At 53.4% G+C, this 68,366-nt stretch overlaps 3 protein-coding genes and 1 pseudogene across 7 annotated transcripts; 3 read left to right on the top strand and 1 right to left on the bottom strand.

Moving 5' to 3' along the window:
- Nucleotides 1-16,447: 16,447 nt before the first annotated feature.
- On the bottom strand, nt 16,448-18,524 carry LOC129066341 (60S ribosomal protein L29-like; annotated as a pseudogene).
- A 4,912-nt stretch (nt 18,525-23,436) lies between these two features.
- FAM193B (family with sequence similarity 193 member B) lies at nt 23,437-54,497 on the top strand. Of its 3 annotated transcripts, XM_054568544.1 has the most exons (10): nt 23,437-23,731; nt 37,879-38,121; nt 38,942-39,173; nt 40,199-40,586; nt 43,108-43,309; nt 44,192-44,431; nt 50,385-51,408; nt 51,550-51,625; nt 52,404-52,501; nt 54,113-54,497. In XM_054568544.1, exons 1-9 carry the CDS (start codon nt 23,522-23,524, stop codon nt 52,498-52,500), a joined length of 2,712 nt encoding a protein of 903 aa, XP_054424519.1. In that variant the 5' UTR covers nt 23,437-23,521; the 3' UTR covers nt 52,501; nt 54,113-54,497. The 3 variants fall into 3 exon arrangements, with proteins under 3 accessions (XP_054424519.1, XP_054424521.1, XP_054424520.1); XM_054568546.1 differs by lacking the exon at nt 37,879-38,121; XM_054568545.1 differs by lacking the exon at nt 44,192-44,431.
- Nucleotides 54,498-56,883: 2,386 nt separating this feature from the next.
- DDX41 (DEAD-box helicase 41) lies at nt 56,884-62,003 on the top strand. 2 transcript variants are annotated; one of them, XM_054568035.1, is made up of 17 exons: nt 56,884-56,904; nt 57,063-57,173; nt 57,401-57,560; nt 57,640-57,714; nt 57,844-57,904; nt 58,029-58,165; nt 58,587-58,659; nt 58,778-58,931; nt 59,008-59,144; nt 59,971-60,133; nt 60,217-60,348; nt 60,594-60,665; nt 60,792-60,888; nt 61,015-61,164; nt 61,244-61,315; nt 61,410-61,520; nt 61,668-62,003. In XM_054568035.1, exons 5-17 carry the CDS (start codon nt 57,849-57,851, stop codon nt 61,802-61,804), a joined length of 1,491 nt encoding a protein of 496 aa, XP_054424010.1. In that variant the 5' UTR covers nt 56,884-56,904; nt 57,063-57,173; nt 57,401-57,560; nt 57,640-57,714; nt 57,844-57,848; the 3' UTR covers nt 61,805-62,003. The 2 variants fall into 2 exon arrangements, with proteins under 2 accessions (XP_054424010.1, XP_054424011.1); XM_054568036.1 differs by lacking the exon at nt 56,884-56,904 and adding an exon at nt 56,926-56,976.
- Nucleotides 62,004-63,855: 1,852 nt separating this feature from the next.
- Nucleotides 63,856-67,984, top strand: DOK3 (docking protein 3). Of its 2 annotated transcripts, none has more exons than XM_054568034.1 (5): nt 63,856-63,936; nt 64,800-65,105; nt 66,792-66,894; nt 66,986-67,158; nt 67,250-67,984. In XM_054568034.1, the coding sequence occupies exons 1-5, from the start codon at nt 63,871-63,873 to the stop codon at nt 67,919-67,921; spliced, it is 1,320 nt and encodes a 439-aa protein (XP_054424009.1). In that variant the 5' UTR covers nt 63,856-63,870; the 3' UTR covers nt 67,922-67,984. The 2 variants fall into 2 exon arrangements, with proteins under 2 accessions (XP_054424009.1, XP_054424008.1); XM_054568033.1 differs by having other exon boundaries at nt 63,871-63,936; nt 64,803-65,105.
- Nucleotides 67,985-68,366: the final 382 nt, after the last annotated feature.

Here is a 68,366-nt window from a genome sequence, read left to right as displayed (position 1 = left end):
CCACCAAAGTATTACAATAATCTTGTAACCACTGCCAAGACATGGACAGCTGTGATTTTCCTAATAAAGAAGTCAAATAGATGTTTTAAGGAAACGCAGTGAGCTACAAAAAAAATAGAAGGAAAACAGAAATAAATGAGGAAAAACAACACACAGACAAAAATCATTAAAAAGAATCAAACCAAAATTCTGGAGCTAAAGAATATAACAAATAAAATGAAAAAAAATTCAATAGAGAGCATCAACATCAAAATTGACCAAGCAGAAGAAAGAATATGAATTAGAATACAGGATCTTTCAAATTTTTAGTCAGAGGAGAACACAGGAAAAAAAAAATTGAACAAGTGAAAGAGGGCCGATAGCTTATTTAAGGAAAAAACAGCTGAGAGCTTCCAAGTCTGGGGAGAGATTTGGCTACCCAAATTCACGAAGCTCATCATAAGTCACCAAACAAATTCAACTTCTAATGTGTCCTGGACAAGATCTCTTTAATAAAATTGTTGAAAATCAAATACAGAAACAACCTTATACACAGCAAGGAAAAAAAATAAGCTTACAAAGGAACTCCCAAAAGACTATCAGTGGATACCTCAGTAGAACACTTACAGATTAGCAGAGAGAGGGATGATATATTCAAAGTGATGAAAGAAAAAAAAACTGTCAAACAATAATACTCTATCTGGCAAAGTTGTCCTTCAGAAATGGGGACGTAAACAGTTTCCCATGAGGAGGGAGTATAAGGGGACTAAATGACAATGGAAAAAATACGATAAAGATTAAATTAAAAAATAAAAAACACTTTCCCAAACAAACAAGAACTGAAGGAGTTTATCACCACTAGATCGGCTTTATAAAAAAAAAAAATACTAAAAGCATTTTTTCAAACTGAAATGAAAGGATGCTACTTAACAACATGAAAATGTATGAAAATATACAATACATTGATGAAGGTGAACATATAGTCAAATTCAGAATACTCTAATGCTGTAAAATGGTGGTATATAAACCACTTCACTATACACGTTCAAAGACAAAAGTATTGAGAATAACTATACTACAATAACTTGGTAATGAATAAGCAAGGTAAGAAGAGGTGAAATCAAAAAACAGAAAAGGGGAGAGGAAAATACAGAATTTTTGTATGTTATTGAAGTTGTTAGCATAAAATAGACTGTTATATCTATAAGACATCTTATTAAGGCTAATAGTAACCACAAAGCAAAAGCTTACAGTAGATACACAAAAGATTAACAGAAGGAATTCAAAACATAGAAGTATTCATCGTAGCAGCAGAAACTCATCAATTTATAAAGGATGGCAGCAAGAAAGTAAGAAAGAAACAAAGGAACTGTAGAACATCCAAAAAACAATTAAGATGGCATTAATATGCTCTTACCTATCAACAGTTACTCTAAAGGTAAGTGGATTAAATTATCCAGTGAAAAGATACAGAATGACTGGATGGATTGAAAAATTAGACCCAGCCCTGGTCAGTGTGGCTCATTTGGTTGGAGGGTCATCCCATAACCAAAAGGTTGCAGGTTCCAGTCATGGTCAGAGCACATACCTAAGCTGTGGGTCTGATCCTTGCGTACGATCCCCAGTCCAGGCGCATACGGGAGACAACTAGTCAGTGTTGTCTCCCTATCTCACATCGATGTTTCTCTCTCTCCCTTCCTCTTTCAACTCCTCTTTCCCTAAAAGAAATGAAAAAAAAAAAAGTCCTCAGGTGAGGATAATTTTTTTTTAATTAGACCCAAATATGTGTTGCCTGCAAGAGAATCACTTCAGCTTTATGGGCACACAGAGGCTCAAAGTGAAAGGATGGAAAAAAATGCTGCATGCAAGTGGAAACTAAGAGAAGTAGTAGCTATACTTATATCAGAAAAAAATAGACTTTGGACCAAAAACTATAATAAAAGATAAGATCATTATATAATGATAAAGGGGGTCAATTCATCAAAAACATATAACAATTGTAAATATGCATGCAACCAACACCAAAGCACCTAAGTATATTGAGAAAATTCTAAGACCTGAAAGAAATAGAGAACAATACAATAATAGTAGGCGATTCCAATGCCCCGCTTTCAACAAGGAATAGATCATCCAGACAGAAAATCCATAAAGAAACACTGGGCTTGAACTATAATTTAGATTAAACGAACCTAAAAGACATACACAGGACATTTCATCCAATAGAACAGATTGCATACACTCCTGAACAACCAATGGATCAAAGAAGATTTCAAAAGGGAAATTTAAAAGTATGTCTTGAAATGAACAAAAATGGAAACATAATATACCAATACGCATGAGATTGCAGCAGAAGAAATTTTAAGAGGGAAATTTATAGTGATAAACACCTACATTAAGAAAAACAACCTAACTCAGATAAACAACCTAACTTTCCACCTCAAGGAATTAGAAAAAGACAAACTAAGCCCAAAGTTAACAGATGGAAGGAAATAACAAAGATTGGAGCAGAATAAATGAAACAGAGGCCAGAAAAACAGCATACATGATTTTTTAAAAAACTTAAGAGCTGTTTTTAAATATATATATAAATAAAATTTACAAACCTTTAGCTAGACTAGGAAAAAAGAGAAAACTCAAACAAATGAAATCAGTAATGAAAGAGAAGACATTACAACTGATACCACAGAAATACAGATCATAAGAGACTACTGTAAATGGTTATATACCCCCCAAAATGGATACTAGAGAAGAAATGGACAAATTCCTAGAAACATACAATGGACCAAGACTGAATTATGAAAAACTAGGAAATGTGAACAGAATAGTAATGAGTAAGGAGATTGTATCAGTAATCCAAAAACCTTCCAACAAAGAAAACTCCAGGACCAGGTGGTTTCCTGGGAAAACTGGATAATCACAAGCAAAAGAATGAAATTAGATCTCTATCTCACACACTCACAAAAACTAACTTGAAGTAGATTAGAGACTTAAACATAAGACTAAAAAAGGTAAAACTCCTAGGAGAAAATATAAGGGAAAAGCTCCTTGATACTGGTCTTGCTAATAATTTTTTGGATATACATCAAAAGTACATGCAACAAAAGCAAATGTAAATAAGTGGAACTACATCAAACTAAAAATTTCCTGCACAGCAGAAGAAATGATCAACACAATGCAAAGGCAGCCTCCAGAATGGGATAAAGTATCTGCAAATCATGCGTCTGATAAGGGTTAAACATACAAAGTCTGTGAGGAACTCATACTCAATAGCAAAAAACAAACTGAGTGAGGAAGGCCTGTCGAAAGCTGAGGGAGGCTGAACTCTAGGTCTCTTGTGCCCGATAGACAAGGCGTAAATACAAGGAAAAAGTTCTTGAAGGACGTTAAAAGTGCTACTCCAGTGAACACACAAATGATAAGGAAGTGCAACAGAGGTCCAGTCTGGGGAGACGAAAGGTTCTAGAGGCGGATGGCGGTGGTGGTTGTCCAGCAACACGAATGTACTTAATGACACTGTATTATACACCTAAAGTGGCTAAAATAGTAAACTTTATGTTGTCTATATTTTACCACAATAAAAATGACATTCAGTATCATAATTTTATGTAGTTACATAAACTGTAAATATATAGTTCATTTTTAAACAAGTTACGGAAACAGCGGTAACTTAATTCATAAAATCAATTAGGAAATTTAGAAGGTTTAAATCATGAGAAATTTAACTGTGGTCTTGTACAAACTGAACTATTGTGTTGACATTACTTTTATATGGTAAACTGCTTTTTAAAGACTCTCAATCATGTGAAAAATCCTTTTATCTTGGAATTAAAGCTTATTCCTATTTTGTAACAAAGGCTATTATGTATATATTCTTTTGAGTGACCACACACATTAAAAAACACAAATAACTTTTTTTTTGTCTGTTTTAGACATCTTTTACTGGTTATTTGGGTTTTTGTTTTAATCCTCACCCGAGGATATTTTTTCATTATTTTCTTAAAGATTTTATTTATTTATTTTTAGAGAGAGAGGAAGAGAGGGAGAAAGAGGGGGAGAGAAACACTGATGTGAGAGAGAAACATTGGTTGGTTGCTTCTCTTACAATCCCCAACCAGAGGCCGAACCCACAGCCCAGGCATATGCCCTGCCCTGGGATCAAATCGGTGATCTTTTGGTTTGTGGGACAACATCCAATCAACTGAGCCCACCAGTCAGGGCTCATTGCTATTGAGAGAGAGAGAGAGAGAGGGAGAGAGAGAAATGTCGATGTGAAAGAAAAACATCTATTGGTTGTCTTCTCATATGCACCCTGACCTGGGATTGTACCTGCAACCTAAGCATGCGCTCTGACCAGGAATTGAACTCATGACCTTTTGGTCTATGGGACAACACTCCAACTAACTGAGCCACACCAACACCAGCCAGAGCTACTAGTTATTCGGACTAAATATTCCTAGCATGTGAACATAAGAAGTGAGTGTTCTGGGTATTTGGGGTATTTTTTATAATTCATCTGTAAATTCCCCAGGAGAGAGAATAAGAGAGAGAGAACAGAAAAAATTAGAAGCACTTGCCTTTAGACCAATATGAAACTGTCATTGTGAAAAACTACCTATGTTTCTGCTGCAAAGAGGGAGAAAAAAGTTTAGATCTTAGGAAACAGAAGAAGCCACATCACAGCTGGTTTAGACGGTAACTTGGGCCCTTGACAATCTTGCCAAGCCATTAAACTGGAAAGCCGGCCCTGACTAACGACCCCAGGATGGGAATGAAGCAGTGGGGTGCTTCCCACATGAAATAAAGCGGCCTCTTTTTCAGTAAACATGATCTCTTCATAGGGGGTTCTTTGCTTTTTCTTCTAAGGTGTCTGTTAAGTGAACAATCTTTTCAGGGTTAGAAGCTCCCCAAAATGGCCTCCTCAGTTCTAAATTGTCGCCGGTGAAACTGCACCAGTGACTGGAGAGCTAAGCGTACAAGCTGGCAGTGTTACAGCTGGAAAACATGCTGCAAGTTAAGTGTTTGACCAGGAAGAGGCACAATTTTAAAAGGACCTGTGAAACCGAATGGTCCACCAGGATGAAGCCTGTGTCATTTCATTTCTCTGGGGCTTGGCCCCAAACCAACCAGTCACCACCCACCAGGGCTAGGCACAAACTCCCAACTCTGAGCAGAGTATACTTAACCAAAGAGGCTCCGGGTCCCAAGGACATGATTGAGGGAGCAGTCCTTACAAGGATTCAAAATAGTGACCTAAGACAAAGCATGTCCAAAGGACAGTGGGGCCAGCTGGCACACAGACTTCCCAGGAATACTGAGGTCTGTCCAGCCATGTAATATAAAAAATAGAGACATTTATTGAAGAAAATACAAGATACAAGAAACATTGTACACAGGACAATGACGTCTTGGTCCCCTTCAAAGCAGGCACTTTGGGACGTCACACCATTCTCCCAATCGCCATCAGCTGTCCTGTCATATTTTCTTGAATCTCATTGATGGTGAGATTCCTTTTCACCTTTTCAAAAATCACCTCACCCTTTCAAAGGTGATTGTAGTTTGAGTAAAAGCCAAAAGTTGCAGGGCACCAGATCTGGACTGTAGGGGGGTGAGTCACCTGGGTGATTTGATGTTTCGCCAAAAAACTTTGCATGAGATGTGATGCATAAGTGGGCACATTGTCATGCTAAAGCTGCCAGTCACCAGTTGCTCATAGCTGCGGCCTTCTGAATCATCCCAGTAGTTTCCGCGGGGGAATATTCATGCTTAACACAAAAATGGATGCAGACTCGTTGCTCTACTCCATCATTGTGAATGCGATGGCCACACAGTTACACAACTCACTCAACATCGTCTACCGCCCCCACTGACTAGTACAGCGAAGTCGTCATTGTTCATGCATGCGCATTCCAGCCCACTCTCCTTGGCTGCCAGTTTACATCGATGTCACGCAAACTATTCTTGTTATATTAACAATGGCTGGACTTTTTCCCGACAGACCTTGTATATGTAATGGAATATCACTTAGACATAAAAAAGAAAATCCTGCCACTTGTGACAACATGGATGAATCTTGAAAGCACTATGTAAGTGAAATAAGCCTGATGGGGAAAGACAAATACCATATGATCTCACTTACATGTGAAAATTTTAAAAAATCACAAACTCATAGACACAGAGAACAGGTTGGTGGCTGCCAGAGGTAGAGGGTGGGCTTGGGCACAGTGGCTGAAGCGGGATCTAAGGTGCAAACTTCCAGTTGTAAGTCCCAGGGATGCAATGTACAGTGTGGTGACTATAGTCAGTATTCAAATACACAGTATTGTGTATTTGATTTGAAAAGTTCCTGCACTGGCTCATGTGGCCCAGTGGATTGAGTGCCAGCCTGCGAACCAAAGGGTCACCGGTTCAACTCCCAGTCAGGGCACATGCCTGGGTTGTGGGCCTAGTCTCTGGCGGGGGCATGTGAGAGGCAACCACACACTGATTTTCTCCTCTCCCTCTCTTTCTCCCTCCTTTCCCCTCTCTCTAAAAATAAATAAATAAAAACATTTAAAAGTTCTCATCACAAGAAAAAAAATTGCAACTATATGTGGTGACAGATGTTAACTAAATTTATTGCAGTGATTATTTCACAGGAGACACATATATCAAATCACTATGTTGGGCACCTAAAACTAATACAATGTTATATGTTAATTACATCTCAATTTGAAAAAGCATTTTCATCTTATAAACAGGCACTCAATTTTACCAAGGAATGATGCAAATTGAATCAGATAGCCAAAACAATCCCAAGAGGCCTTACTCCTAGTAAAACAAAATGAACTCAGTGTTGAAGGGTGTCAACAACATGTGAGAGCTCAGTTCAGTGTGCTGGCCTTCTGGCATGGACACGACACCTCACGCAGGCGGAGACACAGGGGCCTCCGATGCACGCACTATCACTGATTCACGGGTCCTGGTCCGAGATAGCGAGGGCTCCCACCCCGTTTCAGTGAGTCTCCATTTCTGTCAACATCCTCCAACCAAAAGCCACCAGGAACTCACCTGCAAATGAACAAGAGGATTCATTTCTTGTAGCAGCAATGAGAACGCACACCATGGGGAACCACGGGCAACTCAGTAAGAGGGTACTGGAAGGAATCTCCCTGTTAGGGCTCATGGTACGTGTTTGGGGGAGCGTTCAGGGAAACGGGCTTTGCTCTGGATTGGATGCCGTCGGAAGTGGGGGTAATTCTATGACTGGGTGTCCAATAAATCTTATGTATAAGGCAGGAGGAATGAATGAAGTCTAATGCAATTGGCAAAGAAGTAGCAGCCGCTCACGCGAGCCAGGATAGGTGCATGTTCGGTCATTTGGGGAGGCTGGGACAATACTCACGTTTTAGTCTGTGGTCACACCTCATTATTGAGTAGGGTCTTGTTTCCTGGCTCCATCACAGTCACACAGCGACCTGTCTGACGTTGACATTCTGTGAAATTGGTCGTGTTCAACAGGAAAATACTGAGGCCTCAGTGTCGGCGCCCGGCCAAATCCCACACGTCGGGGGCTGTTTTTCTCTTCATAGTCTAATAATATTGCATGTGAACAATTGTCCGGTTATTATTATTAGTTAGTAGATTAACTAACAAATGAATGTGAATAAACTAAAACATCTGTTGTATTATTCCACTTGTAGGAGGAATGAAAAGAACCAAATTCATGGAGACAGAAGGTAAAACAGGGGTGACTGGGGCTGGGAGAGGGAACACGGAATTAGTGTTTCATGGAGACAGAGTTTCAGTTTTACAAGGTAAGAAAGCTCTGCCGGGGGACGGTGGCGCGGGCAGCGCAACAGCGTGAATGTACTTAATGCCACTGAACCGTACGCTTAAAAATGGTTACAACAGTAAGTTTTTGTTGTGCGTATTTTACCACAATTTTAAAAGTAAAATAATTAAAAACATCTTCGTAAAGCTGTGAGACAGCTATTACGTTGTACCACTGATGTAATATTTTATTTTCTTTATTTATTTTTTTTAGTTTTAAGACAAGAATTAACTATTTAAACAGTGTCAATTTAAAGGTATTAGTCAAATTCAATCCATACTTCTCATATGAACTAAAACCGAAGAAGAATAATCACACCTAACAGGCCATGCTTGTTTGCTCTCACTGTTTTACATGTGAGAAATAAATGTGGTCACATGTAGAATGACAGAAATGAAGTCACCCCAGTTCTGTTTCTTTTTTTTTAAGTTTTTCAAATCTATTTCTTTTTAAAGAGGGGAAGGGAAGGAGAGAGGGAAACATCAATGTGTGGTTACCTCTCGCACGCCCCCTACTGGGGACCTGGCCTGCAACCCAGGCCTGTGCCGCGACAGGGAATCTAACAGTCAGGCCACCTTTGGTTCACAGACCAGCACTCAGTCCACTGAGCCACACCAGCCAAGCCTGGTTCTTTTCTTTTCTCTTTTTAAGATTTTATTTATTTATTTTAAAGAAAAGGGAAGGTGATAAAGAGAGGGAGAGAAACATCTATGTGCAACAGATACATAGATCAGTGGCCTCTCACATGTCCCCTGCTGGGGACCTGGCCTGCAACCAGACATCTGCCCTGACCGGGAATCAAACCAGTGACCTCTCAGTTCACAGGCCAGCACTCAATTCACTGAGCCACACCAGCCAGGGCTCCAGTTCTCTTTCTTTGTCCTTGAAGTCATTACGCTATTGTTACTTATTTCGAATCTTCTGTTTAAACCCCAGAATATGTTCTGTCACGGGGGTCGGAGACACAATCTGCTCCTGAATGTGGCTTGAACCATTCTAAACTGTTACAGTCTCATTCTTGCAGTGAGTGCTTGTTGGTTTGTGTTTAAGGCAACGAGGAGGGCTGGGGTTGTTCTCTCAATTAACTGCCATGTAGGACACAGGTTTAGGATTATTGAAGAGTAATTAAAACTCATGGTAACTGCAGCAACTACCGGGAACTTACACGGATGGAAAGTTTCTTGCAGCGGGTGGTGTTTTGTCAGTGTCATCTTGTAGAGTTGCCAGCGCATGGTGATGATGATAAAGTGCAGACCAGCTTTCACCCGGTGTTAATTGTTTTAAAACTCTCTGCAAACACACCCCTTATTGCTCATACCTTGGGCAGAAGATTCCACCACCTGTTCGTGGGCAGCTGCCGCATTCCTTGCAGAGGGGACAGCACGCGCAAAGGCCCTGAGGTGAGCATGGGGAGCAAGGTCCCGGCTGCTGGGGCAGAGTGAGCAAGGGGAGGGGAGAAGCTCAGGAGTAGGAGGAGATCAGGTGAAGCCTTGCAGCCCACACGGAGGATTTCAGCTTTTCATTCTGGGTGGTGTGCAGGTCTAGCTGAAGACTGGCATGTCTTGGAGATACCTGATGATTTGCGGGACCCAGAGGACTCACCCATGGGAGATAAAGGTATTGCCCATATAAGGGATCAACAGGCAGCAGTTGCCAGAAAAGGCAATGATCAAACTGCCAGACGAGACTCCTTAACCTTTGGTGGTTCAGGTGCTGTGAAGGGTGATCTTGTTGGTGGAAACCTCAGCCCTGGAGGCCCAGCCCAGAAATGCGGACGTCCCCACCACAAGTGCCATCCAAGAAAGGATTGCTGGAGGGAGGTTGTCACCCTTGGAACTAACCGTGCAGACTTACCTGCAGAGGAGAACGTAGCCAGGTTCATCTCCTCCCGTCTCCCCACAGGATGTCCGTCCTCAAGGACAGGAGATTCAGGTGGGCTTTGGGATGGAGGGGCGGAATTCTTCTCCCAAATTCAAAGCCACCAGTGTGCCCAGGTCAGCATCAGAGAGCCTCTGGGGGCTCTAATGGGGAAGAACTGCTTCTCTCTTCAAGGGGATGGCCAGGGTGACCATGTCCTAGTCCCTCCCTCTGCTCTCTCCATCCGCCCAGAGCCACTGATGGCAGAGGTGGTGGCAGCCACCCAGAGCATGGGGGCAGAGCCCCAGCTTCCGAAGGGCACTCTGCCTGGACCTGGGGCCACACAGTGGGGCTCCGGCAGCAACGGCAGCCAGAGGAAATGGGGCGCTCCTGGAGATTGCTCACACTTTCCAAGGTCCTGTCCCGCAATCGCTTGCATCCAAGAGTGGCTGGGGTGACTGAATTGTGGATCTGCTATGGGAAGGAGGATGATGATGGGATGGCGATTAGGGCCCCAGGCCAATCAATAGGAACATGAAAAGGCATGTGCCTTCTTTTCTGTGGTGGGGGGAATTCAAGCTGTTTCTGTCAGCATGATGTTATCTGTATAGTAGACTAATGTCCTGTGGGTCAAGGTCAGTATGCACTATGTCGTTGCTCAGCGCCAGAGAATGGACACATCTTAGGGCAGCACGAGGTCAGGTGTGAACTTCGGGCCCTAAGCATCACTCGCCCATTGCTGGCTGCAGGCCTTCAAGGCTCACTTGCTGCAAGGATGTGCTTCTTTCTCCTAACACTGAAGATGCCCTTAACTTCTTTTTAAAAATAGATTTATTGGTTTTAGAGAGAGAGAAGGAGGGACAGGGAGAGAGAGAAACATCTTTTGTTGTTCCATTTATTTATGCATTCATTTGTTGCTTATGGTATGTGCTCAGACCAGAGATCAAACCAGCAACCTCAGTGTATCGGGACAACACTCTAACCAGCTGAGCTACCTGGCCAGGGCACCCTTTGCTTCTCTGCAAGCTGAGCAATGTATCTAAATTTTGTATAATATTTTGTGTGGAGTAGGGGGACCTCTCCTCTTCCCCTCTGTCTCCATAAGCCAAAGAGGCTTGAGACACCATCCCTGTGGAGCCAGCCTCCAAGTGGCCCATAATATTCCTTCTTTACTGGTCTCCATGGTCCCATCTCACACTGAACGGTGCTGGCCTGTGTAACCAATAGGGTATTGCCGAAGTGAGAACATGTGACTTCCGAGGCTGGGTCATAAAAGCATTGTACTTCTACCTTGCTCTCATTTGCTTTCTTTAAAGTATATTTAATTGATTATGCTATTACAGTTGCCCCATTTTTTTCTCCCCTTTCTCTGCCTCCACCCTGCACCCCCCCTCCCACCAGCATTTCCCACCCCGCTTAGTTCATGTCCGTGGGTCATACATATAAGCTCTTTGGCTTCTCCATTTCCTATACTATTCTTAACTTCCCCCTGTCTATTTTGTCCCTACCAATTATGCTTCTCATTCCCTGTACCTTCTCCCCCATTCACCTCCCCTCTCTCTCCCTGCTGATAACCCTCCATGTGATTTCCATTTCTGTGATTCTGTTCCTGTTCTCATTGTTTGCTTAGTTATTGTTTTGCTTTTTAGGTTCAGTTGTTGATAGTTGTGAACTTGTTGACAGTTTACTGCTCATAGCTTTGATCTTCTTATTTTTCTTAGATAAGTCCCTTTAACATTTCATATACTAAGGGCTTTGTGATGATGAATTCCTTTAGCCTGCCTGGGAAACACTTTATCTGCCCTTCCATTCTAAGCGATAGCTTTGCTGGAGAGAGTAATCTTGGAGGTAGGTTCTTTCCTTTCATGACTTGAATACTTCTTTCCAGCTCCTTCTTGCCTGTAAGGTTTCTTTTGAGAAATCAGCTGATAGTCTTATGGGAACTGCTTTGTAGGTAACTGTCTCCTTTTCTCTTGCTGCTTTTAAGATTCTCTCCTTATCTTTAATCTTGGGTAATTTAATTATGATGTGCCTTGGTGTTTTCCTCCTTGGATCCAGTTTCTTTGGGACTCCCTGAGCTTCCTGGACTTCCTGGAAGTCTATTTTCTTCACCAGATTAGGGAAGTTTTCCTTCATTATTTTTTCAAATAAGTTTTCCATTTCTTGCTCTTCCTCTTCTCCTTCTGGCAGCCCTATGATTCAGATGTTGGGAACGTTTAAAGTTGTCGCAGAGGTTCCTAGGCCTCTCTTCATTTTTTTGAATTCATGTTTCTTCATTCTGTTCCAGTTGAATGTTTATTTCTTCCTTCTATTCCAAATCATTGATTTGAGTCCTACTTTCCTTTTCTTCACGTTGGTTCCCTGTATATTTACCTCTATTTCACTTTGCATACCCTTCACTTCTTCCTCTATTTTTCATCCATACTCAGTCATTTCTGTGAGCATCCTGATTATCAGTGTTTGGAACTCTGAATCTGATAGGTTGGCCATCTGTTCATCGCTTGGTTCTATTTTTGGAGCTTTGATCTGTTCTTTCATTTGGACCATATTTCTTTGTCTCTGCAGAACTATTACATTGTAAGGGGCAGAGCCCTAACTATTCACCAGGGTGAGGCAACCCACATCTCTGCATTGTGGTGCTATAGGTGGGGGAGGGGTCAGAGAGCAAACAATGCTGCTTGCTCAGCTCTCACCCCACTTTCAATCACTTCTCCCACTATCCACAAGGAAATTGGGTCCTTCTGGTGCTGATTCCAGGGTGGGTGGGTTTGTGTACAATCTAGGACCCAGTGGATTTCTCCAACAAACTCTCCTGTGAGACTGGCAGTTTCTCCCATCACCACAACCGCACAGGTTTTTTGTTTTTTGAAGATTTTATTTATTTTTAGAGAGGGGAAGGGAGGGAAAGAGGGAGAGAAACATCAATGGGTGATTGCATCTCACACGCCCCCTCCTGGGTACCTGGCCTGCAACACAGGCATGTGCCCTACACTGGGAATTGAACCAGTGACCCTCTGGTTCACAGGCCAGCGTTCAATCCACTAAGTACACCAGCTAGGGCTCCACAGGTTTTTACAGCCAGAGGTTCTGAGGCTTTATTTTGCCACACTGGAATCCTAGGTTGAGCGGTCTGTCTCCTTCCCAAGTTTTTCCTCCCCGTATATCTGCAGGCGAATGTGGGACTGCCCTGCCTGCTCCCTTGCCATGCATCCTCTCTGCCTGGGCTGCCCGGCTCTGCCCCTCCTACCAATCTGGATGAATGTTTCTTCTTTAACTCTTTGGTTTTAAGACTTCCATACAGTTCAATTTTCTGGCAGTTCCAGTTGGTTTTTGTTTTTAAATTTTTTGCTGTCCTTATTTTGGTTGTGCAATGAAGCAAAGTGTGTCTACCTATGCCTCCATCTTGGCTGGAAGTCTCTGGATTGCTCACTTGAGGGAAGCCAGCCACCATCCATAAGGACAGTCTAGCAGCATCGTGGAGAGGTCCATGTGGTGATGAAATGAGACCACCTGCCAACAGCCATGTGAGAGAGCCACCTTGGGAGAAGACCACTCCTCAGCCCCATCAAAGCCTTCAGATGATGTGGCTGCAATGACATCTTGATCACATCTCATGAGAGACCAGTCAGAACCACCCAGCTAAGCTGCTCCTAAATTCTTGGCTCACAGAAACTATGTGAAATTTTATATATCTATTTTTGTTTTAAGCCACTAAGTTTTGGTATAATTTGTCATTAAAACAGGTCTCCTCCCCAATTAACTACCCTTTGAGAAGCCACCTTCTCACCTTCTTCTAGACCCATTTCGCCCACCCCCGGCCCTGGTCATGGGCATGCAGGTGTCAGCAGTACTGGGTCCCCATTCCCCACAGATGCAGGTGCAGGTTCCAAGCCCATCCTTTGCCAGACACTAGGGCTTCATCTCCTGGCCCCACTTAAAACCAAGAAGTGTCAGTGCGACCAGGGGCTGTAGGAGTGAATGGCAGTAGCAAACTCCTCATCCATACTCTGCCTTCACTAGAATGGTTTCCTGAATGACTATATAGTCTCAGGAGTGCAAGTGAGACCTACTTTTCCTATTACTTTGGTTTGACTATTTCAGTGGGAAACTGAGGAAGGGTATAAGTCAAAACCACAGGCATGATATACCACTTTGGAATGGGAAATTACTAAAACCCTGAGTTACAATATTATTACACCTATTGGAAAAGTCACTCTAGGGAAGTGGGTGGCAGGAGACTAAAAGGGACAAACCTGGAGTCAGAGTGCCTGCGATGGGACAGTTATTGGCCAAAATGGTAGAGATGACCTCAGTGTTGTGATGGCCTGTGTTGTGAAAACCAGGATTGTAATGACCTCGTTGTTGTGATGCCCTTGTTGTTGTGACGATCTTGGTGTTGTGATTACATCATTGTTGTGATGACCTCATTGTTGTGATGATCTCAGTGTTGTGATTACATCATTATTGTGATGACCTCATTGTTGTGATGACCTCATTGTTGTGATGCCCTCGTTGTTGTGATCTCTGTGTTGTGATTACATCATTATTGTGATGACCTCATTGTTGTGATGACCTCATTGTTGCAATGACCTCAGTGTTGTTTCAATGAAAAATCATTTTATTGGCTGACTTCCAGCAGGGCAGGCTGTACTAGCCCTAGCCTTTAACCCTCTCTTGGCCAGGGCCTTGTTAGGGAGCTTGCGTTTATGGACACCCTGATGTATGTGCCAGGCTCTGTGCTGAAGGGTGGCGGAATATGTCACCGCAAAATATGCCACTTTGGCATAAGAATTACTGATCAAAAGGCACTTGAAAAAACATCTGGGAAAGGGCACTCTTCCTGGAAGCAGATAAAACTCCCGTGTAAAAGATGCTCTCCCTATAATATACCAGGAGGAAGTATTCTTATCACCAGAAATGGGAGGTTGAGGCTGACAGAAAATTTACAAGCAGACCTTGTTAAAAAAACACACAAAACCTTTTATCTTTAGTTTTCCTGTGTATTAGTTACTTTTCCACAATAGCCTATCTTCATTCAACCTAGTATATAAACACTAAGGCCTGGCTACATCTCTGGGTCTTCATTTTCCTGTGGGGGTTTCCATGTATGTGTATAAATCTAAAGAGTTTGTCCCAAACAATGTAGGGATTATGGGGTGCTCCTCCTGCCACATAGTCAAAGCTTATCTGCTAATAGCCTACTATTTACAAGAAACCTTACCAACAATATAAACAGTTGATTAACCCATCTTTGTATATTATATGTATTATATACTCTATTCTTACAATAAAATTAGCTAGAGAAAAGAATGTTATTAAGAAAATCATAAGCAAAATACATTTACAGTATTCATTGAAAAAAAATACACATATAAGTGGACCCTCATAGTTCAAACCCACGTTGCACAAGGGTCAGCTGTATACCTTTCTCCTAGGAATCTGTCCTATGTCAATTTAGCTCTCAGACCCAGCCTGAGATGCTAAGAGGACAGAGGTAAAGTTTTGCTTCCCTGTGGTGCAAAGGTCTCCATTTACATCTTGTGGTCCTGAAAGACACTGCTTTTATCCTCATTCTCCAGATGATGAGGCTGAGACCCAGAGAAACCAAGGACTTTGCAAGGTTACGTAGCCAGTAAGTAGCAGAGCTTAGATTGCAACCTAAGTCTGATTCCCAAGCCTTTCAACTACCATGTGTGGAGGAGCTAGTCACCGATGGCTTCAAAGGAAAGCCCTCAGACTTGTTCTTAAATGAGCAGTACAAGTTTATCAGATCCAGGAGGGGAAGGGAAAGAATGCAAAGTGTTGAGCACATCAGGGTTGTAAGATGGGGCTAAAACCCAAGTTTGGAGGGGGAGAGAGATGGGGAAAGAGGCTGCTGTAGGCCCTAAATACCAGGCCTGGAAACCTGAAACTTATCCTGTAGTCTGGAGCTTCCCGGGTTGTCCTCAACGGGAGTGATGTATTACGCCTGGGGTGTTTTAAGACGACGTGGGCCAGCACGGATTGGCACAGCAGTCCTCAACATCACGTGCTCCAGAATCCTGTGGGCTGCTTGTAAAAAGACATCTGGAACCCCCAGGCAAAGTCGGATTCTGCAAGGGCGGAGAGAGGCCCAGGGATCTGCATTTCAACAAGCTTTCCAAGTGGTTCTGATTCAGGCGCTCACTTACAGAAACACCAGCAAGAAAAATAATTCCCAAGTGGCTGCCAGAGATAAACAATGAGTCCTGAGCTCCAGCCGTGGCAAAGGAAATGAATGGACACCGCTGGCTACTGTGGCAGGATGTTTTCATAATGTTCCCCTTTGTTCTTCTCTTTTCTGGTAATTCACCTCCCTCCCCTTTTTAAGTAGCTGGTCCATTCTCTGCTCATTGCCCCTCATGGGTGCGATGTGATGGGGCAGAAAGCAAAGTAAGGAGTCTCTCTTTTATGATGTGCTGGGCTTATTTCAAACACAGGAGTTGGGGGAGGTCAAAATGTTAAGACCGGCCATGATTTGGTAACTGGGGAAGCTGAGGGATGGCTGCAGGGGATGCATTATAGAAATCTACTCACATCGGTTTATTTTTTTCTTTCTTTCTTTCTTTCTTTCCTTCTTTTTTCTTTCTTTTCTTTCTTTCTTCTTTTCTTTTTCCTCCCTCCCTTCCTCCCTCCCTCCCTTCCTCCCTCCCTTTCTTTTTCTTTCTTTCCTTTCTTGGGGGCAGACAGACCCCCACCTCAGGTTTATTTGCAAACACCACAGGAGGACCCCACCCCGGGCCACACCAGTCCTTCTGCCCTCCTGTCAACAGACAGAGGCCTCTACTGTGGAGCCTTCGCAGGGGCCTGGGCAACTCTAGGAGCCTGAAGCTGAGCTGGGGCCTGAGCCACAGCCGCAGCCGCATCTGCAGCCTGGGGCTTGGTTTGAGCCTTTGCCTTTAGCCAGTTGAGCCGGAGACCCTTGGCAATGCGGGCACAGGTATGTTTCCCAAGTTGGGGTGAGCAATGTAAGCAAGTTGGCTGAGCTTGCGGCTGCCGCCCTTTGGGATCTTGGGCTTGACCAGGGCCTGTTGGCCTCAGCATGTGCACTCACGGCCTTGGCGTTGTTGGCCTGCATCTTCTTCAGGCCCTTCTTTTTGTGCTTCTTGGTCTACCCCCTTAAGAGATTCGTATCTTTGGGATCGGGGTTTTTTGATGCTGGTTCTGTGCCATTTTCGGGACTGGTTGTGTGTCGTGTGATTCTTGGACTTGGCCAGCTCCACACGCAAGCCCGCAGCTCTCACATTGGTCTATTTTCAAAAGTTTTATTAAGAAAAGATTTTTTAAAAAGTATTTCTGTATTTGGTTTCAAAAAGACTTAGGGAAAAGGAGAGAAATCTCAGACATGCCCAAAAAGTTGCAAGAAACTTCATGAGCGAGTCGGTGGGGAGAATCGGTCCGGGATTCAGGGAGGCTGGAGTAGGAGTAACTCACCTAATCGGCATATCTGGGGGGAACGTGGTATATGCTCTGCTCAGCTCTGCCCTTCCTCCTCCTCGGATCTGCCCACCTGCAGGGGGTATGCATTCACTGCCCCTCCAGGGGCCCTGGGAGGGTGGGCCACCCAGCGGAGCGCTGCCATGACAGGGATACGGGGGAGTCTGCCCAAGTCGGGGGCTCAGTTATCTGTAAGCCCACACTGAGCAAGGGCCTGGGCTTGGCCTTTGTCAGTAGTAAGGGACTAACGTGGCCTTCATCTGCCTCCCTTTTGCTTTGTCTCCCAGCATGTTTAGAACCTTACTCAGGGAGACAGCGCCATCCATGGGAGGTCCTCCGGGAACCCCAGAAGGAGGGCTTTGGGGGTCTGGTGAAAAGGAAAGAAGAAAAGGAGGATGGAGGGAAGTGATAAGAGCAGAGAGGGGCCTGAGAAGGAGCAAAGAGTCCGAGAGGGAGGGGAATGCTGCCCCAGGGAGCAGCAAAACCTGGTGTGGGGATGTCTCTGGGAGAGCATCTCGCCACAAAGGACCTTGGGTTATCGCAGCGACATTCCCACAGGCCAGGGTGGCCTGAGCAGGGAGGAGAGCTGTGGTCTGTAGCAGAGAGTGAGTGAGGACAGCCAGGTCTTTCCAGCAACCACTGGAGGCCAATGGCATCTCCACGAACGCCTGTGTGTACAGATGACCTTGGGAACTCTGTCCTCCAACACACACACTCACACTAAAGTACTACATGAAACTCTGGGTCTTAACTATAACCCCAGGGAAGGAGTAAAACCCTCAATTAGTTGAGATTACGTTTCTGCCACTCCTGCAGAATAGCAGTTCAAAATAGAAATTAAGTTGAGTTATGGAAAACTTTAATTATATTTCTTACACAGGTGAATTTATGAACAGAGATTCCTTCTTGTTGGAGTAAATATTTTGAAGGCAGAATCAACAAGACTTGGAGGTCAGGTGCATGATGGGGTGGGGAGGAACGGGAAGTCTCTCCTCCCTTGGAGAGGTTTGTTTCCCAAACTCCCAAGCCAAGTTCAAATTCTCCAACACCGTCTGCCAAGTTTTCATTCCTTCCCAATGGTCTTCCCTCACGGCCCTGTGACACAGGTTCAATTGTTCTTGCCTGGTTAATTAATAACTAGAAGCAATTACCAGTCACTCTAATAAAACAAGCTACTAGCAACTTTCTGTTTACATCCTAGAAAACAGCTGTTAAACTTGCACAGTTTAGACTTCTGTACAATGGTTGCTGTAACAACTAAGCCCGTAGGGCCTGGAGAGGTCAAGGCCAAGCCCAACACGCTTCATCCGCAGAGTCCGCACGTGGACCTCCCTGTTCCATTCCCCCCCTGCCCAGGCCCCACTGTGCTCACGGGAGGCTCCATGCTCACTCTGGGAGTCAGGATCTTTCTCATGGACCCCATCGCTCCTCCTCTCCAGCATCATTTCGTGTCCTCTAAACTCCCCTCTCTCCAGGAGGTGGGGAGAGTCTGCCCGAGGCCCTCCTGTCCAAAGATGCAAGGCCATTCTCAAGTTTAGAGGGTGGAAGATCGAGGGAGAGGGGGGCAAAACTGGTTGCCTCTCTCAAAAAGTGCTAAGAAAGCCCTGCGTTAGGCTGACGCCCAACTTCAGGACTCATGGGGCCCTGACCTGCCTTCCGCTTGTGGAAGCGATTCTCCCCAGAAGCCGGCCGGACACAGGTGGGGAGCTGGGTGGGGCTCACGCACTGCACGGGCGCTGTCGAAGCGCACCTGTGTGTGCGGCCCACGGGTGCCCGCCCCATCCGTGCGAATGGGCAACGATGCTAAAATGGTTATCTAGCTTGCATTGCCCTTATAGTTTCTCCTTCCCTCCTCTCCACTCAAACAATCACAAGCATACCTCGCAGACAGATAGTACTGTGGGTTTGGTTCCAGACCCCCGCAATAAAGCAAGTCATGCTCTTTTTGCTGCTGGTGGGTGCTATCTTCAGTTTGTAAGAACCCCCAGCACCTGTGAGGCGCAAGTCCATGGAGCGCACTAAAACAAGGGGTGCCTGTAGTTGTATCCTCTGGCCTTGGGCTGGGACCGGAGCGTGAATCACAGGGTGGAGAGTAGAAGAACTGGCAAACCACCCCGGGTTTTGTGTTCCAAGCCCAGCCCTCCCAGACCTGAAGGTCAAGGCCAGCGGCCTTCAAATTCTTGACTGCACACCCTATAAAATCAATTTTAAAAACTACATACCCTCTTATGCAGCTACATAAATTGTAGTGCCCAGAGGTGGGGAGGGGGACACAGGGGGATAGAGGAAAGGCCATAAAAATACTTGTAGTGCTCCTTGTACAAACATTATTAACAATTTCAAGAAGGCAATGGCCACCTTCATGCCAAGCTCAGGGCCCTTCTGAACGCAGGCCTGTGTGGCTGCGCAGGTTGCATGCCCCTCCATGAAGCCGGCCCTGCTCCACACGTTTTTAAGTTAACATGTAAAATACATATATAAATTCAAATAGTTGCAAAAGATGCAATTTCAATGTATTGTACATTGTATTTTTGCCTTGAAAGTAATTTTTCCAGTTCGCCGAACAACATACTGAGCTAATTTAATGTGTGAGAAATGACTGCCATGCCTGCTCATCTATGTCCAATGGAAAAACAAACTGTGGCACTTCCATACAATGATACACTACTCAGCAGTGACAGCTACGGATATACACCTGACACGCATGAAGCTCAAAGTACTTATACTAAGTGAAAGAAGTCAGGCAAAGCAGAGTACATACTGTATGGAAATGCAAATATTCGCAGAGACAGACAGCAGATCAGCGGTTGCCTGGGGAGAAGGGAAGGAGTGGGAGGGAAGGATTAGAGCAGGTGGAACCACACGGCTGAAATCTCGCCGACAGGATGGGAGTGTAAACGATGTATAGTCATATCTGGGTATTGCTCATAAAAATATCCCACGCAACCCTCAGTCTTCTGTCCCATCCTCTAGCAGAATGAAGAGAACCTAGATGAGGGAAGAGCCACAAGATAGAAGGGACAGCGCCCCTGGATGACCGCATGCAGCAAAGTCCCCTTCGACTAGCATTGGACTGTGACAGAACAAGAACGGAACTATTATGGTATTGAACCTGACACGCTGGGATAGTTTGTTACGGCAGTTAGCCAATCCTGACTATTACATAGTCCGATGTACTTTTCCTGCAAGAGAGCTGGCTGGTCCCCTCAAAGTCAGGTTTTGCCTGGGGCTTGGGCTGGTTCCTTGAGGCTTGCAAACGAGGCTTAGCCCTGAGAGGAGAGAGGCCAGCCGTGGGAGGGAGCAGCCTGATTGTTGCGCCTGTTTTCTCCGAAACCCTGGAGCAAGCCCTGAAACTGGCGGGGAGGGGACCGAGAGCCACAGGAGCCGCGGCGCCCCGCCCCACAGGCTTTAAGGGGTTCTTCTGTGCAAGCCCCTCTTCTGAATGCTCCTCTGGGACACAGATGACCTTACGCTCTAAAGCCATTCTGGGCAGGCTAGCCACGTTCATCGTCCTCAGAACTTCCTGTCACTAAGCCGTTGGCCTGTTCCCTTCAAGTCTCTGACCCACAGACTAAACCATTATCTCACACCCAAGAATCGGTGTGTCCTTATTTCAGAGCCGCTGGGTGCAGGCCCTTGCTCGGTCCCTCTGGCTGCCTCAGAGGAAGGCTGGGCCATCCTGGCAATCCACTCCTGGTTGGAGCTGTCTGCAAACTGGGCTGTAGATTTTTCTTCCTCTGTCAACTCATCATAAACAACTCTCCACGAGACCATGAATATAAGTAGCAGAGGAGAAATGTAAACCACTTGCTCAGGCAACCAACTTTTCCTGTAGGGCCTGCTTGGACCCAGGCCACATATGTCATCTCCTTTTGATGACGGAGTGCTTCATGCCAGCCCTGGTAGTACAGCTGGTAGATCAGATAGCTTGGTGGCTCCGGTCACAGGGTCGCCTGGGATGCCACGGTCAGCATGCCACGGTCGGGCATCCGGTTTCAACAGACACCTGGAGCAAGCCAGGAGCTGTTTCTCAAGAAGAGAATAACAATTTGCTGAAGGAAAGTGACTTTGTTTCAAAAATCCAGTGCCTGAATACAAAGCAGAACTACTTACTCTGCGGTCTGATCTGGTAGGAAAACCACCTTTCTGTATGTGGGCCCCCGAAGAGCTGACAGCCTTCAAGTGACCTGGCAACAGGTAAAAACAGTGTACCCAAGTCTAAAGAAGTCCACCAAGTTTTATATTTCTTAGTAGTAGGGAACATGGTGCGTACAGCCGCTTGTCCTTCATTTTGTAGGCAGTAGCTCACAAACCCCAGGCCCCAGAGAGCTCACTGAACAAATAAGCCCCTGTGTATTTGTGGGGTGTATTATCTGCTCTTCGGCGCATACACCGTGCTGACCAAGGCACCCAAGGGATCTGCTGTCTCCTGTTCTCAAGGTCCCTCAGGACGGTACCGACAGTGTCACAGCAGATTGGCCCGATCTCCCCTGCAATGGCGATACAGCAAAAAATTTTAAAAATACAAAATTTTCCTCTAAACTAAGTCTGTCCAGAGAGTGACAGACGCCTGAAGCAGGACAGTGAAGGCTTATGGCTGCCCCTGCTGGGGGAACCCACACCGCTCCTGAGGGTTGGTACAAAAGAAAAGCCGGGACTACACCTCCGTTGTCTGGGAGAGGCCAGAACTGTGCTGAGGGCCTCCAGGGTTGACCGCTGCGCACAAGGGCCTCTGGGGGGCCCCTGCCAGCGCGAGTGTCTCAGAGCCCTGTCACTGTTCAAGGCCACCTCTCCTCTCCGCCGATGCAGGACTGGATAAAGAAAGTGTGGTGTATATATAGGCACTTACACCTAAAGGAATATATATATAAAGTATATCAATAAATATATGGGAATATATAAAAACATATAAAGGAATAATATTCAGCCTTTAAAAAGAAGGAAATCCAGTGGTTTGCAACAACGTGGATGAAGTTAGAGAACATTCTGTGAAGTGAAATAAGCCAGTCACAAAAAGACAAATAGCGCATGATCTCACTTATATGTAGGGAAAAAAAAAAAAAAAAGGCTGAACTCACAGTAACAGAGATTAGAATAGTGGTTACCAGAGGCTAGACTGTGGGGAAAATGGGGAGATTTTTTAAAAAGCAGAATGGTGGTTGTCATGGGCTTGGGAAAGCGGAGAATGGGGAGTTGTTATTTAACGAGTGCTGAGTGCCCGTTTCACAAGACGAGTTCGGGAGAAGGGCGGTGCCCATGGTGGCAAGTATGTAACATCACCTACCTGTACGCTTAACATGGTTAACACGCTAAGTTTTCTCCTGTGTATTTTACAATAAAAATAAATAAATGTAAAAAATACCAACTATATATAGTGGGAATTACCCTGAATCTTTCAAGTCTTCTACAGCTGCACTAATCCCTGTACTGAGATGAAGGACTAACGTTTATATATGTTCTTGGCAGCCAAGGGGGGCTCCAGGGCCTTCCATTGGCCCTTCCTCTCAAAGGAGCCCTCGCTCAAGCTGGTTTCGGCCAATGTCAAGAGTCTGGCCTGTCGATGACATCAACAGCGACTCTACATATAACCACCGTATGGTTTGGTGCTGGCACTGGCCCTGGCACGAGACAGACTGCACCCACAACCTTTTAAAAATCTGTACCGTGTGCATGTGTTCCACTTTTAACAATCAAATACAAAATTATTACCTTTTTTTAAATGTTCCTTTGTGGACTACTCAAAATCTGCGTGCCCCAGTTACCGAATCTTACCACGCTGGCTGTAACTGTGTAAGCGTCCACTTTCCCCAGGGGACTTGGAGTGGACAGGGGGCTGAGTCCCGTGTCCCAAGCACCAAAAACGGGACTCCCAGTGAACCATACATTGCAAATAAAGGCCTGGGCGCAGCCTTCGTCCCTTTCAGCTCAGGCTGTCCACGAGCCCACCAGGCCGGACGATGCTGAGCAACCATTTTGCCTTCCGTAGCCTCGATTTTCTCCACCACAAAATGGGAACGACCGTAATGATACATGCCACTCCATGTGAGCGCGACAAGTCAGGTGGTGAGAGTGAAAGCACCGCAGCACTACAGAAAGTCATTCATTCATCCATTTAAGTGATTTAGCAACCAGGGCCGTGCAGCACGGTTACCACAGTGGACACGCTCTCGTCGCGCAGGTCGCGGGACCGCGAGGGCGCCTCTCCAACCACTTTCTCCCACGGAACTCCTGGTGGTGACCTTATTCAAAATGGCGCACGCAGCTTCGGGGGTTAGTGCGGCGGCGCGGACTCCCCGTGCCCTCTGACCTGCTGGCAGCGGCGAAGGGGGAGCCGGGCGCCGCCATATTGGCTGTTGTCCTGAGAGGGGAGCGGCGGCGGCGGCGGCGCAAGCGGAGCAAGGGAGAGGCGCGAGCGGCAGCATGACTCGGAGGCGGAGCAGGCCAAGCGGCGGCGCGGGCCGGCGCGAGCGGGCTCGGGCTGCGGGGCCGCAGAAGCCCCAGGCGCCCGAGCCCCCGCCGCCGCCGAGCTTGGAAGCGGGAGCGGGTGCAGGGCCCCCCGAGGCGCCAGCGGAGCCCGACTGCGACGGCACCAGGGAGGAGGACGAGCCCAAGCTGGCGCCTGGCCTGCAGGTAGGAGCGAGCGAGGCGCCCTCGGATGTCGCGGCGCTTTCACCTCGCCGGAGCTGGTCCGGGACGGGTATGGGGATGGACCATCTTACCCCCAGGGCCGGGGCTGGGGCTTTCTCCGCCGAGGCAGGCGTGGAGGCTGGATCCCTCTCTCCAAAGCCGAGGCACGGCCCGTCGGGTTCTCCTGAGACCAGGCTGCCTGTACCTCCCGCCGCCTCCCGGCTGGAGCAGAAACTAAACCTTCTGGTGGTACAGCCACCCTGGGACCGGGCTCTGATCCTGACGCCACTGCTCAGCCTCCTGTCCTTCGCCTTGCCCGGGCCCACTTGATTCCCCACCCACCCACCCACGGGCCAGCTCGGGGTCCTGGGGCCTGGAAGGCTGCATTCTCTTCCCTCTCCCCCCGGGGGCGGCTCCACCCCTTCCCCTCGCTGCCTGCAGCCGCTGCCCCCTCAGCAGCTGTGCCCCCAGCTCTGTCTCCTGGGGCCTCCCTCCTGTCCCTGCCCCGCGGAGCTGGTGGAGCAGCCAGCCAGGCTGTCCAGAAGACTGTGTGGCGAGGCCCCTGCGCTGAGGTGGAAACCCGGCGGAGCCTACCTACCCCTTCTCTCCTCTGTGCCCCTGACCCGCAAGCTGCCTGCCCTGACCCTCGCATCCCCGGGTTCGGTGCATTCTGAGAGTGAGCAGTAGGAGGACTCGCCAAAGCTTCCAGCTTGCTGCCTGGAAGAAGGTCACTTTCTTTTGAGCAAAGGAGATGTTGGGAGGTACCCTGCCAGTGTTCACCGAGAGGCCCGGGTGGCACGAGCCACAGTTGCTCTGGGAGGGTTGTGGCACCTGGGGCTGGGTGGCTCACCCTAAGCTTGCTTTGACAAAAGAGTTTTGAGTTGGTCTTTTGGCTGAGCCTGCCAGGGAAGGCAGGCTCCTGCAGGAGTCTTGGAGGGTCGGATGCGGTTCCGGATGAGGCTGAGGCGTGGCGGAAGATGCGTTTGGCTCTGCAGACACTGCATCGGGCAGCAGGGGACTCTGGGAGGCTGGTGCAGCCAGAAGGCATGGCTCTTGACAGCCTTCTAGTAGAATCTCTGGAATTGTGCATGTGAGTGGGGATGCCATTTGGGGTCCTATTCCCAGAAAGCCTTCCCTCACCTCCCCAGTCGTGCGAGGTGCCCCTTCTATGCCCACAGCCCCCTGTGCTCCCCTCTGGTTTCACTCCCTATTCTGTGGTGAAACATTCTGTTGATGTGTCTGTTCCCACACTGGACTGTGACCTCCGCAGGGGCACATACTGTGTCATCTGCCTGGTCTTCCACACCTAGCCCGAGCCTTGCTGACACAGAATAGAAAGAACTAGGTGAATGAGAGAGAGAGAGAATGAATCTGTGAAGAACATGTGCTTATTGTAACCCAGTTTTGATGCTGGTCTCCTTTGTGTCTCAGATCACAATAAGATTTTTAATTACTCATTAATGAACGTCACTACTCACTGAGTATTAAAAGCCCCACCTTCACCCCCATTTCCTACCTTGGGCTGAGACTGGCTCCAAAGGACGCAACAGCCCAGGTCGGACCCCAGCCTCATCTCGTTTCACTTCTGACCCTGCAGCTGCTTCCCCCTCTAGCTTTTTCTTTCCCTTCTTGGGGGAGGGGCGGGCAGGGGGCTTGGGTGGGGAAGGGAGAGCCAGGGAGCTGTTGTTTTCTCTCCTTCTCATTTAAACCATCCAGTACTGTAGAGTCCTCTGCCACTTTGCCTGAGTTTTAAAGGCCAGAAAGTTAGGGTGGCAGCGTAATAATTGCTTTTATTTAGGGCGCATCTTTCCTAAGAGCTGTAACTTTCATTAACATGGTACATGCCTACCATGTCCTTACCTACTCCAGTGCCTGACTGGCCATTTCATTCATTTATTCATGCCAGGCACTTTACATACTTTAATTCTAATCTTCCCATCACCCCTGTATTCGTCTCCGCATTTAGCACAAATATGATGAGTTAACTATTGGTGTAATTATTGGGCTGGTTTTGCTACGTAAACCCTGAGTGTGCAGGAACCATGTCAGTCACCATTATAGCCCATGCCTGGTGATTAACAAATGTTAATGAATGAACTGAAGGAGACAAAGGCTGTCATCCCATTTTTCAGATGAAGAAACAGAAACTCAGAGCAACTAAGCATTTGCCCAGATAACTCCCACTGTAGGTTTCAGTGCACCCTCTGCTCCCCAAAGGACGCGCTCATAGCTGGGCAGGAGGTGGGTTCCAGATGCCGGAAGCAGGGCTTTGTGCTGAGGGGCGGGTCACTGCTCTGCCCCAGGTGGGGATCTCTGGCTCCCACTGCCGCTTATAAGCCTGTCTTATGCACACAGAGTGGGTAAGTAAAGTGAAACTCAGTGTCCTGGGCCGAGCTGAATCCCAAGATGGCGAATCAGACCATTTCCAGTCCACAGGCAGGTTCCAGTGTCCCAAGTCACACATCGTTTTGTTTCTGGTTTTGTTTTTATTTAAACCTATATGTATATATATTTAAAGATTTTGTTTATTTATTTTTAGGGAGAAAGAAGAGAGGGGAAGGGAGGGAGAAAGAGAGGGAGAGAAACATCAATGTGTGGCTGCCTCTCAAGCGCCCCCTACTGGGGACCTGGCCTACAACCCAGGTGTGTGCCTGACTGGGAATGGAACCGGTGGCCCTTTGGTTCTCAGTCCACTGAGACATACCAGCCAGGGCTGAACCAATATTTTAAAAATTGAAAGGTTCCCCACAAAACTGGGTTCATGTCATCTCTTAAAACTCTAAAAGTTTGTTGTTGGACCCACATTTCCACAAGGCAGTAATCTGTGGTCTCTGAGTGGTGTCGGCCCCCTTTAGCATGTGAAGGACACGTGATTTGTACCAGACCGTGGGCTAGCTGGGGACACAGAACTGCATTGGACACGGTGCCTGCCCACAAAGGGCTCAGGGTCCAGGGAACATGTGTGTAGTAATTGCAGTAGGGCTAGAAGAGCTTTGCTTCCTCTGAGTTAAGGTTTGTAGGGCACTCACTCTGGTTTCATCAAGTCCTCTTCGCTCATCTGCATAACACGTACACATTTAAACGCAGGGCCTTGAGCTTAATTGGGTTCTCAATAGTCTACTTCCAGTTGTTTTGGGCCACTCAACTATATTGGCCTGTTCACTAGGAACCCAAATCCTCCTTTATTTCACTAGAGGACAAACAGTTACTGTCCAATTAGCAAAGAAAAAGAAAAACGTACAAAGCAGTTGAGTAGGCATAAGAAATAGCGCTCAGTGTTACAGACTTGGAGTAAACTCCACGCTCAGGCCCCCTCCAGCTTTGTGACTCTGGACATGCTCTTCCCCTCTCTAAGCTTCATCAGCAGCTTCACGAGAGAACGTGGAGCAACCCGCGTAGCACCTAGTACGTCGAGGCTCACACAGAGGCAGGAGTCAGAGGTCGTGTGCAGCCGGAGCTGTGCCAGGTGGCCATCCGAAGTTAGTGTTCTCACCTGCGCTTTGCTGGCTGGCTTTAGGTTTCTCTTGGACCGCTCAGCTTGTAACCCAGGGGTGCACGCTCCGTAAACCCCCAGGAGACATGCCGGACCATAAACTGGTGGTTGGTGGGGGTTGAGCTCGTGCTGCCCTTCCCATCTCTGATCTCCCCGTAGCATCCCTGCCGCTGTGCCCAGCCTAGTTTAAAGGGGCTCTAGAGACATGGTTCTCCCACTGCTCAGAGTTCGACCTGCTCCCTCAAGGGACTAGAGCAGATGATCAGTCAGTGACTTTATTACAACCGTCTCATTACGTTTAATCCACTCAGCAAGCATTATGACTTCTGTGCTAGGGTCTTTATTTCAGACACGCGTAGAGATGACCAAGGACCTCCCCCTTAAAATCTCGGCCACCCAGCCTGGGCACTTCCCTTGCACGGGGTGGGGTGGGGGGTATGACACTGAGGGGGACCCTGCTGCCTCCAGTTCTTCTTTGAAGCCAGTAGACATTCACTGTGCAGAAATGCCAAAGGGCCTTTGAACATGAAGACTTACCTGCCAAGATTTTTTTAAATTTTTATTTCTTTGAAACACCCCAGAGCTGTAAGTTCAATATCTGATATTAGATGGATCTTATGAGTCTAACACCTTTACTTAACCTAGAATTTCTGAGAACAGGGGTTATGTTTTCATTCATTTCTGGGGTATTTACTGTACATGGTCCTTATGTGCTCAAAAAATGGCTGTTAAACTAAATTATAATACAAGAAGTGAGGTGTCTCCCACTTTGCTCTTGCCTCCTCCGCTGCTGGACCAGGCTGGCAGCCGTTCGCGTGAGCCCGTTGCTCACACCATCCCAGCCGCCCTCTTGCCCAGCCTGGGTGTTCATTTATTCCGCAGACGCAAATGGAAACCTGATCTGTGCCGAACGCTGGGTGTGCAGGAGTGAAGCAGGCGAGGTCCCTGCCCACAGGGGCTCATGGCCTGGAGAACACGTGGGCAGTAATTACAGTAAGGCTAGAAGAGCATCGCTTCCTTTGAGTAACGTTCACATCCTAGGTCCTAGGACCAGTCTTTTTGGCTTGTTTTCTCATGTGTAAAATGACAGTGACATCAGGCTTACGTTAGGGTTCAGCCAGTTCGGCAGGTCAAGCGCGGAGCACAAGGGGTAGCTGATTGTTGCAGGTGCTCGGTGCTGAGGACGCACAATTGGGATAGCCTAGAGAGGACTTTTCAGAGCCGCTTCAGGGTTGACTAGAAGTTCCTCCAGAAGACAAGGTGGGAGAAAGTGGTTAAACAAAGGAGGCGCATAAAGAACCCGAGGCACGAAGCACCCAACTCAGCGGGGAGTAACAAGAGGTCAGGCTGGAAAGGTTAGCAGAGTTCTTGAAAACCACACCAGGAGGTCTGGGCTTTACCCTGTAGGCAGTGACGAGTCAGTGAAAGGTTTCAAGTAGGAAAACAGGCATAATGCACTTCAGTACATTCTCCGATACTGCAGGAGGAGCCAGTAGTTATTTCTCAGTGAGAAAGGCAGCTGTGATTGCTGGAGTCCCCCTCCCCCTCAGCCCAGCCTAGCCAATCATCAGGCCCCCTGTGCTTTCCTGGGCCCCGTCCCAGACCCACGGAACTGGAGCCTATTGTTGTTCAGCTGCCCCAGGTGATGCTGCGGCTGGGTCTAGGAACTGCTGAGTTGAGGGTGCCCAGGGGATCTCTGCGGAGGCCTCCCAGGGGCAGCTTCCCCAGGAACAGGAGTGGAGACAGCCTTAGTGTTAAGAAAACAAAAAACAAAATTTCCCTGGTCCTTCAGTAGTTCCCTTATTGATGATACTTTGCCGCTGCTGCTCTTCCTTTCTGTGTCACAACATTTGCCCACGCCCCGCTTCGTGCTGCCACCTCTGCGAAAGGGTGGCGATGCATTGAACTCTGGGGCACAGGCCTTGCCCACGGAAAGCTACCTGTGGGGTGGAGAAAGCAGATTTCCACAACTGGGGCACCTGTGATAAACTATTCAAGATGGAGGTTTAAAAAAAAAGTGTTCGGGCATTCCAGAGCAAAGCACACTTCATTCTGCCCGTGGGCTTAGGAGGGTGCAACACCCGAACTGATTCTGAAAAGCGAGAGGCAGAGGGAAGGTGTGAGCGAGTGCTTTATGTCTTTGGGGAAGGGAGGGGGTCATGGTTCTTTGTGGCAGGATGTGCAGGGCAGAAGAGGACTGTGCTGTGTCCCGAGAAAGGCCCTGTGTGTGCACCCTGCGGTTCTGCACCCAAGCTGCCGTCCCATTGGCCTCCTTTGCGCAAGGTCCTTGGGTCCCCAGCTCTCCCTGTGGTTCCCCTCCGTTCTGAAATGAATAGATAGAGGGAAACCAAGGCAGAAAAACAGGCTTGAAACACTGAACGTTCTTATGAGGAAATGGTAGCTAAAGAGTGTCAACTGGGGGGGTTCAAACAGGCCTTGAAGGTCACTGTGTAGTCCTCTGTCCTGTGCTTCACATAGTAACTTTGGGTTGGGCAAGTCTCACTTAGTAAGTTTCCCTGTCATTTCTTCCAGGACAGAAGAGGAAAAGAAACTAACGGGTATTGAGCACGTACTGTGTGCCAGGCCCAGGCCAGGTACTTTGCATAATTTATTTCCTTGTGTCCTCACAACTCTGTAAAATACGGTTTTATTCTAATTTCGTAAATGAGGAAATACAGGCTTAAAGAAATTGAGTCATAATCCAAGATCATACATAAAATAACAACTGGGATTGGAACTCACAACAGTCTGTCTCCCAAGCCATACTTTCCTGCCCATGAGAGATCTGTGCTGGGATTAGAGTAGTAGGTAGCCCAGTTCCAGGTCAGCAGGCAGCAGCTCGGGCCTTCTGTGGCTGACCGCACCCAGGAAGCAGGTCGGACAGATGAGCTGGCCTTGGCGGGGTGGAAGACCCCTGGGTCGGAGAGACTCACTGCCCTCCCCCGGCTCGGCTTGTACAACAAGAGCAGATTTCTCCACAGACTGGCTTCATGGTCGGAAACAGCTGTCCTGCCTCGTGGGAGGCCCTGAGCCAACAGCTTGGGTGGGAGTTGGGGTGAGAGCTCCAGGGCACTGAGCCGCAGTTGTGTCAGCTCCCTAAGAATTCCCTGCAGCTCCGATTGCCAGCATTAAAATGGCCTGGGAACCAGAGCACCGAAGCCCTCTCATCAGTGGCCTGGGGTGACACAGCCGTGCCTTTAGTCTAGCCCATCCAATCAGGGTCAGCTCAGCTGTGTTTTAGATTCTATTCGTGTAGACAGCTGAGACGTGAGCCAGATGGGCTTTAAGCATGCGTTCATTTGGTCGCTGGCCTGCGGGCCAGGGCCACGCCTGGCCTAGGTCCCCGGGCACGCTCAGATGACCAGGGTGCACTCCCTGCCGCCAGAGAGCCCCATGCCGCCAGGGGTTAGGGACAGATAGGGAATACGTCTATGGCACAAAGCAATAGGTACAGTACTAATAGAATTAATTCTACCTAGTCTGGTCCTTCAAAAGCTTCATTGGCCTTTAAGCGGGATCTTAGGGAATGAGTAGAAATTAGCCAGGGAGTAGTGCGGAGGTGCTGAGCGTGCAGGGAGCTAAGGCTCTCAGCTGGAAGCAGAGCTTGGAGAGACAAGCCGGGCCAGTCACAAGTGCCGGGGGTCAGAGAGTGCCCTGGGGGTTAGCCCAGCCAGAAGGGGGGCCTGGTGGGGAGAGGCCAGGGTGGGAAGAAGAGCCAAAGGAAGGTCAGCAAACTGGATAGGCCCTCAGGGAGGCAAATAGCAGGTTTACGTTAGGTAAAGATGTCCTGCTTTGTTGGTGGTTTTTAATTTATTTTGTGTATTAATTTCAATTGTGTATTATTTTATGTTCCTACCTGATTCTCCAAAACTGATGCGAGGCATCCTGGTAGTTTGGGAGCATTGACAACACAGGGCATGAAGTTGTCTGGCTCTTAAGGCAGGAACTCTCTATGGTGTTACGCTTTCCAGGGCCTAACGCAATGGTTGGCGCCAGGGAGGGCCCTTAGAATGTTTGTTGAATGAAGGAATGAATGGGCAAATGGAAGAGTAAACGCTGATGACTGAGCTGATGAGTTTTTCCAGGCTGGGAATTCATTATTTTCTCTGCTTCTGAAAGGGAATGTCAGCCGCTACTGATGTCCTCTGCCTGCCTTGGTGACAAGGAGGCTGTTGGAGTTGGGAGCCGTCAGAGAAGGGTACTCCAGTGGGTCATTTCAGAATAGAATTTGGAAGCTGTTGCAGAGCTGCTGGCTAGATACAGCATCTGTCTTGGGGGAATCCTCTACAAACGTACATGAACTCTTGGAAGTATAAGGAGTCCGTGAGGAGAAATGAAAGCAGGTCTAGTGCTGGGAATTAGACCCGGCTTCAGAGCCGTCCTTGGCGGCGGCCTAGTCTGGTGGCCGGGCTTATTCCCCGTTAGTTCCTAAATTGTGGGCACAAAGGCTGGGGTGGAGACTTACTCATGCCGCCAAGGAGCTACCCAGATACGCTGGGAACTGTATCACTGTTGATCGCTATTGCATTTTGTGCACCCGTGGGCGACAGGCACCATTGGGTGCTTTACATCAGCAGTTATCAGCGCGTCCGGCCTCGGGGCCCTTCTGCATTCCTAGACGTTGTTGAGGACCTGTAGAGCTTTTGTTGGTTATATCTATTGATATCTGCCAAATTAAGTATTAAAGCAGAGAAAGTTTAAAAAATATTTAGTTACTAATTCACTTAAGAATAGCAATATTAAAGCTATCACATTAACATAATTTTTTAATGTAAACTACATTTTCAAAAAATAAGTGAGAAGAGATTCTCATTTCTTACAGTCTTGTTTTCATTTTTGCTATTTTTTTCCTTTTTATTGAATTTATTGGGGTGATACTGGTTAACTAAATTACACAGGTTTCAGGTGCACAAATCTATAACACATTGTGCGCATATTTTAATGTCTGGCTTGATACAAAAAAGCTGGATTCTTATATATGCCTCTGTATTCAAGCTGTTGCAATATGTTTTGGTCGAAGTATATAAAAAAATTCAGTCTCACATAGATACCGAGTTGGACATGGGAGGAGTATTTTAATAGTCTTTCCAGATGATGGTTGATACTCTGCAGTATGAAATCTATGATGAAATACTCATTTACATTAAAATTGCTAGACTTCTAACCAATGTGTGATTCTTTAACTTGCTTTGATCCTTTGGAAAATAGGTTCATTGAGCTATGCAGATTTTCCAAATGTTTTCCCATTTCATTTTTATAATATTAAAAGATAAACATTTGTTAATATCAACACAGATTACATCAGGAAAGGCTTCAAGCATTAGGAAGTTGTTAAGCTCATAGTAGTGGAGACAAGTTTTCCAAAATTTTGAGTTTTGCCTGAAAGGTTGAATTTTATCATTAGCCACAAATAAATTGTTTGCCTGAGGGGACAGGCCCTTTTCTTTTTTTCTTTTTTTTCTTTTTTTCTTTTTTTTTAATGTCTACCAGTACCCAAGTCCAAATAACCAGTTTATCAGTTATTCTTTCATCTCTCTGCATCCCCCCCCCACCCCAGGAAGAAACTAGAACGCCTAACATAATGCTGCTTAGATAAAAAGTCTCAGGGCGGGGTCAGGTGAGGGAGCAAAGATACCGGTTTTAATGGCTGCACTGCCAGGCCCCTGCTCTGGGAGTGGCCGCGGCGGTGAGGGCTCACCTGGTTCCTTGACCGCCTGGGGACGTGCGTGCTGTAATACAGGTCCCCTGTGAGCAACCCCACGCGCTCTCTGGGGCTTTTGGTTTGGCTCAGAGTGAAGCAGAATTATCTTGGAACTTGTTTGAGCAGATCCCTACTTGAGAGAACCCCTCGAACCTCTCCTTCCTTCCCCTCCGTTTGTTGCCAAAGTCTAGACGTGCGTCTGGAGAGGCTCTGAGATTTAAACTGAGGGGAGAAGGAATAATTAGTTGCTGCCCAGAACTGCTGGGTTTAAGAATCAGTTCTATCAACCTTTGTGTGGAAGAAAAATGGTTGGATGTTTAGTTCATTCTGGGAATATCTGTTGATCATGTTCTTTGTGTGGGAATGCTGTGCCAGATGCCAAACACACAGCTTGAGCACAGCTAGCCCAAAGCCTGGGTCGGCTTCAGGGCGAAAGGGGTCGTGAGTGCCAGGAAACTGGAAAATGGCCGGAGATTGCAGTGAGAGGAATTAATTCTGAACCAGGAGCTTTTCTCTGCCAAAGCAGAACTGTGAAGAGACAGTGACTGAGTATAACATCTCTACAACTTAGGGTCCTCAGGCAGGCAGAGATGGAAATGTCACAGAGAGAAGTCCCCAGTCCCCACCAGGCTTTGTCCGCCAGCGCCAGCGCCAAGGCTGACGGTGAAGACAGCTTTGGGAGGTGCTTCCAGAACTGCCTGGGCCTGGAAACAACTCACGTGTACCAAACTCAGGTCAGGGGGTAAGCTGGTTTCTGGTGTAGACTTATTAGGAACAGAACAGCCCAGGGGCCTAGGTAATAGAATGAATGTCTACTGCGTGGATCCTTTGAGCTAAGCTTTGCGTCTCTAAAGTCACTTAATCCTCTGGGCAGCCCTGTGCAGTGTTACAGGGGGCGGTGTCTCTGCCGCGGGTAGGAGCTGATGGCCTCCCCGCCTGTGTTTCTCCCTCCGACTGGAAAGACAGCCTGTCCTGTAAATTCACTCCTGTTGACAGCTCATCTCACTTATGGTGTGTCCCAGTTTGGCTCTAGGGAGAGTCACTTTAACTTTATTTCCATCAACGAAGGCATCCCGTTGTAATCTTCAAGACATGTAGTCCTCCACTCTTCCTCAGTGAAGACTGGAACCATTTGGGTGAAGGTCCAGGGTGGGGAGATGGCCTTTCTCTGTGGGAAGCAATCATTTCAAGCAGTGCCTCACCAGGCCGCCTGCCAGTGGTGTTGCCGTGGGAACACTGAACAAATCTGGTTTAGCCACTGCGTGCCCAGTGGCGCCTAGGCCCTGTGCTGCAAGTGTGAGGGAGCGAGACACGGCTCCGACCTGGTGCTTGCCTTCTAGGCGCGCGGCCCAGTAGAAGGGGCAAACGATGTAGGTAGGTAAGTTCAGTGGAAAGCACAGATGCTGCACACCAAGGCGCGGTGTGCTGTGGGGTATGGGAAGGCGGAGAATTGTAAGAGGACTCTTGGGGAAAGCTTGGATGAGGTTGGATTTAAGCTGGGCATTTAAGCCCTTCCCAGCTCCTTATTGATAAATATGGGAAGGAAGGGGATTTTAAGCTGAGAGTCCCCTTTAGCAAAGGCATGAGGCAGGAGAGTACAGAGAATATTTGGGGAACTTAATAATTTCATGGATTAAGAAATCTAACAAGTCACATTAGAGTCATTGCATATGAGAGATTCTTACATTCTTGTAAAATACAATGGCCTGTATTTCCCACTGCAGGCCTGACTTAGAATGCCGTTTTCTGTCAGTCCCATCCGGTTCGTAGTTAGTGCCATATGTTGCCCTGAGTGGTGTGGCTCAGTGGGTTGGGCGTTGTCCACCACCTGAAAGGTCACTGGTTTGATGCCTGGTCAGGGCCCAGGCCTGAGTTGCGGGCCGGTCCCCGGTTGTGGAGCCTACGAGAGGCAACTGGTCGATGTTTCTCACATCGATGATTCTCTTCCTCTCTTTCTTCCTCCCTTCCCCTCTCTCAAATAAGTAAATAATAAAATCTTTGCGTAATTGGTACCATATATTGAGCAACATATACTATGGTCCTGACACTGGACTTCACGGCAACCATACAGGTTGGGACATAATCCCATTTTACAGGTGAGGCGAGGGGGTGAGTATAACTTGCCTCAAATCACACAGCTGGTAAGCGATAGAGGTCCAGGATTAATGCCAAAGCCAGTCTTGTTTCCACTGCACCCTAGCGCTTCCCACGTGTACTCTGGCACTAAATGCAGTCATACTGACTGCACATTTAACTTACAAGAATTCTGTATTTGCTTTTAAAAGAAAATAGAAAAAAACACATCACATATTGCCATATACTGTATATTGTACATTTGAATTCTTGGTCGTACCTAAAACACATACACTGTTCTTCACAGGCTATATAAAGAATTTAAAGAATGATTCTACTCATAAAAGGTTTTCATCGTATGTAGTAACTTTAGACTCTAACATCCAAATGAAATGAAACTCTATTGTAGTAAAATTGCACGTCCAGGAGTTTGCTTTAAGACTGTGGTCACTGTCATTACAGGGAAAGGGACATGAGTGTGGGCCTCACCACCCCCACCCCTGTGGTTACTATGGCACCTTGTAGCTATGGGACGTTTCCTGGGTACACTTTGCAAAAAGGCCTCCTTTGCCTTAACTTCTCTGACCGTAATTCTTCTCCACCCACCTTCCACTGTTTCCATGGGTTCTAGGAGGCTTTTTGTTTTTGTTTTTGTTTTTGTTTTTAATCCTCACCTGAGGACATGCTTATTGATTTTTAGAGAAGGGAGGGAGGGAGAGGAGGAAGGGGAGGGAGGGAGGGAGAGAAGGAGCGAAACGGGAAACGCCGATCAGTCGCCTCTCATATGCCCCAGCGGGGGACCAAGCTCACACCACAGAGCTGTGCTCTGACCAGGAATGGAACCCACCACCTTTCGGTTTAAGGGACCGCCCTGCAGTCGCCTGAGCCACCCTGGCCAGGGCTAGGAGGCTGTATCCTTTTGCAATTGCCACTGAGCTGCCCTGCCCACTGAAATGTTCCCTTGGCAGAGAGCGTGCAGACTCTCAGTATCTCATATGAGATCCACATGTTACGTTTCTCTCTTTTGCTGGTGCACTTTTCCAAGGCCCTTGTACTGCCCCAGATGTTTCCACATGTTCCTGGTACTACTGTTTGGACATTTATCACCTCTAAAAATCAGGGACCAAGGTCAGTGTAATTGTAATATGACAAATTCAAGGATACACTGATGCCATCTTACCGAGAAAAGATGATTTTGTCCAAAAAAAGATGGTGGCATTTTATTGGTAAGATGAGGATGATACCCTTAGTATTCCTCTGCTTAGCCCTCTACAAACACCTGTTAGCTAGTGATGGGTCAGTTTGGAAGGTATATCAGTTAACTATTGCATGTAATAATGCCCCTCCCCGCTCCTGCAAAAAAAGCTTAGTGACTTAAAACAACACCACTTATTACTACTTTTGAGTCTCTGGGTTGACTGAGTGTTTCTGCCGATTGGGGCCGGCTTGGCTGATCTCAGCTGTGCTTCCTCAGGTATCTCCTCTGCCGGCCAATTAGCTAGAAAGACTCAGTTTTCTTCACACGTCTCTCACGTCCCCCCAACAGCTAGCCTGGTCACGCTCGTGACATGGCAGAGGTGCAGGAACGAGCAAGCCCGGCCATGCAAGGAAGCAAGTAGAAGTTCATTCGCTCTCAGGCCTGTGCCGGCAGCGCATTTGCTAACACCCTGTAGGCTGTGAGAGGGACATGACCAAGCCCGCTGTCAGAGGTGGGGGTGGGAGGGAGTACAAAGGTGGAGGATGTAGGGAAGCCATTAATTGGGGTCATTAAGTCCAGTAAGTCTCCTTGTCAGTACCCCTCAATGTGAAAGAAAACCTAGAAATACATATATGTCGAGGTTCTCCTAAAAGGAGAGAAGTCCAAATAGCAATCACTGTGCAGTGGGTCTGTGCTGTGGGTACGCACGGGGCTGGGCACTTTCCCTCTTTGCGCACCGAACCTCACAGCTCTGCGAGGTGGGGAGGAGGTTAGAGCCTGGGAGGTGAAACAACTTGCTCAAGGTCACCCAGCTAATAATGTGGTCGGGCAGGGGTCAGAGTGCATGGCGGTCTGGCCCCCAGAGCCCATGTTCTTAAGATTTTGTTTATTTATTTTTAGAGAGAGGGGAAGGGAGGGAAAAGAGAGGGAGAGAAACATCAGTCAGTCAGCCGCCTCTCACACGCCCCCGACCCAGACAGGTGCCCTGACTGGGAATCAAACCAGCGAACTTTCAGTCTGCAGGCCAGCGCTCAGTCCATGGAGTCACACCAGGCAGGGCAGCCGGGTTCTTTTCTTCACACCTTTCGCTTCTCAGAAGCACCAGGGTCTGCCTTACCTTCTCTCCAGCTCAGTTTTCAGTTCAGCCGATGCCTTTTGACTGGCCATACAAGCCCTTCTTCCAAAATGCTGCCTTGTCCTAGTGCAGTTACATAGCTCTTCAGGAAACCCACATGTCCTCCCACACTCTCTGTTACCTGAAATACTTTCTTTCCAGAGGGGGATTGGTCTGTAACTGCACAGATAGCCCAAGGCTTGTGGCCTCTCCCGGACATGTCAGAGAAGGAAGGGCCATCTTCCCTTTAACCTTCAAGACTTGGAGACATCGGGGCATTGGGGCATTTGAGCACGAGCTCTGGAATCATCCTCACTGAGATTTAAATTCTAGTTCAACCACTTCCTAGCTCTGTAACCTTGGGCAACTTACTTTTTAAAATCTGTTTCTTCATCTTTAAAAAATGGGAAAATAACACCTACTTTGCAGAGCTGTTACAAGAGCTAAAATTGTGTATATAAAGGGCCTAACCCAGTGCATGGCACATAATAAGTGGCACTAGTACTGTTGTGGATATTGTTTGTAAGCAGAGCCTTCCCCCCGGGAAACCCTGTCTCTCTCTGTCGGACAGGTCCCCCACACCTCCCGCCAGTCTGTGCAGACTCGCTGCCTGCTGTGTCATCGGGAGCGCAAAGGCTGGGAAGAGGGGCCTTCCCAAAACGGACTGGTGTTGCAGGGTGAGAAGCTGCCCCCCGACTTCATGCCAAAGCTCGTCAAGAATCTCCTAGGCGAGATGCCTCTGTGGGTCTGCCAGAGCTGCCGCAGGAGCGTGGAGGAAGATGAAAGGCAGACAGGCCCCGAGCGCGCAGTGGCGGTAGGTAACCGCTGTGAAGAGGTCCCTGAGTGCCGCGGGGCCGCCGCCCGGAGGCGGGCTGTTGAGCTGGGGCGTCCCTGTCCTCTGAGGTGGCTCTCCTCGGGCGCCGCAGTGCCCGGGGCCAACAGGCTGCTGGGCTGCACGCACACAGCAGTAGTGGCTTGGGCTCACTTGTGGGGGAAGAAGAGAGAGGCTTCGGCAGCGCCTGGCGCCTGAGGAGAGTCTGCACAGTGTGCGCGCCGGCCCATAGGATTGGTAGACAGAGACCCTGCCCCTTTCGTCTGCCTTTCAGGCTGCCTTCGGCTCTGTGGCAGCTTGAACACCAATCAGTGTGGCATAGAGGGCAAAGGTCAGTCTGAGGGCCTGCAGGGCGCCCTAGGAGGCCCCCACGGCGCTGGGAGCCGTCTGGGCCTGCCGCCCCCTGAGTCGCAGCAGCCAGGCCTCCTCCTCTCTCGCGCCCTCCAACCGCACTCTCACCCAGGGTCAGTTCAGCCTCAGGACTCCCGACTGAGAGACCCTCCACTCCTTGGCAGTTCTCAGGACTCCCAGAGGCCCGCAGCTGACGGGCATTCTCTGCTCGCTGCCCCCCCCCCCCGCCCCCAGTCCCTCTCCAGCATCCATACCCCCCAGTTACCTCACTGGGAGTGGCACGGCCCCTCCCAGCCGAGGCCCGGCATGTGCCCCGTGCCTGGCGTGGTGGGACTCGAGCTCCGGCCCCGCGAGGGGCCTAGAGGAGCCGGCTCTCGGGTAAGCTGAGGCAGCAGAGGGTCTGCCCTGACGTGTGCTGGTTCATCAGGAGCCTGTTCTTCCCTTTCTCCAGATCTCCTTGTCACACACATCCTGCAAATCTCAGTCTTGTGGCGGTGACTCTCATTCCTCTTCGTCGTCCTCTTCATCGTCCTCGTCCTCGTCCTCATCCTGCCATGGGAACTCAGGGGACTGGGATCCCAGCTCGTTCCTGTCCGCGCATAAGCTCTCAGGCCTCTGGAACTCCCCACACTCCAGCGGGGCCGTGCCGGGCAGCTCGCTCGGGAGTCCTCCTTCCGTCCCCGGTGAGTCTCCGAGCTCAGAAGACACACAGGCCTCGGGAATGTAGGCAGCTGTGTTTTCCGAAACCACTTTGTTCAAACAAACCAGAAGATCGGTTATTAAGGAAATGGAGAGCTGCCGTGGTGGAAGCAGAGGGGCACTCCTTCACCAGGACTCTGCAGTTGAAAGCAGTGCTGCAGCCGGAAGGGGGCCCCGGGGCACTGGTTGGACAGAAGGTGGGGTCTGGGAGGGCCTTCTGGAAGCTAGGAGCTGGGGCCCCGAGGGCCTGCCCCTGCAGCAGCGCCGATGGCGTCCGGGGTCCTCGGCCTCTTTTTTTCCACTTGAGGGGCAGGAAGAAAAGGCTGCACTTCTCTCCACAAGAGGTGGGCAAGGCAAGAGACACACCCCTGTCTCCCAGTGGAGCAGCCATGATCACTGGCTGCTTCGCAGCCCCATACACCTTCCTTAGACCCTGAGCGAGGGGCCCTGAGAGACTGAAAGAAGGAATCGCAGTTCATTGATGCCGTGTGTCATACGGAATCACTGTCTGCTTGTAAGCGGGGGGACTGAGGTCTTCAGAGGGATGCTGTCCCCTCTACCGAGAGTTGAGCAGTACATAGTTCCAGTTGTTTTGATGCATAAACCGAAGGGAGTCATGAAGGCCTTTTCCTGCTTCTCTGAAACCTAGGGCCACCGGCAAGCCTGGCGTGCCTGCCCCTCAGGGCCCAGCGGCAGTGCCTCAGCCCGCTGCTCCTGGGGAGACCCCGCAGGCCGGGCTCGCTTCCCCTGCCGGGGCCACAGCAGAGGGGCGAGGCCTTCCGCGCCGCCGGCGTTCCTGGGGCCTCGTCCTCGGCCCTGTCCAGCTGAGCCGCTGCCTGCAGAGAAGCCGCTCCAGCCCCGGCGGGCGCTCCCAGAAGCTCCCGGGCCCTCCGTGCTGAGGGGCTCTGCCCAAATCCCAGGACGCAGGGTGCGGGGGCAGCGGGCCCCTGGCTTTCCTCCCTGGGGCCTGGGCTCCCGCGCTGACGCCTTTCTCCTCCTGTGCCCACAGGTGAGATTTTCCCCGTCTCAGAGCACCGCCGGCACTCAGACCTCACTGCGCCGCCTAACAGCCCCACCGGCCACCACCCCCAGCCAGCGTCGCTGACCCCATCTCACTCTGGATCCTTTGGCTCACCACCCCACCCGCACCTGCTGCCCCCCACCCCCGCCGCGCCATTCCCCGCGCAGGCGTCAGAATGCCCTGCTGCCGCTGCCACCGTGCCACACCCCCCAGGGGCATGTCAGAGCCCCCACCTGCCTTCCACCAGCATGCCGCTCCTGAAGATGCCTCCTTCCTTCTCGGGGTGCAGCCACCCCTGCGGCGGGCACTGCGGCGGGCACTGCGGCGGGCCTCTGCTCCCGGCACCCAGCCCGCAGCAGCTCTCTGGCACTCACAGGTGAGTGAGCGGCCGAAGGGCGTGCTCCCCGTGGGCTCGGGCCTGGGGTTGTGGAAAACTTTGCAAAGGCATTTGTTGGGGTAGAATTTAAAGGGTAGGTAGGCTCAGTTTATGTTTTTCATAGTTTTTAAAGTTTTAAAAGAAATACATGTTTGGGGTTGGTTTGGTTTTTTTTTTTTGGAACTTGGAAAAATTCAGAAATGTCTAAGGAAAAAAATGTCCTCAACCTAAAGATAAACCTCTCATTCTGCAGTATAGTCTTCCTGATGTTTCTGTATGTAACATAATTAGGTCCCTGGGGGGGTTTTGTATTTGTTTTTTTAATTTTATTTATTGATTTTAGAGAGGGACAGGAAGGAAGAGAGAGAAACATTGATTTGCTCTTCTACCTATTGATGCATTCATTGGTTGATTCTTGCACGTGCCATGACCAGAGAGCAGACCTGCAGCTTGGCGTATTGGGACAACGCATCCTAACCAGCTGAGCCACCCACCCAGGGCAAGTCCCTGTTCTACATACATTTTCATGTAGAACATTTTGTGTACATTTTTTTTAACATTATACCGTGACCATTTCCCCAGTTAAAATTCTTCGAAACACCTTTCGGTGGCCACACAGTGTCTCATGGTATAGCTCTAGCATAATTTGTCTTCATCCATTCCCTTATTCCTGGACAGTGAGGCATCCCGTTTTTAACCATCATAAGCAAGGCTGTCCGAAGCATCGTTGCAGCCACATCTATGCTTGGGTTAGGAATTATATCCTAAGGTAGAATTCCAGAGGAAATCTTGTTACTGAGAAAGGTCATAGTGCTACGTATTTGAAAGGCAGAGTTCTGGGGAGACGGTAGACACTTCTCCGTGTTGTAGTTCAGATCTGTGTTTCTTGCACATTTGTAGCTGCCCGCTCTGAAGCCCCACGGCTCTCAGCTGTTTCCTCGCCCCGCCTCTCCCGCGCACTGTCTGTGTGGTCCGCGGCGCCACTCAGCACTGTTAGGCTCCTGCGTGGCCTTCCCAGCCGCAGCCTCACAGGCGGGAGGATGTTCTCCAAGGTGCACTTCGCCATTGTCCAGTTGCGGAACAGTTAGGTTGTTCCAATATTATAAATAATGTCTCTAAAGGTGTCTTTGCCTAAAAAAGCTGAAAAGCTTTGCCTAGAAAGCTAAAGCTTTTCCCATCTACTGGATTTTTCTCCTCGGAATAGATCCCTCAGAATGAAAAAAAGTTCTCATTTGAAAGGATGTCAGGATATCTTTTCTCAGGTTTGTTTTGTTTGCTAAGAAGGGTTTCTGATGCACTGAAAAATGGCTTTCCAAAGAGCTCCTCACAGCACCGCAGCGCAGTGCGTAGGCGCTGGTCTCTGTGCTCACGGGGGCTCGGGGCGCCGCAATTTTGCTGATGTAACGGATGGAGAGGGGTCAGTGTGGATGGAGTTTCTCTGAGCAACACTGGTAACGGTTCCTGCCCCGCCCTCCCCGCGGCTCCCACTGCTGATGCCAGTCTATGTGACAAGATGCCCTGTGCCTCCTCAAGTCCGGAGTCAGCAGCGCAGTGGGAGAGTGTGGACTTTGCGGGCACACATGGGCTGAGTCCTACTACTCCTTGAGCAAAGCCGTGAAGCACTCTGAGCCTGCCTGTGCCACTGCAAGGTGGGGACAGCAACGCCGGTTTTGCAGGCCTTGGAAATGGTTGGAAATAATACGTTGAGCCCTGGCCGGGTAGCTCAGTTGGTGAGAGCCACCCGGATATGCCAAGGTTGCAGGTTTAATCCCTGTCGGGGCACATACAAGAAACAACCAATGAATGTATAAGTAAGTGGGACAACAAATTGGTATCTCTCCCTTTCTCCCCATCTCCCTTTCCCTGTCCCCCACAATCAGAATTAACAATCAGTTAATTTTCTTTGAAAAATTAAAGAAAAAAAAATTTTAAGGAAAGAATACATTGAATATAGTACCTGCACAGAGAGTAGCTCTTAGAGTCTGGGGCCTGCAGGGCACGTTTGCTTCCTAACCTCAGAGCCCCAAAGGCAGCCCTGCCCGCTGGCGGCTGACCCTGCTGCCCTCCTCTGGATGCTCCAGGGGAGCCATCAGACCTCTAATCTGTTCAGACACCTACTTCCGAAGCACCCACTGTGTGCAAGGTTGTTAGGCTGCACACTGGGACCCAAAAATAGAAGTGGCGTAGTCCCTACCTGGGGAGAGCGCATGGTCGGCCTGAGGCAGGCAGACTGTCACAGCGACGTGCGATGGACCGAAGGGTGGAGAGCGGCGCGTGCCCTGCTGCCAGGGGCCTGGCGGGCCGTGTGCGTGTGGGCAGAGGGGGCCTGGCGGGCCTTTCCAGAACAGTGCCCTTGAGCTGGGCCCTGAGGGCCAGCGAGGGCGTCGGCCCTGTTCCTGTGAGGGGCCCTGGCGCAGCCGGGCCGCCTTGATGGGCGGTGGGGCTGCTTCCCCAGGTTGCGGCTGCGGCCTGCTCCTCCACTGCCCTCTCTCATCTGCGGGCTCTCTGTCTTCCCCATCAGCAGAGACCCGGGGTGCAAGGGGCACAAGTTTACACACAGCGGCCTGGCCTGCCAGCTGCCCCAGCCCTGCGAGGCAGACGAGGGGCTGGGCGAGGAAGAGGACAGCAGCTCAGAACGTAGCTCCTGCACCTCGTCCTCCACCCACCAGAGAGATGGGAAGTTCTGTGACTGCTGCTACTGTGAGTTCTTCGGCCACAATGCGGTGAGTGAACCTCCCCAGGCCAGAGAGGGCTGGGGGCCAGCCAAGGTGAGCCAGAGGAGCGCCTGCTCTCCCCAGAGACCCCTTGCTCGAGGGGACAGTAACCGCCCTGGGACCCTGTGAGTCTGCACCTGTGTCCGCTCACTTGATCCTCATAGCAAACTGGTGAGGTAGGGATTTTTAAATATTTTGCTACCTTTGCTCTTTTCATGGTTTCTCTTAAGATTAACTTTTTTTCTTTAGGCGAAAGGAAAGGAAATGGCAGAGAGGAAAGCTATGATTCTGATGAGTTTGTGTACGTGTGTAATCACAGGGAAGGGAACGCTTGTGCGTGATGAAGGCAGAGCGGAAGCAAGGCTCTCAGTGCCCCAGGCGTGAGAGCCAGCCGAGGGACAGGCCGCGAGCGCGGACGGCGCCAGGAAGGAGGCACAGAGCAGAGTACATGCTGTCTCTGGACGGGGGAGGAAGCGGTTCGGGAGTCCGCTGAGGCGAAGAGGAAGGGCCGCCGGCTAGGGGAGAGCAGTCGAGGGCAGAAGAAATGGAAGCGGTGACGGTGCCAGGCGCCTTTGAGCTAGGGCTCGCCCTCATTTTAGAGGTGACGGAATTGAGGCTCACAGACTCAGTGACCTGCCCAAGGTCATCCATCTCCCCAGTGACGACGCCTGGGCTCGAACCTGCTTTCCTGGCTCCCGGGCCAGCGCGCTCCCAGCGCCCTCCGCCCACCACTGCCTTGGCTCCCGCCTGGCTGAGGTGAAGCCGTGTGGCCTCCGTGGCTCTGGTAGAGAGAACGGTTGTCGCTTCTCACCACACGTTCCCTGCCAGCGGGTGGGAGTGCTCCGGGCTTGCCAGGCCCAGGGTGTAACGTCAGCACCTCCCCTCCCCCAGCCACCCGCTGCCCCGACGAGTCGGAATTATACCGAGATCCGAGAGAAGCTCCGTTCGCGGCTGACCAGGCGGAAAGAGGAGCTGCCTATGAAGGGGGGCGCCCTGGGCGGGATCCCTGGGGAGCCCGCCGTGGACCACCGAGATGTGGATGAACTGCTGGAATTCATCAACAGCACGGAGCCCAAAGTCCCCAACAGCGCCAGGGCCGCCAAACGGGCCCGGCACAAGCTGAAAAAGAAGGTGGGTGTGGGGGGGGAGCCCAGCTCTACCGCCTCTTCTCCCCGAGGAGTCCCTCGCCCCAGCCCCCAAGACATCTGGGGGATGAACGGTGCTGGCTGCCAAAGACTTTGGCACGGCTCGCTGCCCTGGGAGGTCCGAGTGAGTCTGGGAGGCCTGCGAGAGTTTGGGAGGCATCAGGGTCAGGGAGACTGGGGGCCAGTGACCGGAGGACAGACGAGTCCTGGCCGCAGAAGCAGCTTGCTGGGTCCCTCCACACCCAGGACCGGCTTCAGTCGGTCAGTCATTGATTGATTCATTCAGAAAACATGTAAATACTGGGAGCCTGAGCATTTAAGTTGTTGCCCTGGAGAAGCTCGGTCCAGTGGAGAGACTGACACAAAACTGGACGAGCGCATTAGTGTGTGACAAGCACAGGCATGAGGAAAGCCCCCGCCCCGCCTGGGCTGGCCGCAAAGGGCCACACCAGGAGGCTGGCTTGGGAGCGAGCGCACGTGCACCAGGAGGGCCCTCCGGGCGGCGGGCACGGCGCAGCCACGGTGGCCTGGTGCGTCCGGGGCTGAAACGGGAGAGGCAGTACGGACAGTGGAGATGAGGGGGCCGCACGGGCCCTGCTGAAGAGCTTTGCCGTGACCCTGCTGCTGAGGGGGCGTCCCTGAGGGCTTTAATCAAAGAATAAACTCGGTCAATTCTGTATTCCAAGATGATTACTGTGTGGCGACATGGAAGGTCGCCCAGCAAGACGCTGCTCCCGGTTGGAAAGCCGAGACCCAGGGCAGAGATGTTTGAGGTGGGGATGGAGCAGGATTGGTGGCTTTTCAGAGGAAGCAAAAGTGACAGGCTTCAGTGATCTGACGATAGGACAGGGAGATGAAGGAGTTGAAGATGTGTCCCAGGTGTTTGCTGGGATGACTGGCAGGATGGCATGCCTTCCCCTGAGCAAGGATGGGATCGGCAGAAGCCGGGAGTTCCGCTGGGGCGCAGTGCCTCAGCGGTTCTCACGAGACACCAGGTGGAGATGGAGGTGCGGGGCTAGGAGTTGCCGATGTGGAGATGTAATTGGAGCTGTGGGAGTGATCCAGGCTCAGGCCAGTGAGCCCTTCCCGAGCCGCCCTGATGCCAGGCGAGCTGCAGGGCTTGGTGCTCGTCCCCTGCCACCTCATTACCTCTTCGCCTGCCCGGCCCCAGCTGCGTCCGCACAGTGCCACACTTGGGAGCCCAGCAGCCAGGGAGGCTGGGTCTGGAGCCCAGCTCGCTCCAGGTCCTGGGTGGTCAAACAGCTTCCGTGCTCTGGGGAGCAGCGCTGGTTCTCCACCTTTTTCAGCCCCAAGGACAAACCAGGACTTTCACCCTGCGCCCTGAAGCAGTGAGCCAAGAGGTCCCACCACTGCCTTCAGAAAGTGGCCTGCACTTTGTTCCTCCCGTCCAGCGTTGTCTGGCCAGAAGTGTCCAGTGGGAGCAGTGGTCACTTGGGCCCTTCCTGGCCTCTGCAGGCACTTGGTCTCAGCCAGCACACTTTGCAGGCCCCGGGCCTGACGTGCTTTCCCTAAACCTATGCACTGCGCATTCTTCCTCCTTCGCCAGTAACACTCTTTTCTCTCCCGTCCTCCTCCTGACAACTTCCTTCCGAGCTCAGCTCAGGGGTGCCCTCTTTTGCATCCTTGTTCAGGTCCCTTCCCCCAGGTCCTGCTGTGCCTCGCACACCTCATGGGTCCACCATCTATGCTCAGCAGCGTACTGCGCAGCCACCGTCTGCCCGGCCCAGCGCAGAGGCCAGGACACAGCAGAAGCAGGCAGTTGCAGTGTCATGTGATAGACGATCATGGTCATTGTCTGTTCATGCGTGAGCCTCCTCCCCGCGTGCCTCCACCTACCCCCTGGTCTTGGAGCTTGGCTGTCCACCGAAAGCACAGCCTTCCCGGGAGTCATCCAGCCGAGTGCGCGTCTGCCCCGCCCCGGGAGGCGAATAAAGCCAAGTGTCTTTCTGCCTCCTTAGCCTGTTTCCAGACCTTGACTCTCCCCTGCTCCTCCCTGGCTCTTTCACCCGCAGCCTCCCAGCCACCCCTCTCTGTGCACTGAAGACTGTCGCCTACCTCTTTCTCCTCTTCCCGGGCCAGGCAAGATCAGTTACTCAGGCTCTTACCAATACTCTCAACTCCTTGCTCCACCTCCCTCCCATTAACGCCCACTGAGGAAAACTGCAGCCCTGGGTTGGACCCCAGCCGGCTCACCCCTCTGCACCTCCAGGAGAGCAGCAGATCGGGCCTCTCTGTGGCACCCCGGCTGCGTGGCCGCCTGCCTTCCTGAGCCCCCGCGCTGCCTGGCAGGCCTCTGGAGCTCCCAGGTCATCTTGTTCCTCAGCGCTTCATCCCACCCCTTGTCAGGCCTCCATTCCTCTCTGCCTTCAGGTTGCCCCCACCCCCACCCTACTTTTTGGCAAATAACCTTACTTCCTGTTCAAGTGAGGCCAGTGGACAGGCACTCTCTCACCATCTTACCGGGCCGCTTGAAAGTTTTCTTCGTGTCATGAGGACGAGGTACCGCTTTTCCCAGCTAAGGCCCGTGCAGTCCTCCCTGCCTCTCCAGGCTGCCGTCGACGTCGGCCCTGAGCCTGCGGCCGCTGTGCCGCCCATTCCCGTCCACGCCGCACTGTGCACCGCTCTCCCATGAGAGCAAACTCTCCCTTGAGCACTCAGCCTCTGCCTCACCCCCTTGTCTCTTTCCTCTCATCACAAATGTCTTGCAAATGTTTTCTGCGCTCACTGTCTTTAGTTCTTCTGTCTCCCTGCAAACTCGTCCACCCCCACCCCCCAGAGAGCCACCAGTGACTTCTTTTTTGCCAAATCTAAGTCATGTTCTCCTGTTCCATCTCCTTTGTCCACTAGGCGACGTCTCGCTTTTTGTGTGTCGTCCTTTTCAAACATTGTTTTCTTTGGCACCTCCACCCTCACTTGGGAGACACAGGGGAAGGACAGTGGGAGAGCCAGGTTCACCACATGTCCCGCCTTCCCCTCTGGCTTCTCTTCTGTGAGCCCCTCTTCCTGTGCCCGACCCTCCCCCTTGAGGACGCCTCCCTGGGGAAGACAAGCCGTCTAGATAGTGTCGCCTTCGGGTTTGGTCCGGCCACTGTTTCCTCCCTGCACGTCACGCTGATGTCCACTCCTGTACCAGGCACCTCCTCACAGCTTCCACAGACACTCAGACTCAGCACATCCAAAACTGAGCTTGTTGTCTTTCTCCAAGAGGCCTGCTCCTCCTCCGTTGCCTGCCTAGTTGGATGTGCTGCCATCCACCCAGCTGCCTGAACCAGAACCTGGGCGCCATCTTGGGAGGGATGCATCGTGACGATCGGGAGCAGCGGGCCTCGGAATTGGACCTCAGTTTGGAACCTGGCTCTGTCACCCTTGCTGTATGACCTTGGGCAAATCACTTAGCTTCCAAGCCTCAGTTTCTTCATCCATAAAATGAGAATAACAGTAGAATCTAACTCAGCTTGTCGCAAGAATGAAATGGAGCGATGCGTGGGGAAGGTTCAGCAGAGTGAGCGTTTGGTCAGTGTAGCTGCTACAGCGGCATAGTAGCTGTCGGGGTGGTTTCATGACTCCTCTCGCTCTCTCGCCCCAACCACCACTGAGACTCCTGGCCATGCTATGTCCCAGGCAGCTCAAGCCATCCCCTGCTCCCCGCCCCACCCCCCACACCCCCAATGCCACCACTCAAAAAGCCTTCAGTGGCTGGACGATGCCCTCAGGGCTGAACACAGACTCGAGCGTGGCCGGCAGGGCTCTTCATGGTCTAGCCCCTGCTTAGCTGGCCAGCTCCACCTCAGTCTGTCCCTCCTGGCCTTCCTGCCTGCCCCCACTCCCCAAAAGAAATCTGGGCCCCAGCTGTACCTGTCAGTGGTTGTCATTCCCTAAAGACTTTGTGCTTTTCCATTTCGCAGCCTTTCCACGTGCTCCTCTACCAGGAAAGCGCATGTCCCACTCTCTCTGGGATAACCCCCTCAGCCGTCATGCGCGGGGAGGTCCTGCCCCGGGAAGCGTGCCTGATGGCCCAGCCTGGGTTCCCACCGCACCCGGGGCTTTCCTCCCTACAGCTCTTGTCACTGTCACCCGGAATCAAGCAGCCTGTTTGTATGTCTACCCCCCAACCCCGCACAGGCAAGTCAGCGAACAGAGACTGTCTCCGCTGAGCCGGCCCCGTGCCCCCAAGTCGATGGCCATGAAACAGTTGTCAGGCAGGATTGAGAAACCCAAGAACTTCTGCAGGTCACCGCTGGGTGTGCCGTCTCGACTGCCACTCTGTAGCCCTGTAGCCTTGTGCCAGTTCCTTATTCCTTGCAAAGTCGAGTCTCCCCATCAGAAAACTGAGGATAATGATGCAACAGGGTAGTTGTGAGGAATAAATGAGGCAACTGGTGGGAAGTACCAAGCTCGGGGTGCCCGGCAGCAAACGTGTTTCCGTGTGTTCCCCTTCTCACTACTAAACTATGCAGTGCTGTGTTGCTGCCTCTATACCAGTTTCCAGGCATCTTTGTTTAGCAGCAGAGCTCTCTTCTGCAAATGAAGTCTTCCATGGAACTCAGTTTCTAACAAAAGCAAGGGTGTCGTGGTGCAAGGGAGGCGCGAAGAGAAGGCCTTCCCGTGCTCTGCGTCCCCGTGGCCTCGGCGCCCGGCCCATGGCCTTGACCCCACAGCACAAAGCTGGGAACGCTGCTCCAGACGGAGCTGCTCCCTCACCTGAGCACCAGGGTGCCAAGGCGCAGCCTGACGTGTTTCTGGGGAACAGGACACACGCCCAGTCTCAGGTGTGTCCTCATAGCAACTCTATTAGATACAGGCAGGTTGTTTTTCTCCCAAATTTACAAATGTGGATAATAAGGTTCAGAGAGAAAGTGATTTGTCCAAGGTCCCACGGTTGTGGTCCTAATCAGTGTGGAGCCACCATTCAAAACAATATGAGGATTAAATACGCATATGCCTGCTGGGTCACAGGGTCACCCTCTTTTAAGCAGACTCTGAGGTGGTGGCAGGCCCTTTCTCTCCCCACTTTCCTTTTCCTCGCCCTTCAGTCCCCAGTCAGCTGGAAATATGTGAAATTGGGGGAGCCATCCAACCCCTGGCCCGGCACCACGACCCCCTTCCCGGAGGCCTGCGACTTCTGTCCCTGTCTCCCGCAAAGGCCACCTCGGCCTGCTGGCGCCTTGAGGCTGGGCAGAGGGGAGGGGTGACTCCGTCCGCGGACTTTCCTTTTCAGTCTCCAGATCTCTGTCCGGCTGATTGACAAGGCCCAGCCTTCCAGGCCTCACCTGGACAAAGGGGCTGCTTTTACACCTCGCCCTGCGCTCCCACGTGGCTGTCCGTTGTCTGCCACAGGGCACACTGCCGGCGTGGCCTTGGTTGCCTGAGGCCTCCTGCGCGTGGGCGGGCGGCCTGCCTGTGGAACGTGGCCCCCTTCAGTGGTGCCTGTATGTGGCGTCAGGAGGACACACGTCCCCAGAGCAACCTGATCTACCGCGGCAGCCCCACAGTCGCCACGTTCTTGGGGGAGCCGTGTGGTGGCGCAACTCTTCCCCTGCAGACGCCGAGGTGGGGGGTTGCCTCTGCAGCAGCGCCTTCATCACCCGAAGCGTCCCACTTCGGTCTTCCCTCCGCATTATTGTCCCCCTTTTGCCAAGTCCACTGAGACTCAACCAGTAGGTGGGTTGCTCGGGCCCGGGACCGACACGGGGCCCTGGGCGGACCAGCGGTGGAAGCCGTGTTCTCTGGGCCCGCCGGCCTCTGCCCCAGGGCCGGAACCTGTCCGACTGCTCTCCGTCACTGCGCCTATGGGGCAGGCAGGTGGGCCAGCCTCCAGCTAGTTGGTGGCAGAGCTGGGCCCCAGGCTGGTGTGTCAGATGTCACGTCGTGCCTGGCAGCTGCCAGGCCCCTGCTGAAACTGCCTCTTGTATTGGCAGGAAAAGGAGAAGGCCCAGTTGGCAGCAGAAGCTCTAAAGCAGGTGAATCGTGGTGTTTCTGGAAGCCGGGAGCTGGCGCCCGGCAGGGAAAGGCTTTTGGAGTGGCCTGACCAGGAGCTGGATCGGGTCAACAGCTTCCTGAGCAGCCGCCTGCGGGAAATCAAGAACACTGTCAAGGACTCCATCCGTGCCAGCTTCAGTGTGTGTGAGCTCAGCGTGGACAGCAATGGCTTCTCAAAGGAGGGGGCTGCTGAGCCTGAGACCCACAGTCTGCCCCCATCGAACCTCAACGGCTCCTCGGAGCACCGGCCTGACATCAACCTCGACCTGTCCCCTTTGACTTTGGGCTCCCCTCAAAACCACGCGTTACAAGCTCCAAGCGAGTCAGCCCCACCATGGGCAGAAATGAGAGGCCCCCAGCCGCCATGGACAGAGGTGAGGGGCCCCCCGCCCGGTATCATCCCTGAGAACGGGCTAGTGAGGAGACTCAACACCGTGCCCAACCTGTCCCGGGTGATCTGGGTCAAAACGCCCAAGCCAGGCAACACCAGCTCTGAGGAACCAAGCCCAAAGGAGGCTCCTAGTTGCAAGCAGGAGCTGCCTGAGCCCGTAGCCTCGGGTGGGAAGCTGCGGAAAGGCAAGAGACAGGGCAGCCAAGCCAAGAAGAGCGAGGCGAGCCCAGCCCCCAGGCCCTCGGCCGGCCCGGAGGCTGCCGGTGCTAAGGGCCAGGCCTCTAGCCCCAAGCAGCCAGGCAAGGCCGTGGAGCCTCCCAAAGTGGGCGGCTGTGCTGAGGCCGGAGAGGGGGGCCGCGGGGGCCGGGCAGGACCAGGCTGGGCCAGCAGCCCCAAAGCCGACAAGGAGAAGGGCAGCTCCTGGCGAAACTGGCCAGGGGAGGCCAAGGCACGGCTTGCGCAACAGGAGTCTGTGCAGCCCCCGGGCCCAGCAAGGCCGCAGAGCTTGCCGCAGGGCAAGGGCCGCAGCCGCCGGAGCCGCAACAAGCAGGAGAAGTCGGCCTCCTCCTTGGGTGAGTGCACCAGGAACAGTGGCTGATCCCCCGCCCGCCCTCCCGCCGGTTCACGGGGTGGAGGGCAGCCCCGGCGTGTGGGCAGTGCCGGCCCAGAGGCCTGGCGGTGGGCACTGAGCCCCCCTGGCTGTGTCTTCCCAGACGACGTGTTCCTGCCCAAGGACACGGACGGGGCGGAGATGGACGAGACGGACCGGGAGGTGGAGTACTTCAAGAGGTAGGCACGGGCCGCCCGCTGTCCTGCCCACTGCCGGGCCTCTCCCCGCCCCATCTGGGCTTTTCCCCGCCAGCCTACATCCTGGAACCCAGGTAGCTGCTTGGCAGGACAGGGCATCTGGGAAGGTTGAAGGGGCTTCGTGAAGGAGGTGTGTGTGTCAGGCCCCAAGAACCAGGGCTTTTTCCCTCTTCGTCCACCTGGTTCATTCCCTGCGATCCCTCTGCTCTGCCTGGGCTGAGCCCTGGGGGGCGGTGAGCCACACAGGCTGGGTGGGGGCTGTTAATGGGAACGAGGGAGTGGGGCCGGGGGCTGTGAAGGGGGACTGCAGGGCTAGCTGCGGGCAGGGGCGACCCTCTGAGGAGACGGTGACCAGGAGGAGACCTGAGGACCAGGAGGGAGCGGGCCAGGCCAAACAAAAGGTGCTCGTGACGGCGGGGTCAGCATGCGCAGGGCCCGGGGGCGCGAGAGGCACAGTGCCCTTCGGGGAACAGGAGGCAGCCCAGTGTGGCCAGAGTAAAACACAGGCTGAGGAGGGGGCGTGTCCTAGGACAATGTCACCTCCCTCCATACACTGTCCGTGGGCTTGTAGGTGCCCATCCAGATAGCCCCTCGGCCAGCACAGCTCCCATACCTGCGAGACCCTCTGCACCCAGGAGCTGGGGGGCTTGTGCAGAGCTGGCCTGGCTGTAGAGACCAGGACACAGGTCTAGGAGAGGGTGCGCTAGGCGGGGGCAGTCTCTGATGGTGCTTCTCCTGTCTCATCCCCCAAACCACGCAGGTTCTGTTTGGATTCTGCAAAGCAAACACGTCAGAAAGTTGCTGTGAACTGGACCAACTTCAGCCTCAAAAAAACCACTCCCAGCACAGCTCAGTGAGGTAGAGACACCCAGGGGTCACGTGTTCCCCTCCCAGTGCTCCGCCAGCCTGTGCCCAGGGAGCTGGACTGGGGGCTTGGGTCCTGGCCCCTGCACCTCCGCAGTGACAGCACAGCGGGCCCTGCTCTCTGAGGCACAGGCCTCTGCCCCTTCGTCGCTGTCCCTGGCCAGGCCCGCCCGTGAGCCGGCCTGTGATCCCGCCTGCCTGTGCCCCTGAAGGGCCTCTCCCCGCCCTATCAGCCAGGGGCCCCAGCGGGCTGCCCCTGCCCCAGACATTGTCAGCCTCGGGTTGACCCTCACTTGCTGGGCTGGCTCCTCCATGCAGGCTAGGCCAGGGCCTTAGAGGTCATTTAGGCATGGAGCAGCTGGTGGGCGCTCTCCCTCAACAGGATAGGCTCCATGAGGAAATGGGTAGCGAAGCTGCCTCCCGGAAGAAGAGACCTGGTGCCAGCTGGGCTTTGGTCACCCCTCCCGCCCATCTGCACAGTCCCTTTGTGTGAACTGTTGACCAGTGATGCTCTGGGCTGAGAGCCGTCGTGCAGGACAGAGGGCTGGCCGGGTGGCCGGCCCTGATGCTGGCTCAGTGCTGTACCCCGGCCCTGAGCTGTGTCCCTGGGGTCAGGCCTTTTCCGGTCGGCAGCTGCACGGTGCCCTTCAGGCGGCGGCGGCAGCGTGCTGGGGCAGGCGAGCTGAGCCCAGGGACCCCCAAGGAGGGTGTCCTCGCCTGTCGTCCTCTTCCCAGCACCAGGGCAGCAGACTTCTGGGTCCTTGGCCAAGTCTGCCTTCCCATTTGGGGTCAGAATCTCCCACCTCTGACACTGGTCTCCACTCCCCAGGGACAGCCTTTGGGGCTGAGCTCCGGAGCCACCCTGGAGTCTAGGCTTCCCTCAGCCTTGCCTCTCTGAGGGGCTGGGCCCCAGATTCTTTGCCAGTCTGAGATACCCACGCCCCCGAGAGCTTCTGCCGGGGCCAGCGCACCCTCCTGCCTGTCTTCCACCTCCACTGGAGCCACAGTGACGGGGGCCCCGCTTTCATGTGTTACCCCTTCTGAGAAAAAGGGGCGTTCCTCCCACAGGCCCAGCTGCCCTGTCATCCAGGCAGCCTCCTCCAGCCATATGTTTGCTCTATGGCTGATCTCTTTCCCAGGACAGGAGATGCTCCCTCCCCTCAATCTCCTTTGACCTTTACCCTCAGAGCAGGACTGGGAGCCCTGAGTGCTAGAGAAAGTAGTGCTGCTGGCACAGACTTGGGACCAGCGGGGGCTGTGTCTGAGCGCAGCAGTGGCCTCTCCCCCGCCTGCGGCCCGGAGAGCACGTGCCAGAGGCGGGGCGCTCCCTCGGGCTGGCTGGGAAGGGTGTGCTGGGCAGGGCGAGGGGAGCTCCGGGGGATGGCCCCGCCCTCCTTGCCGTCTAGGGTGACGTTTTACGTGTGGATAGAACGCCAGGGCTCTGGCTGCTTAGGGTCTTAACTTTCATCCTCTGCTGGAGGGGACTGGGAAGTCTGTGGGAGCGAAAGTAGGAGGCAGCCGTCCCTGCCGCCGCGGGGACCCTGGCGACCGGAGCGGCACGGGAAGGCCATCGCTCACCGTGGCCGTGCCCTTCTGTTTTCTCAGCCCCTGCCGGGTCCAGCGTCTTCAGGGTGTCCTGAGACGCCCCCCTGCCAGCTGAAGGCCTACAGTTTCTTACTCCTCCACGTCGCACCCACCTGCCCAAGACCCACCGTGCTCCCGCCATCCCGGACCAACCGGAAGCTGAGTGGATGCCGAGCCGGGCTGGGGCCCCTCAGGACCCCCACAGAGCCGCCTCCTGGTGCTACGCAGCCTCCACACTCAGAGCCCGGGGGCTGGGCTGGCCTGTGGGCGGGGGGCTGATGGTACTGCTGGCCCAACACTGCTCTTTTTGTGTTTGTTTTTTTGTTTTTGTTTGTTTTATTTTATTTTTTTAATTCTTTACTTTTGATACTGTGAAGATCTTTCCTGCGATAAAGCAACATTTGGACACAGAGTCTGTGTTGGTCATTTGCTGGGCTGGGGTGGGGTGAGGTGAGGGATGTAATCAGAAGCATGAGGTCTGTTTTAGTCCCTAACTGATATACTAGGTATCAATGGTTTGGCAGCATTGTTTCCACTTAATTGCAACTGTTGAAGTGGAATTGTTAAATGGGACTTCCGTAGATGACACTGAAGACAAGACAGGGAAGACTGGAGTGAGTCCAGCCTGGTTAACTGGGGATGGAGAGCACCGGCCTCCGTGGCTGTGGTCTCGATGCCCCGTCCTCCTGTTGGGAGGCTTCAAGTGGGAGCAGCCCTTCCCCCCACACCGTGCCTGTTCCACACCCCCCTGCCCGCCATGAGATGGGTGAATCGGAGGAATGGAGCTTGGTCTGTAGGCAGGTGCAAGAAGGGGCCCAGGGAAGGCTCGAGGTCCTCGATGGGCAGTGCAGCTGCAGCCTGGGTGTTCGGGGTACTCTGGGGCAGGGGGGGTGGGAGCAGATGGAGTGTCTGTAAACATTGTATCTTACTTTCCAGTGGGAATGAGACAGCTTAAGTACTTAAGAGGATAATGAACCCTTCTGTCAAGTTAAAGCAAACTACTTCCTCCCCTGCTCCGCCCCTAGCTGTTAGAGCTGGTTTGTAAAGTCAGATTTTAATACAAATTTGCAAAAAATGCCCCACACATGTGTATCCCAGCTCCTTGTCCCCCTTGGTGTTTTCTCAACTAAAAACAACTCTTGGCTTGAGCGCATGTGGGGAGTGATGGAGTCAGTGGACACAGTCACTAAGATCCCTTGTGGAGTGTTGGGAGCAGAATCAGAAACCGCTCGCTCCTCCCACCTCACTCCCCACTCGGCTGAGCCCCGCCATGGCTGGCAGGCAGTGCCAGCTTCCTGTTCTAAAGGGAAGCAGCGTTGCAGTTCCTGGCCCCTGGCCTTTCCCAATCCCCAAGGAAGTACGGACACGCCCCTGTGAAACCCCTTTCTGTATATGACTTGTGTTCCCCTCACCCTCTAACTTGCACCAGCCTCCTGCCCTGCGGCTGAGTTGGCACAGCTGTCTAGTATACAGCCTCGTTGGAAAATTGCCGGTGTGATTGAAGCAGCACTTTTCCTCCCAATAAAAGACGTCTGAGAGTGGCATTCTGGGCGCTCTTGTGCCTGCCGCTCGCTGCCTCCCACACTCACGCCAGCCACACCTACAGCCTCAGTCTGCAGCTAGGCCTGGCACCCTTAGATCTCCTGACTTTTGCTCACATACTTCCCTCTTCCCAGATTATATGCTTCCTTCACAAATTCTGGCTTATCCTTCACTTCCCAGTTGAGAAGCCACTTTGATGCTGAGAATCAGTTGGCCTTGCCTTTGTGATAATTCCAAAAGTGGTATCATGTCTTTTGGTACTTCTCCTTAACCTCAAGACTGGTTTATATTTTTCTATCTCTGCAAATCCATAATCTCACGAGCCAGGTTTGTGACTTGCTCTTCTTTTATTTGTTTCAGCATCGCCCAATGCCCAGCACATGCTCGTTAAATACATGAAGAGCAAAAGGACAGCACTGACCCATCACTCCCCTCTTAAAGGTCCCCAATGACAAATTTACTGAGTCACCGCTCTGGGCCCAATTTACCTCTCCAACCCTTGCTCTGGCCAACCCGACTCCATGTGGGCCGAGTGATTCCTCTTCCCTGGGAACCAGCACTTGCCCGAGGCTAGGCCACTGCTGCTGGACCTCTCCCAGGAGGCCTTCCTTCCTCTCCTCCCCACTCCCTGCTTTAGAGACTCCACATCTCCTGGAAGCCGCCTCAGGTTCCCTTTGAACTGTTACAGCATTTCCGATAATAACCACTTACACGTATGTATGTACAGATCCTCAGTAAAAACCACCGTCAGCAGCATTTTATTTACCCCACACTGCTCTGAACGTTAGTGTCTCAGACGAGGACACGAGTCACAGCGGCGGTGCTTGAGTCATTTATTCCGCAAACTGCACCCTGCCCGCCTTGGCCTGCGGGGATGAAGACCCGGGCAGGATCCCAACTGGCCGGGTCCCGGAGCTCCCAGACCACTAGAGGGCGTAGAGGGCCACCGGCGGGGGTGCGCCGGCTGACGTCACGCTGTGAGCGAGGCTAGGCACCTGGCTGCGTCCGCGGTCTTCACTCGGGGCGCCTGCCCCGCCACCGGGCTTGGTTTGAGCGTTTAGCGCATGCTCCAAATCCTCCAGCATCCCACAATGCTTTGCCTGACGCTTTTCTTCAGCCCAGGCATCAGTTGCGTAGCCACACAGAAAGCATTAACGCCGCGCCATGGACAGGGGCTCGGGGAAAAAGTTTGTCCCTCGGCGCGACCCGGCACTCAAAGGTCGTTGCTAGGCACCGACGGCCGTTCCTTAACATCTGGTTGGATCTCAGAGGTAAGGCGGGGTTTTCTGCCGTGGGGCGCATGCGTACAGAAAAGGATGGAGGAGTCGGAACCCGAGCGGAAGGTGGGCGCGAAAATAGGGTCCGCGCGGGTGGCGAGCCGCAGTGAAGACGGGGAGGGGCGGTGGGCTTGACTCTTGTGTCTCTGCAGCGGGCTCGTGCCGACGAGGCGACTGCCGCAGGGAGCCGCTCCGAGGCGGAGGATGAGGACGACGAGGACTATGTGCCCTATGTGCCTTTGCGGCAGCGCCGTCAGCTGCTGGTGAGGGCCCGGGGTCGCAGGAGGAATGAGCCCAGGGGGCGGGGTTTCTCATTGATAGTGTGAGGGACGGGGTGAGGTGTCATTACGCCGGAGCGTGGCCCCCAGGCACACGAGGCACTGGCGGCCTAATCCGAGGGATAGGGCAGCTCTGCACGTCGGGGCAGGATCCTGGGCGCCATGCCCCGCAGTGCTGGGCTTGGCTCTGAGGGACGCTGGTGGAACCTCAGCTCCAGAAGCTGCTGCAGCGAAGACGCAAGGGAGCTGCGGAGGAGGAGCAGCAGGACAGTGGCAGTGACCACCGGGGAGATGAGGACGACATCCCACTGGGCCCTCAGTCCAACGTCAGCCTCCTGGATCAGCACCAGCACCTGAAAGAGAAGGCTGAAGGTAAGCTCCGCAGCAGCGGGAGGCTCGGCCTGGGCCACTGCTTCGGCATCTCTCTGACGTCGTCTGCCTTTGTTCTCAGCCCGTAAGGAGTCAGCCAAGGAAAAGCAGCTGAAGGAAGAGGAGAAGATCCTGGAGAGTGTGGCTGAGGGCCGAGGTATGGGTGGAGCTGGGAGCAGGGAGGAGGTGGGCTGAGCCTCCTCCCCCAGCCCCAGGCATGTTGTATCTCACGGGGCCTGGCCTCAGGGAGGCAGAAGCGGGCCTTGAGCCGCGTTTCTCTTCGCAGCCCTGATGTCAGTGAAAGAGATGGCTAAGGGAATCACGTACGATGACCCGATCAAAACCAGGTACGTCTTTACAGTCCGGAAAAGCAGTCACCCTTACTTAGAATAGTATGTGGCTGAGACTACAGGGACGTGCCAGAGCCAGCTCTGCTCAGGGCCTGCCTTGACCCCTACCACCCACTCACAGTTGGACGCCTCCCCGTTACGTCCTGAGCATGTCTGAAGAGCGGCATGAGCGGGTGCGGAAGAAGCACCACATCCTGGTGGAAGGGGATGGCATCCCACCGCCCATCAAGAGCTTCAAGGAGATGAAATTTCCTGCAGGTACGGGAGGGATGGGCGGGGCACCACACATGGACAGTCGTACATCTGTGACGTTGTGTCCCAGCCCCCGCTGAGCTCAGCAGCTACAGCACAGCCAGTGGGGACGGACGGATTGGAGGAGGGGTTTCTTTGGGCTCCTTTTCAGTTGTGCCCGCTGAGTGTATTCACCCTTCTGTGCCATTAGGGACCTTCGCTGGGCAGGTGAGGCTGGCCTCAGAGAGGCCTGGGCGTGAATCCCGCCTGCACTCAGCCCAGGGGCTTGGAGCAGGTCTGCCTATCAAGTCTTCCTTTCCCTCTCTCCTTGGTTTTGGGCCTCAGTTTCATCATTTGTAACTTGTGGGAAATAGTGGCAGTTTGACAAGCTTTGGAGCTGGTAACTTACCTGTGAGGCACGTGGATGACGCAGGGTTGTTTCCCACAGCCATCCTGAGGGGCCTGAAGAAGAAGGGCATCCACCACCCGACGCCCATTCAGATCCAGGGCATCCCCACCATGTAAGTGTGGCCCGGGGCCCTGAGGAGGTCAGCCGGGCGGGGCAGATGTCCCGCTGGAGAAGCAGTCCCTGTATGTACTCTGCCGAGCCTGACACGCAGGCCGGTCCTCTGCCAACAGTCTGTCCGGCCGTGACATGATAGGCATCGCCTTCACGGGCTCGGGCAAGACGCTGGTGTTCACTTTGCCCGTTATCATGTTCTGCCTGGAACAAGAGAAGAGGTTACCTTTCTCCAAGCGTGAAGGGCCCTATGGACTCATCATCTGCCCCTCGGTAAGCTGGGCGGGCTCGGAGGGCAGGGCACCGACGAGGCTGTCTCCCGGTACCAGCCCGTCCCCTGTACCTGCAGCGAGAGCTGGCCCGGCAGACGCACGGCATCCTGGAGTATTACTGCCGCCTGCTGCAGGAGGACAGCTCGCCGCTCCTGCGCTGCGCACTCTGCATCGGGGGCATGTCTGTCAAAGAGCAGATGGAGACCATCCGACAGTGAGCATGAGAGCCCCCCGCCCCAGGGCCTCCCCACAGCCCCTAGAGAAGCTAAAGGGTCCTTTGTTTCAGCTCTTCTGCAGACCCTTGCAGAGGCCTAATTCAAAGGAGTCCCCAGTCTCATGAAGAGGTCGGTTGGGGTGGGACAGGGGGATGTGGTGAGGGACTGTGGGGACACAGCAAATGGAACAGAGGCACCAGGGAGGTCAGGGGGTCAGGGCATTCCAGGCACAAAGCACAGAGGCGGGGACCCAAGGTGTCCCCGAAGGTTACGGCCATTCAGCGTGTGGTCCAGCAAGGAGGCTAAGGCACTTGGGCAGGGCTGTACCCATGCCCTTGCCGCACAGTGCAATCCCCAGCGGACATCACCAGCTATTGAGGGTCACGGTCAGGTCACACCAAGTCCCTGTTTGATAGGCATTCCCAGTCTCAGGGAAGATGCCGACACAGAGCAGTTGAATTTCACGTATCTGGAAAGCAGGCCCTTCCGGGTCTCCGGGGGTAGCGGGGGGAGTGCCAGCTGAGGCCAGTCTGGAGTTTCAGGACAGCCCCCTCCGGGGGGCAAGAGGAATGACCCGGGAGGAGGGGGAAGGGCGTGCCAGGCAGGGGGAGAGCTCTGGAGCGCAGAGGGCGCTCGTCAAGAAGGCCGCAGCCTGCTCCAGCAGAGACGTTGGCCGTACGCGGGGCGAGGTGAGGGGAGTGGTGAGGAGGGCACAGGTGAGGACAGACAGGAAGAAGGCTGCAAGGGGGGGGGGGGTCACAGTGCCGGCCTTTAAGCAGGGCCGAGAAGGTGGCCCCGACCTTAGTGTCGCTCTTTGGTCCCCAGTGGTGTGCACATGATGGTGGCCACTCCTGGGCGCCTCATGGATCTACTGCAAAAGAAGATGGTCAGCCTAGACATCTGTCGCTACCTGGCCCTGGACGAGGCCGACCGCATGATTGACATGGGCTTCGAGGGCGACATCCGCACCATCTTTTCCTACTTTAAGGTGCCCGTCCCTGCCTGGCCAGGGCGCTGCCGCCACCCTCGGGGCTGCCCAGCCTCCTCAGCCCCAGCTCTCCCCTCCCTTAGGGCCAGCGACAGACCCTTCTCTTCAGCGCCACCATGCCTAAGAAGATACAGAACTTTGCCAAGAGCGCCCTGGTGAAGCCTGTCACGATCAACGTGGGGCGCGCTGGGGCCGCCAGCCTGGATGTCATACAGGTGGGCAGGCCCGCCACCGAGGCGGGTCTGGTGAGGCCCCCTCGAGGCTGATTGGAGGGGGGGGCTCCGCCTTAGGGTACTGGGGGCTTCATTCAAAGCCCCAACTGTTAGCAGGAAACATTCTGAGGGTGCCCAGCCCTTGGTGGCAAGAGGCTTGTGATCACCTTCTGGCAAGGACTGTGAGCAGGGCCGTGGCCGGTGAGCCCCGTCCTTGGGACCACCTGACTTGGCCCCTGTGGTGGCAGGAGGTGGAATATGTGAAGGAGGAGGCCAAGATGGTGTACCTGCTCGAGTGCCTGCAGAAGACACCGCCACCTGTGAGTGCTGGCCAGGCTGGCCCAGGACCCCGGGGGCAGGGGCGAGGGCCATAGGGGCAGCACACGGGGGAGGCTGGGGACGCTGGGCAGAGGCGGTCCCCGGGACAGGCTGGCCTTTCTGGACAGGTGCTCATCTTTGCGGAGAAGAAGGCAGATGTGGACGCCATCCATGAGTATCTGCTGCTCAAGGGGGTTGAGGCGGTGGCCATCCATGGGGGCAAAGGTCGGTGGCGCGTGCACACGCAGTAGCAGGACCTGTTGTCCTGACCCCTTCCCCTGCTTGGCTGGCCTGCCACCGCTCCCCGGACTCCTGCTATCGCTCTGACAGCGCCCACCTGACCCTCCCCAGACCAGGAGGAGCGGACCAAGGCTATCGAGGCATTCCGAGAGGGCAAGAAGGATGTCCTAGTGGCCACAGACGTAGCCTCCAAGGGCCTGGACTTCCCTGCCATCCAGCACGTCATCAATTACGACATGCCTGAGGAGATCGAGAACTACGGTGGGAGCTGGTAGGACTGGGGCGCGGGCCGGGCCCCAGGCCCGGGCAGTGTGCCAGAGGCTGTTTGCTCTCCCTGCAGTGCACAGGATCGGACGCACCGGCCGCTCAGGAAACACAGGCATCGCCACCACCTTCATCAACAAGGCCTGCGGTGAGTCTGCTGCCAGGGCCGCCTCGGCCGAGTTCTCTAGGTCCTGGCCACAGGGCCCAGGGTTGGACCTGACATTTCCCCACTGTTCCCACAGATGAGTCGGTGCTGATGGACCTCAAAGCCCTGCTACTGGAGGCCAAGCAGAAGGTGCCACCTGTGCTCCAAGTGCTGCACTGCGGGGACGAGTCCATGCTGGACATTGGAGGTGACTGCGGAACGGGAGACAGGAACCACGAAACAAGTCCATACCTCACATGGGTGGACAGCGGCAGGGGAGGGGGCAGGGCCTGGGGCGGGGACCCTGGCCCTGTCGCCATGCTGACCCCTATCTCTCTGTACCCTGTGCCCCCAGGAGAGCGTGGCTGTGCCTTCTGCGGGGGTCTGGGCCATCGGATCACCGACTGCCCCAAACTTGAGGCGATGCAGACCAAGCAGGTCAGCAACATTGGCCGCAAGGACTACCTGGCCCACAGCTCCATGGACTTCTAGCCACCTGCTGTGCCTCCTCTCAAGAGGCCTCCGTCCCTGGATTCCAGCTGCCTCCTGTACACCAGCCCCTGGACAAGAAACCAGCACCTGGGCCCAGCTGGCCTAGGCTGGCCAGGCCACACCTGGTGGCCTGCCCTCTGTGCCCTTGGAATTCATATTCTTGCTCCTCTGACCCTATTAAAGCACAAGCATCTCAAGCTTCAACCCTAGCCCTGCCTCTGTGCTTCGCCTTGCCTGCCACTGCTTCCTGGCAGCCTCGCCCTCTGATCCCCAGAGCCCTTCTGAGGCAGGGCCGGAGCGTCTCCCACACCCAGCTGCCTCAGCTGTGGAAGGAGGCATCTGGCTGACCCCTCCCACCCCCGCCCAAGCCAGCTGTATTCCTGACTGGCGGCACCCCGTCGGTGGACAGGGAGATTCTGTGGTCAGGTTTTGGGTCCCTCTGGTTGGCTGTCGCAACCCCCAGCCTCCCTCTTGTCAGTGGTGTGAGGCTCCTGGGGCTCCTTGGGAGGCTGCTTCCTGCCTCCGGCCCCTTGCTCCTGGAAGGGACCCCCTGTTCTGTGTGCTGCAGGGAGCAGGTGACACAGGACTGCCACTCAGGCCATAAGCACTCCCTGGCACGCTCTGTGCGAGGCTCTCTGCCGGGCATCTCACAGGTGAGCAGGAGAGACCAGGGGTGAGGAGCATGGGCAGGCGGCAGCCCCGAGAACGTCGGCAAGTGGACAGGGACTTCGGCATCTGGCGGGGAGAGCAGAGAGCCGGCCCCACTGGTGGCTCCTCTGCCAGGCGCTTAGTGTGCAGGCCACACGCTTGTCCCAGCAGGACAGCAGTTGCTCAAGCCATGTTTGTCACTCGTGTGGCCTTGAGCAAGTTACTTAATATTTCTGAGCTTTGATTTCCTCATCTTTGAAATGGCAGAACGCAAAGATCAGGGGTGAGGCTGCAGCTCTGGGCCACCGGTCCATGTGCGGCGCAGAGCCAGGTGCAGGAGGTCCTTGGAAAAGGTTTCCTGAGCAGCTACACACTCCGTATGTGACCCCAGACTGTATTTCTCGGCTCGTTTACATGTTTATTTCCAGAGGTGATATTGAACGAATGACATGAGGCCTTTCCAGAATTCAGATCCATTTCCAAAATGCAGAGCCAAGATAACCGGCCTCTGGCAAGGCAAGGCAGGAAAAAAAGGAAAAAGCCCCTAGCAAGAAGCAGCAGCGAAACTTAAAAAGAGCATATGAGTCTCTTGGGACCCGTTGGGGGTGTGCCCCGTGCACTCACGTGGCCTGGCTGCTCACAAAGGCCTGGGGCTCCCTGCAGGGCCTGTGCTCCCAGACAGCGTGTGGCGGCCAGGGGGGCCTGAGAGGAAGCAGCCGCCGGCACCCAGAGGAGCACAGCGGTGAGGGGCACCCTGGAGGCTGGGCGGGGGGTCAGGACGCAGCGCCGCCTCGAGAGCTGGGCTGAGGAGCCGGGGCCAGACCCGAGGGCAGTGGGGAGCCAGGAAATGCTGAGGAGGGGGTGGGGGGCCGGGGGTCTGGTTCAAAGGGGAGGCGCACCAGCTGGCTGGCGCTGGACAGGGGCTGCGAAGGAAGGAAGAGAGAGCAAGTGTTAGAAATGCTCCGAGACAAGTTCCAGCTGATCCCGCGGGGCTGCAGGTTGGAAAGCAAGGAGTTTGCCAGCCTGGCGGTGCGGAACCCGGCCTGCCCGGAGCGCACAGCTGCCCCCTGGGGGAGACAAGGCGGGCTGGGCCTGCAGGGACGGCCTGCAGGTCAAAAGCTCACCCCACTCCCGCCTGACCCAGCTGCAGGGCGGGGCGCTTGCCCCCGGGTGGTCAGAGGCCCCGCGGGGCCTGGGTGGCCACATGGCCTGTGGGAACCTGAGGGAAGAAATAAGGGGTGCCCCCACCCCTAACCTAGCTCCCTCCCCGAAGAAGGGGCTCCCCTCCCCCAGTCACGAAGCTGCCTCTCTGGAGAGAGGGAGGGGAAGTGGCCAGAAGGGGAAGTGTGAGGAGTTCCCCTCAGCCGTCACCAGTCTCCTCAGGCCCTTGGAGTGGCGGCCCCGGGCCCGCCGTGGCCATGGAGCCTCTGGAGACCCCCATCAAGGACGGCATCCTCTACCAGCAGCACGTGAAGTTCGGCAAGGTGGGGACCCTGGCTGCCCAGGATAATCTGTGGGCCTCCGCCCCAGCCTCAGGCAGCCCCCTGGGAGGCTGGGGGTGGGGGTCAGGGTGGGGGATCCACCTCAGGTGTGGGGGTGGGACAGAGCCCCATCCTCAGCTTGGGCGGGTGGGCTGAGCCTCGATGGGGCTTGGGGAGACCAGGCCTCATTTTTAGATGGGGAAGCCGTGAGCCGGGGAGAGGGTCCCAATGGTGGGGTGGGCAGAGCTGGAAGGTCTGGCGAGTCCCGTGAGGGCTGGGACCACGCTGGAGGGGCCCCCGGAGGCAGAGCCCTGCCGAGCAGCAGAGGCCTGGCTCCTCCCGGCCTGTCACGGGACACAGCGAGGTTCGCCCTCCTCAGGCTGCCGGCCCTGCAGCCCTGCACCCCCGCACCCCTGCAGCTCAGCTGCAGCTGCTGGCCAGGCAGATAAACGGTCCGTTTCCTTTGCTTGACGCTATTTGCATGTTTCCTTCCTTGCTATCATGAGAATAAGGCCTCCCTCCCACCACAGTCCTAGTTCTGTGGCCCAAGTGACCTTTAGCGGGGAGGGGCACCAACATAACAGCAATGTCAGGGCGTCTGTTCCAGCCAGTGGGCCGTGTACAGACGTAATCCAGTGGAGCACCGATCTCACGTTGTCCTGCCTGTTTGAGAGCCCGGGACACTCGTGCTTATGGGGGTACCAGTCAGGAAAAGGTGGGGTGGGTTTACACGCAGGGCTCTCGAGCCCCTGCCTGGCTGGCTGCTGTGAGGCCTCCTTCTCCAAGGTCCTGAGGGCTTAGGGGGTAGAGGCCGGCCTGAGCCCTGCTGCAGCGCGGGTCTTCACCCCCACCCTCATCTCCCGCAGAAGTCCTGGCGGAAGGTGTGGGGTCTTCTGTACGCAGGGGGCCCATCAGGTGTGGCCCGGCTGGAGAGCTGGGAGGTCCGGGACGGCGGCCCGGGGCCGTCGGGCGACAGGCCTGCGGGCCCCAGCCGCCGCGGGGAGCCGCGGGTCATCCGCCTGGCCGACTGCGTGTCCGTGCTGCCGGTCGACTGCGAGAGCTGCCCCCGGGACACCGGTGCCTTCCTGCTCACCACCACCGAGCGGAGCCACCTGCTGGCTGCACAGCACCGCCAGGCGTGGATGGGCCCCATCTGCCAGCTGGCCTTCCCGGTGAGCATGGGGCAAGCGGGCGTCCAGGGGCTGGCCGGGCGCTGCCTCGCCCCCACCCAACCCGCCCCATATTCACTCACATCCCGTCACTCGGCAAGCACCTGCCAGGAACCGAGGAGCCTGGGAAACAGCCGAGAAACCACAGAACAAATCGTGGGTGGCCATACATGCTGTGGAGAAAATGAAAGGCCAGGGCGGGCCCAGGAGTGACCCAGGGGACGTCAGGCAGAACGGCCCAAAAGGCCTCTCAGGAGGGGCAGGAGGCCTGAGTCCTCAAGGACAGCCCAGCAGGCAAACATTTGAGGAGAGTGTCTCAGGCGGAGGCCCGAGGAGCCCCGGACAGGGCAGGGGCAGCGTGAGCAGAGGCCCCGAGGCGCGGAGAAGTGTGGCGTGGCAGAGGGCGCGGGGCGGGAGGGCCCGGGGGAGGCCGAGGCAGAGGGTTCGGTGGGAGTGGCTGCAACCAGCCTGGGCCGCGTGTGGGGTTCGGGGTTTTGTTCTGAGTGACGGGAGAAACCTTGAGGTTCTGAGCCAGGGGACTGAGCTTTCAAGCTTAGCAGGGTCTGTGATGGGCCAAAAGGAAATAAGTCTGGTGGGTTCCTCTGTGAGCGAAAAAGTTATCATATGACCCAGCAGTTCTCAAGAGAATGGAAACAGATGTTTAAACAAAACCTGTGCAGGAATGTTCAGAGCAGCACTATTTCCAATAGCCGATAGGTACAAACAATCCAAGTGCCCGGCAGCCAGTGATAGATAAACTAGATATGGTCTGTCCATACAATGAAACGTTATTCAGCCATAAAAAGGAATGCAGCGCTGACACGCTACATGGCACTGCGGATGAACCGCGGAAACATTACTCGAAGCGAAAGAAGCCAGACACGAAAGGCCACCTAGTGTGTGATTCCATTCACGTGAAATACCCAGAATAGGCAGGCCCATAGCAACGGGGAGCAGGCTGGGGGCAGGGAGGAATGGGGCGTGGGTACGGGTTTCCATGCAGAGAGACGAATGGTTCTGGAACTAGTTAAAGGTGATGGTCGCATAACCTTGCGACTTTACTAAAAAGAACCCTCTGAATTGTACACTTTAAAATGGTAAATTCTACATTATATATTTATTTTTTTAATTTAAAATTATTAATTAAAAATTGTTTTAAAAAGAAAAGGGAATTAACAGGAGAAAGGAGACCAGTGAGGGACCTGCGGCATTTGGCGCCAGCCATGCTGCTGTGGGCTGGAGCGGGGCGGTCGCGGTGGAGGTGCTGAGAGTCGGCCTGAAGGACGTGAGGGTGCTCGGGGCAGGGAGGGGTGAGATGGTGCCAGGATGGGTGGCCAGGCGACTTGTCTTACCCCTGAAGCCCCTGCGCCTTCGCTGCTCTAAGCTATGGAGGTCACCCAAGGGCTGGCCTGGTCTTTGGCCTAGTACCAGGGTGAGAGGGCCGTGCTGTCGTGTGTCCCTGCTTTGCGGCTCTCAGCACCCTCCAGGGGGAAGGGTAAGGATGCAGGGTGGGGAGATCGGCTCAGAGGGGTGCCCAGGGTTGTGCAGTGTGTCAGGACAGAGCTGGGACTGGTACCAGGTCCCCAGTTCTACTTGTCAGAGTCCCGGGTGACATCTCTCCCCATGAAAAAGATGCAGGAAGAGGTTTGGTGGGGGGACTCTAACCTGTGACCTTAACCCGTTCCTCAGGGCACAGGGGGGGAATGTGTCACCGGCGCAGGGGAGGCGGAGGCTCCCAAGCGGAGCCCGGTCCCCATGGAAGAGAACTCCATCTACTCCTCCTTGCAGGAAGGTGAGTGGGGGAGGTGCAGGGAAAGGCTCCGCCCTGCCACACCGGGGCTGGGCCTCTTGGGGACCATGGCGGCCACGCCCTCTGCTTGCAGTGGACAAATTCCCGGTGGTGGTGCAGAGGACAGAGGCAGCTGCCCGCTGCCAGCTGAAGGGGTCTTATGTCCTGCTGCTGACCCAAGACGCCATCCAGCTGAGCGAGCCAGCCAGCTCGCTGGCCCTCTACACCTGGCCCTACCACTTCTTGCGCAAGTTTGGCTCCGACAAGGTGAGGCACCGAGCCTGCCCTAGTGGTCACAGGGGACACTGGGAAGCAGGGGACCCCTGGCCGCTGACCCACCCGTGTCGCCCATTACCAGGACTTGTTCTCCTTCGAAGCTGGCCGCCGCTGTGACTCAGGCGAGGGCTTCTTCGCCTTCAGCAGCCCCCGAGCTCGAGACCTGTGCGGGGTCGTGGCGGCTGCCATCGCGCGCCAGAGGGAGCGGCTGCCTGAGCTGGTGGGGTCCCGGCCCTGCCCCCTGCCTCGGGCCACCTCCCTGCCCTCGCTGGACCCCCCTGCAGAGCTGCGGGAGTTGCCCCCCGGGCCTGAGCCTTCAGGCTCCCGCCGGGTGCGCCTGGCCGAGCCTGGGCCCCAGAGCCTGCCGCTGCTGCCTGTGGAGGCTGGGCTGTACGCGGCCGTGTGCAAGCGGGCCAGCGGACCCCCGGTCGCCGCCGAGCACCTCTATGAGAACCTGTGTGCCCTGGAAGCTGGCTCTGCACCACCCGACTTGGGGTGCCCTGCAAAGGAGAGCCCCGGTGCCTGCAGCCCACCGGCCAGCCCCATCTACCACAACAGCGAGGACCTGGGCTGGCCCGGCCCGGCCCATGACAGCAGCCTGGAGGCACAGTACAGGCGGCTGCTGGAGCTGGAGCTCGGCAACAATGGTGACGAGGCAGGGGTCTCTGGCCGCCAGGCAGGCTTCAAGGCCAAGCTGGTGACGCTGCTGAGCCGTGAGCGGAAGAAGGGCCCCGCCCCCTGCGACCGGCCCTGAACACTGCCTATTGTGGCCCTGTGGCTTGGGACAAGGGGATGAGCAAACAACAGGTGTCCAGGGACAGGGCCCCGTATCCGCTCTGGCCTCAGGGACAAGGCAGATGTTGTGCGGCAGCCTCCCCGTGCCCTGCCCCCCCCCCCCCCCCCCCCCCAGTGTACAGTGTACAGGTCGGCTGAGAATAAAGCCTCTAGCTCCCTGCTCCACCCTGCCTTGTGGCTCTCGGCCGCGCCACACCTCAGCCCCTGCAGTGGCGCCTGGGGCCCTCACAGGCACACAGACCCTGCCTCACAGGTATTGCAGCAGACGCCAGTGTCCTCTGCTGGGCTCTGGGGGCGTGGCTGACCTGGACCTGACCTCTGCTCCCAGCGGTCTCAAGTCCACGCCAGCGAGCGGCCAGGATGCAGACAGCGTGGCCCCGTGTGCACCCGCGCCGGACAGTGGG

This window comes from Pteronotus mesoamericanus, unplaced genomic scaffold (assembly GCF_021234165.1).
Source record: "Pteronotus mesoamericanus isolate MK-2021 breed Mesoamerican mustached bat unplaced genomic scaffold, CSHL_Meso_final contig_2, whole genome shotgun sequence".
Classification (NCBI taxonomy): domain Eukaryota; kingdom Metazoa; phylum Chordata; class Mammalia; order Chiroptera; family Mormoopidae; genus Pteronotus; species Pteronotus mesoamericanus.
Note: the sequence above shows the minus strand (reverse complement) of the source record. Positions and strands in the feature narration are given on the sequence as shown.

Bases quoted from the DNA above. Each gene is read 5' to 3' on its own strand.
- DOK3 (XM_054568034.1), top strand. From the start codon at position 63,871: ATGGAGCCTCTGGAGACCCCCATCAAGGACGGCATCCTCTACCAGCAG. The intron at 63,937-64,799 runs GTGGGGACCCTG...CATCTCCCGCAG, and splicing joins AGCACGTGAAGTTCGGCAAG to AAGTCCTGGCGGAAGGTGTG. The intron at 67,159-67,249 runs GTGAGGCACCGA...GCCCATTACCAG, and splicing joins GCAAGTTTGGCTCCGACAAG to GACTTGTTCTCCTTCGAAGC.
- DDX41 (XM_054568036.1), top strand. From the start codon at position 56,950: ATGGAGGAGTCGGAACCCGAGCGGAAG. The intron at 56,977-57,062 runs GTGGGCGCGAAA...GTGTCTCTGCAG, and splicing joins AGTCGGAACCCGAGCGGAAG to CGGGCTCGTGCCGACGAGGC. The intron at 60,666-60,791 runs GTGAGTGCTGGC...CTTTCTGGACAG, and splicing joins TGCAGAAGACACCGCCACCT to GTGCTCATCTTTGCGGAGAA.
- FAM193B (XM_054568544.1), top strand. From the start codon at position 23,522: ATGACTCGGAGGCGGAGCAGGCCAAGCGGCGGCGCGGGCCGGCGCGAG. The intron at 39,174-40,198 runs GTGAGTCTCCGA...CTGTGCCCACAG, and splicing joins GAGTCCTCCTTCCGTCCCCG to GTGAGATTTTCCCCGTCTCA. The intron at 40,587-43,107 runs GTGAGTGAGCGG...CTTCCCCATCAG, and splicing joins CAGCTCTCTGGCACTCACAG to CAGAGACCCGGGGTGCAAGG.